General features: G+C 39.0%; 1 protein-coding gene and 1 pseudogene across 2 annotated transcripts; one reads left to right on the forward strand and one right to left on the reverse strand.

Annotated features, from left to right (window-relative positions):
- Positions 1-563: 563 nt before the first annotated feature.
- On the reverse strand, positions 564-13,037 carry LOC106987670 (rhomboid domain-containing protein 3-like; annotated as a pseudogene).
- A 352-nt stretch (positions 13,038-13,389) lies between these two features.
- Positions 13,390-59,688, forward strand: EMB (embigin). 2 transcript variants are annotated; one of them, XM_053200817.1, is made up of 12 exons: positions 13,391-13,618; positions 25,469-25,558; positions 26,038-26,127; positions 26,612-26,701; positions 27,184-27,273; positions 43,621-43,804; positions 44,037-44,125; positions 52,217-52,344; positions 54,510-54,789; positions 55,815-55,848; positions 58,585-58,639; positions 59,274-59,688. In XM_053200817.1, the coding sequence occupies exons 1-12, from the start codon at positions 13,513-13,515 to the stop codon at positions 59,289-59,291; spliced, it is 1,254 nt and encodes a 417-aa protein (XP_053056792.1). In that variant the 5' UTR covers positions 13,391-13,512; the 3' UTR covers positions 59,292-59,688. The 2 variants fall into 2 exon arrangements, with proteins under 2 accessions (XP_053056794.1, XP_053056792.1); XM_053200819.1 differs by lacking the exon at positions 27,184-27,273 and having other exon boundaries at positions 13,390-13,618.
- The last annotated feature ends 12,401 nt before the right edge of the window (positions 59,689-72,089 follow it).

Below are 72,089 nucleotides of genomic sequence, written 5' to 3' on the forward strand. Positions count from 1 at the left end.
AAATATAAGACATTATCTTAACAGTTTCTAAAGTTTGATTGTTATATAATCTTTATTGCAAACAAAATATTTTGTAAAGAGATGACAGTATTTTATAGGTAGTAATTATATTCTGTCATTTCAGTGAGTCTGCATCTGAGTTAAATGCTCTTACATTTGCATCTAATCTGGTATTAAACAATATAAATGGCGTAATTCTTTCGAATAATTACAACTTTTTTCTTCTACTTAGAACAACATTAGATACCAAGTAGAAAAGACAGAAGTCAAGAGAGAGACCGCAGAAGAAAGGTAACAACTTTATGGTTTAGTGTTTGTAACGGGACTTCCTTTCTGAACAGAGGCCCCACGTTTACATTCTGCACTGGGTCCTGCAAAATGCGTAGGTATCTCCGCGCAGCTTATTGAGGCCCCGGAGAGGATACCAGGGACAGAGGTCAGCGACGCTCTTCCAGGTGCTGCAGCAGGTGGACTTCCTACCTGACTCCACCATTGTGGCAAACTTCTCCAGACTCTCTTTGCCAGCTTGTGGGGACCAACGGGCTCAGACTCCCACCATTGCTCTACCCTGCCCTGCTTATTTGCTTGTCTGGCTGTCCGGAGACAGGTCTGGGGCTCGGACTACCCACCCACAGGCCAAGCCTCCCGTCACCCGAAGGCTTACATGTGCTAGGGAGGACCAGGGCCCCGGGGGTGGGCAAGCAGCTTCTTCCCTGAGTCACTAGGGCCTCAGTGCCACCTTTCCCCGCCCCCGCCCACGAGGAGTGACATGGCGCCCTCCACGTGGCCTGTGGCTGCCATTGCTGCTGCTGCCTGCCGGTGGGGAAGCCCGTGTGCTCCAGCTGCTGTGTCTGCAGAGCGGGGATGGAGGACTTGGGCAGCCATAGGGGGCTTTCGGCACCCTGGGCTGTCCCCCCTCCCGCCCAAGGAGTGAGGGCTGGATCCCCACCTGCAGCATTTGCTCCTCCAGGTCTGCCCACAGTGGGGCCCAGGCCGGGCCCACCTCGGAGGAGCCCTCCCAGGTCTGCTGCACTGTCTCCAGGCCTGGTGGGGGCTGGGCTGAGCCCTCACCGTGGGGCCTGAGGCTAGGGGAGGCCATGTAAGGAGGTCCAGGGGCTGGAGGCCTCCTTCCACCGGGGTGGGTGACGGGCAGCGCCGCCAGGCCACCCGAGGTAAGAAGGAGTCTAAGGGCACCCTGCCCGGGCCCTGCACAAGATGCTCTCTGCAGTGCTTGCAGCCACAGCTCAGAGAGCTTCAGCCACAGGAAAGCGCTGTCTGCATAGACCAGGCCAACAAGGAAGCCACAGAAGAGCTGCAGGAAGGGGGGCTTGTTGTTGAGCATGTAGCCATGGCAGCAGCCACTGTGGCTGTCTAGAATAGTAACCCTGACCCGCCCAGCGTGACCAGGTGGACAGGCATATGGCCATGGCCACCAGCTGCACTGGGTACCCTGAGGCCTGCCTGCAGCACACCCATTAGGCTAGCAGCCAGAGGGAGCAGGGCAGAGGCGTGCAGGGACGGCAACTGCCCAGGGAGCGCTCCCTCCACCAGCTCAGAGTGGGTGGGACAACAGGCTCAGGAGCAGGCCAGATAGGGCTGTGTAGCCCAGGTCAGTAGCGGGAGCTCCTGCTGCAGCTCTGGGGCCAGGGTGAGGATGGGGCCAGTCCCACCGGCCACAGGCTGCTCAGCAACACCACAGACAGTAGAGGGGTGGGTAAGTGGGGTGCTCTGGAATGCACAGCATTGCTCAAGGTGTCAAGGATGGTTTGGGGGCTGTGTGCTTACTGGGAAGCTGGGAGGACAGAATGAGGACACAAGGACCGGAAAGATTCTTCTAGTGATAGAGAGTCCCAGTGTGGTTTGGACTCAGCTTTGCGACTTTAGGAAAGATACCCAAATTCCTTGGGCCTCAGTTTCCTCCTTTGCAAAGCGTAACCCCTGCCCCTGGAATGTTGGGTAGGGCCCCTGGCAGGAAGTCCAGACCCCAGCTTCTTCATGAGCTCAAAGCCCATTCTGCTTGTACTCAGGTGCTATGACCCCAGCCGGCACCTGTGCACCACCCCCTCCTAGGCCACCCTCCATTAGTCAGCCATTTTTCTAGGCTTGGGTCTCTTCCCCCAGCCCTCCCACCGGTCTCTGTGTCCAACCCACTTTTTAAAATTTATAGAAATAACAAAATACAAACATTTGTTTTAAAATACCTTTAAGGGCACCTGGGGGGCTCAGTCAGTTGGGCATCTGACTCTTGATCCAGCTCAGGTCTTGATCTCAGGATGGTGAGTTCAAACCCTGTGTTGGGCTCCATGCTGGGCATGAAGCCTACTTAAAAAAAAAAAAAAAAAAAAAAAACCCAAACCTTAACAATGACAGAAAAAAAACAATGCTATGAATTATATACTTAAGAAATATTTAACTAAGATCGTGTAAAATTTACATGAAGGAAAAGTAAACATTTCCTCAGACTCCATAAAATGGAGCAACCAAATAAAGAGGAATCAACATTACAAAGTTGTCAACCTTCTCTAAATCAATCAGTAAATTCAGTGCGATTTCTTTTTAAATTCTACTTTTGGGGAGCCGGGGTGGCTCAATTGGTTAAGCATCAGACTCTTAATTTTGGCTCAGGTCATGATCCCAGGTTCAAGGGATTGAGCCCAGCATCAGGCTCTATGCTGAACATGGAGCCTGCTGAGGAATCTCTCTCTCTCTCTCTCTCTCTCTCTCTCTCTCTCTCTCTCTCATTTTCTCTCTCTGCCCCTCTCCAGCTCATGCATGTATGCATAATAAATAAATAAATAAATTCTACTTTTAAAAGTAACTGATCATGAGAGATTGATTCAAAAGTATTCATTAAGTACAAAAAACCTTTAGTAATTTAGGAATAAAAGAAAACTTCCTTTGTATAATTATGGGTATCTATCAAAAACCGTATTTTCAGGTATGTACAACCAGCCCAAGATTCCTCAAAAACATTTAAGATAATCTTCAAGTGGGGATGCCTAGCTGGCTCAGTCTATACAGCTTCTTGATCTTGATACAGTCTATACAGATTCTTGATCTTGGGGTTGTGAGTTTGAGCCCCATTTTGGGTATAAAGATTGCTTAAAAATAAAACCTTTAAAAAAAAAAAAAAGAAAAAGAACCTTCAAGTGAAGCTCAAAGTCAGAAAAGTCCCGTATATGTGCTCAGAGTGATTAAAATAAACTTTTAATTCCCACAATCTTAAACAAGAATAAACAATTCAACATCACCCAACACGCAAGGAGAAGATTTAATATGGAAAGAGAAACTAACAAAAATTAGCAACAAAAATTCCATTCAACAACAGATTACTATAGGATTTCTAATTAAAGTAAGAAAATAAATCACACTTTCATTGCTACTATTCAGTATGCTTTGATGAGTATATTTTTTGCAATATTTTCTCATCTTAAGAGCTCCCTTCCTGTTCCCATGTTTTCCCCTTTAATTTGATTGACTCTCTTTCTTTTGAGAACTTTCTTCAGTAGCTTGCTGAGAAAAAGTATGCACGGGGGATAATTTTTTTGAGATAGTTCATACTTTAACATACATTTCTTTTGTCCTCATATTTAATTGACATTAATTGACAGGGCCTACAACTCTAGCTTGACAACATTTCCCTGCAGAATTTTGGAGGTGTTTCTGTTCTGTTAAGAATGTTAAAGCCATTCTATTTTTTGACCAGTTCCATATCCCCTTCTATGGAACCTATAGGATTTTCTTCTTATCCACAGTGTTCTGAAATTTCACAGTGATGTGCCTTGGTATTTTCCAGCTATACAGGAGGAGTGTATTTTCATTCAACCAGGAACTTAGTGGAAACCTTCAGCTTGCATTTCCTTCAGTTTTACCCAATTTTTGAATTATTTTGTTGTCGATTGTCTCCATTTTCTCTATTATTTAGCTATTGGACCTCCTGGACTAATTATATAATACTATCTTTTTTCTCTTCTTACAGCCATCTCTTTGTCTTTCTGCCCTACTTTCTGTGAGATTTTCCTCAACTTTATTTTCCCAAACTCCTTTCGTTTCTTTTATCGTGTTTTAAAATCTGATCTTTTTTCCCCTTAAATGTTCTTTTTTCATAACAGCTTGTTCTTTTTTCATAGATACAATATCATCTTTTAATCTGAGGATTTTTATTATGATATTTATGGGAATAAAAGGTAGGGCATAAGGAATATAGTCAATGATATTATAATAGCATCCTATGATGACAGATGGTGGCTACACTTGTGACCATACCATATAGTTATAAAATCACTGTTGTATACTTGAAACTAATGTAACATTATGTGTCAACTTTAGTTAAATTAAACAATGTAAATTTTTTTCATGTTTATTTTTGACAGAGAGAGAGGGAGACAAAGCATGAGTGGAGAGGGGCATAGAGAGAGAGGGAGACACAGAATCTGAAGCAGGCTCCAGGCTCTGGGCTGTCAGCAAAGAGCCTGATGCGTGGCTCAAACAACCGTGAGATCATGACCTGGGCTGAAGTTGGATGCTTAATCGACTGAGCCACCCAGGTGCCCCAAAATATTTTTTAAAAAGAAAATAAAAGAGGTCTTAGCATCCAGCATTCAGTGTGTGTGTGGACACCGATCTTACTATTTTCAGTAAAGTACCCACACAGCCAGCTATATAGGAGACAGAACCAACTTGTAAAGTTACACTGAGTCCTAATAACAGCCCTACACGTGGTTTATTTCTCTATGGTAGTCCTCTCAAAATTAGCAATTTTTGAACATCGAGCCTGCATTTGAGTTTTGCTCTGGGCCCCCAAAATTATGTGTCCAGTCCTGAGTACCCACACCCTCAAGTCTGCAGATCAAGACTAAAGACCAGTTTTACTCTTTTCCGTTTTCTCTGAGGCTGGGAGAGGAGCATTTGCCCAACAACGTACAATTCAGGTGGGGACCTGGAGATCTGCTTCTAAATTCAACGTTACACAATTCTCTTTACTCCAGTGCCGCTTTTCTTCCTTCGGTCCCTCACAAAGCTGCTGTGTCTAAATCTCGCTTTGCACGGGCACCAAGGTCACAGCATGCTGGCAGCTGATATTTCTCTACCATGCCTGTATGCGTTGGCCACAAACTCCATCAAAAAGGCTGCTCTCTATCAACAGTGAGGTACAGTTCTTCCCCTGAATGCCAAACCTACGTTGTGTGTCTGGTGGAGGACTCTGGCACGAGCGGGCTTCCTCAGGGGTGTTGTGCTAATTAAGAGGAGGTATTGGATGGCTTGTGTCTTTCTTTCTGGTGATCACATCCATTGTAAGGTTTGCCAATAAATTCTTTTTTTTAACGTTTTTATTTATTTTTGAGAGAGAGAGAGACACAGCATGAGCAGGGGAGAGGCAGAGAGAGAGAGAGAGAGAGAGAGAGAGAGAGAGAGAAAGAGAGAGGGAGAGAGAGAGAGATCTGAAGCAGGCTCCAGGTTCCCAGCTATCAGCACAGAGCCCAATGCCCGGCTTGAACTCACAAACCTTGAGATCATGACCTGAGCTGAAGTCAGACGCTCAACCGACTGAGCCACCCAGGCGCCCCTGTCAATAAATTCTGTTCCTTAATCCACTAGAGTGACTTGGTAACATTTATTCTCAGCTACAGTGCACAACAAAACACAGCTCCAAATTGGATGCATTTTTGCACAAAAGATCCTCAAGAGAAAAAATACCATAATTGTGTAATCTATAACAATAATAGTAGTAACAACAAAAATCACTACAACAAACATCCAAATATTCTATTTTATAGTTTGCAATACTGCCAAAACTTTTATCTCAACAACATTTGACAGATGTGTACTATCCCCCTGTTTTAAAGGAAGGGAAACTGAGGGATAGTTGGAGGGGTAGTTACTTTTAAAAAATTTGGAGGGGTAGTTACTTTTATTTTTATTTTTTTAAATTTTTTTTAATTTTTTTTAACACTTTATTTTTATTTTTGAGACAGGGAAAGACAGAGCATGAACAGGGGAGGGTCAGAGAGAGGGAGACACAGAATCTGAAACAGGCTCCAGGCTCTGAGCTGGCAGCACAGAGCCCGACGCGGGGCTCGAACTCACGGACCGTGAGATCATGACCTGAGCGGAAGTCGGCCGCCTAACCGACTGAGCCACCCAGGCACCCCGGTAGTTACTTTTAAATTCACCAAAAGATTAAGTGGTACTGCTGTGACTCAAAACTACTGCCTTCAAATATCCTTTTAACCAGTGTGAATATGCAAGGCTGTCTCATCCACACACAGAGCTTTCTTTTTTCACATGCTCTCTCCATTTTTGCTGATTCTCTACACTGAGAAAAACTAAACCTTCTTCAAAAGTTCCTTACCAAACAAAACCTACATTTATCAGATAAACACTCTCCTTAGCAACCATTAATCTTCCAGGGTGAATACAAAGCTGCTTTGCATCAGAACACAAACCAGAGTTACTATTTATTGATTATGCCACATCTTCAAAAAGACCTTTATAGAGCACCTCACAGTTTGTTAAAACTAAAATAGAGCACGCTTTCTCTGTAACGGTTTAATGAAAAAGAAACAAGGACATCACTAAAAACGGGCAACTATCTAGCTGTAGAGATGAATTCATTTTATCTAACTTTTAATTCTTATTTAAAAAAACTAACAAAACAGTTAAAATGTCATGGGAAGTAATATATTGGTTCTATTCTGAGATAAGACTCTTTGCATAAAGTCAAACATTTGGATAAAAACTGAAATTGTAGGGGTGCCTGGGACAGCTTGGTCAATTTAGCTTCTGGCTCTTGATTTTCACTCAGGTCATGATCTCATGGTCATGAGATCAAGCCCCATGTCAGGCTCTGTGCTGAGTACTGAGCATGGACCTTGCTTGGGATTCTCTCTCTCCCTCTCTCTCTCTGCCCCTCCCTCAAGTGCACGCATGCGCGCGCACACACACACACTCTCTCTCCAAATAAATTTAAAAAAATTAAAAATAATTGAAACTCTGAAATCATTTATAGTGAACAATATTCTCCCTCTCCATCTCCCCCCAACATTGTAAAGGTTGAGATAAAAGTTTAGGGATAAAGGCTTTGAGATCTTCGATTTTGCCTTTTATAAATTGCTTTGTCTCTAAAATGTGAACATGAGCTAGATCTCTTGAGACTCAGTCCAGTTACAGAATCTTTTCTACTTTCAGGTATATATTCAGGTGCATATTCAGATATTCAGATTATTTAATTCTCCTTCTTATTCATGTATTTGGTTAGCCTCTCCCCCCACCCATCCTCTTAACTAGACATTGCCACTTCCTTAAGGTAACTTGAAATATGAGAAAAAATCAGGAATAGTAAACAAATAACAAACAATCCATTTAAATGATTGGTTAGTTTATTGCCCAAATGCAGAGATGACATAAAATTCTAAAGTACAAGACATCTGAAAATGACAGAAGGTAAGTCATAATTATTACCATAAATTTTTATAATAATTTTACATTTATAGAGATTAACATTTACATTAACTTAAATTTCAAACATAAAAAAGAGAAAGCAAAAAATACTAGAAGAAAACATAGGATGTCTTTATTTTTTCCTTAAAGCAATGAAGGCCTTTCTAGGTATGACAGAAACAAAAGCCCTTTTTTATTTTATTTTATTTTTTATTTATTTTTTTTAACTTATATTTTATTTTATTTTTTTTCCAATATATGAAGTTTATTGTCAAATTGGTTTCCATACAACACCCAGTGCTCATCCCAAAAGGTGCCCTCCTCAATACCCATCACCCACCCTCCCCTCCCTCCCAACCCCCATCAACCCTCAGTTTGTTCTCAGTTTTTAAGAGTCTCTTATGCTTTGACTCTCTCCCACTCTAACCTCTTTTTTTTTCTTCCCCTCCCCCATGGGTTTCTGTTAAGTTTCTCAGGATCCACATAAGAGTGAAACCATATGGTATCTTTCTCTGTATCAAAAGCCCTTTTTTAAAAAGACTGGTTAATTTGGCTACATAACAAATAATTCTTGGTGGTAATGTCACAAGACAGAAGGCACACTGGGAAAAGTTATTACCAAAAACTAAATAGACAGTGACAAATGATGGAAGCAAACTTGGATTCTCCAGGCCTCTCTCCTTGTCCTGCAGATGACTGCCTTCTCTTTGTGTCCTCACATGGCCTTTTCTGAGTGTGTGTGTGTGTGTGTGTGTGTGTGTGTGTGTGTGTGCATGCGTGCTTCCTTTGGTATCTGTTCCTCTTCTTATAAGGATTCAATATTGGATTAGGTCCAAGATTAGTCATATTAGATTCTAGGCCAACCCATGTGACCTCATGTAACCTAATTACCTCTTTAAAGGCTTATCTCCAAATACAGTCACATTCTAAGGTACTGAGGATTAGAGCTTCACCATATGAATTTGGTGTGTGGGGGGTTGGGGGGGGATACAATTCAGTCCAATACACTTTTGGTTTGGCTATGGCATCCTTTTTCCTCCCTATCAACTTATTTCTGGTGCCAAGTGACAATATGATATCAGGATCTGGTCTTCGATTCTTCACATTTATGTCAAGATGCCCAGAGAGTTGACTCAGTCACAGTGCTAGTTGGGTCACACAGCAAGAAGTCTGTATACCTTTAAGCCATTTCTAAACTGGGTGGCTAGCAATAACTTGTCTCTATACCAAAGGGACCGCAAAACAGAAAACGATATTATAATAAAGCCCTATGAAATGTATCCTTAACTCAACTTGCTCTTAGGGAGATCCCAGAAACGCACCCAGCATGCCATCTGACTTGTGGGAAAGTGAGATACAAGAGCAGTTGGAGTAGAAATAAGTGGTCATATTAAATAATTCCAGTTACAGTGTTTACTTTAGCAAATTTTACAAAAGCATATGTCAAATGCACACACTATGAGCTCCTGTCCCAGGGCCTGAGAATGTGCATCTGTACAAGGCAGGGATCCAACTTCCTCTTCTAGTGGGGCAGGTTCTCTTTGTGGGTTGGATGGCATGTCTGCATTTAAGTGGGTACAAGGCATATCAAGTTGGGGAGCATCTGCTGTTGTTTTAAAGAATCAGGATGAAGAAAGTTTGCCTGTCACAGTGAGGAGGACTGGAGTGGGTATTTGACATATTCAGGGCCCCTGGTTGTATTTGGGAAACGCTTCTGTATTTAAGGAGAGTTCCACATTAGGAATCCTGCCTTCTCTCAAACACTCAGCGTCTCTGGAAGCTAGCAGTCAGGCTCGTGCTCTGGCCTTACACTCCCAGGTGAGCGACCGATTCAGAGGGGAGCAGAACAGAACAGCCTTCCCACTTGGCTGGTGAAGGGGCTGCAGGGATTGCCAAGGGTCAGCTGCTGACACGCAAGAGGCCTCAGGGATGGAGGCAGAAGTGGACGCAGGGTACCGAGTCCCTGGCCTTCGTGTTTGATGGGGCAGGCATCAGTGCTCTCCACGAATTCTGGTGTTCCTCAAAGTTTACCTTGAGTCTATTTTTTCAACGATCCCAAGAAGTACCTGACAAGTTTTAAATGCTTGTTTTTCTGCTTCAACGACTGACACAGAATTTTGTTGTTTGCAACAATGCTTGTACATTACATTTTCACATATTAAAAATGCTCACCCCAACTTACAATAAAACAAATATAAACTGTAAATGCATGCTGTATTCAACTGTCAGATTGACAAAGACAGAAATTGTGGTTTGTTGAGTGATACAGGTAAACATATTACATCCTTCCCTCTCGTGTATTACTGTTTGATATAATGTTTTTCTTCAATAAAAATTTTTAAAAATTAAATAGTGCCTTCCAAAAGAGGTAACCCACATTCCCATTCTCACTTTATGTGTTTCTATATTTATGTATTTATTTATTTTGAAAGGGAGAGAGGGAGAGAGGGAGAGAGTGTGGGCAAGTGGGGGTGGGGCAGAGAGAGAGAGGGAGGGATAGAATACCAAGCGGGCTCTACACTATCAGCACAGAGCACAACGCAGGCCTCTAACTCATAAACTGTGAGATCATTACCTGAGCCGAAACCAAGAGTCGGACACCCAACTGACCGAGCCACCCAGGCCCCTCCCCCTGCCATTCTCATTTTCATACCTTTCTGGGATCCTGTCATATACTTTTCACTCAACAACAGCTTATATCCTAAAAGAAAAAAAAAAATAAAGATTTTATAGCATTATTCTACAAACACAAGTTTTAGCAAAAAAAGGAAAAAATTATATTTCCTAACTGATTCTCTAAGAAGTAAAAAACAGAGCACACTAGCAGTAACTATTTTTTTTAAGATACTGCAGGAAACACAAAGATGTATAGAACTATTTTGAGGTACTGAGAAGAGTTGTAATATAGTTGGGAAAGAAGATATAATCACATAACCAGTTGAATACTAATAAAATATTTAAATGTAACTTGAAGCCAACAATGAAGGTCAAGTCACAAAGCTATAAATTATTAATTGTCAAATTAATCCTAGAGACAGTATGAGTTCAGAGGAGACTGTTGGATAATTTACTGTGGTGACACAAGCTACCCTAAAATTTAGTGGATTAAAGTGACAGCGCTATCTCCCAATCCTGTGGGCCAAGAGTTCGGGCGGGGCTCAGCTGGCCAATTCTTCTCCACGGAATATCAGCTGGGGTCACTGCACGGTACTCAGCTGGGGACTGACCTTGCCTAAGGCTCCAAGAAGAGACTGTCACAAATGTAGCACCTTCCTGCTCTTTGGCCTCTCTCCACCCAGCATCTCATTGTTCCTGTCCCTCTATGCAGTTTGGGCTTCTCACAGCATGTTGATCTCAAAGTAGTCACACGTCTTTCCTGGTGTCTGTCTTGCAAGAACGAGGAGGAAGGAAGAAGATGCTCTTGTGGTTTGGATTTGGAAACTCACACAATGTTACTTTTGCCCTGTTCAATAGACCAGAGAAGTCACAGAGACCAACCAGCCAGCTTGAAGAAGGGAAACACGGGACTCTCGTTTCCCCTCAGTAGTCCACATGGTGAGGACTAGTCAAAGTATTTGTGGCCATGTTTAATTCATCATGAAAGAAAAGGTCAATTTGGACTAGAAAGGTCAGAAAAAGCTATACAGGAAAAGTATTACAGACCCTGGTTTTAAAGACTATAGAACGTTTGAAAAAATGAAGTTGAGATAAGGTCAAAAATATCAACTATCTAAATATAAAGCAGGTAACAATGGGGAAAAGACTGTCAAAAGACTTAGCAAAACAAGGGGTGCCTGGGTGGCTCAGTCGGTTAAGCAGCCAACTTCAGCTCAGGTCATGATCTTGCGGTCCGTGAGTTCAAACCCTGCATCAGGCTCTGTGCTGACAGCTCAGAGCCTGGAGCCTGTTTCAGATTCTGTGTCTCCCTCTCTCTGACCCTCCCCTGTTCATTTTCTGTCTCAAAAATAAATAAAGGTTAAAAAAATTTAAAAAAAGACTTAGCAAAACACGAATTATATTTCTTTCTCAATTTATCTTGCTGTAACAACAAAAGCAATTGCCTCAGCTTGGGCAAGTCCCTTTTTCCTGTTCACCAACACATTGATTCAACCGAGAAGATAATTTTTCCTTAAACAAGGTCAGCTCATCTGAAATAAAGTGATTTTGGGCCTATTTCCCAGGAACACCTGGGGAAGGTCAGTCAATGTTCAGCTTGTTTGGAAAAGTGCTTGCTGTTCAAACTCCGAAGGTATAGACAAATGATTGTAGTTAATCCTGAGACAGGATTCAGGGCAGCAAGACAGGGGTGTGATTTAGTAACCATTGATCAGGCAATTTGGGTTTAGCAAGTCTGGTCAAGGTCCCAAGAGAGTCCATGATGTAAAATCTTAATCCTACAGGGTCTCTTATAATGCTTTGTTTAGAAAGGGTTAATCATTATAACCATAATTTTCTCACTGAGAAGAATTTTTCCTGAGATTTGTAGTTCATAAATAAGTAGTTCTCTAGTGTGTGTGTGTGTGTGTGTGTGTGTGTGTGTTTAATGTTTATTTTTGAGAGAGTGCAAGCGGGGGAGGGGCAGAGGGAGGGGGACAGAGGATCTGAAGTGGGCCCTTTGCTGACAGCAGCCAGCAGAAAGTGGGGCTTGAACTCATCATGACCTGAGGGAAGTGTGACCTTCAACTGACTGACCCATCCAGGTGCCCCCCATGCAGCCTATTCTGAACCCAGTGCCTGGTGCTTGGCAGATTTTTTAATATTAATTTGATATTAATATGCTTAATGAATTGTATTACTCATATTCTCTTAACACCAATTTAAATAATCTACGCTCCTCTGAAATTTTGCCTATATAATACTGAACCAGAAACAGGCATACTTTATAAGTACACCAATTAAAACGTAACCATTCCTCAGTAAAGTGAGCATCGCTCTCTCTTGTTTAGCGCTTCAGTTTTCAAAATTTGTGTCTCGCATCTTCTTTAATTTTTTTTGACACTGATATAAAATGAACTTATGAGTATCAAATCTGGCATTCCCAAAACAAAGGAAAAGGGAACAAGATTCATGAGAAATACTTAAAATCTTTTCATGTGTTCTAACACCCTGGAGAATCATAAGGTCTTACTGACTCTTATGTTATAACATAGATTTCTCCTCCCCTCTCTGATGGCTTTTAGTTTCACTTTATTTGGTGGGGAGCACTGAAAATCCCAAGCTACAGTCTTGCCGGGTTAGAAGTAGTATTATCTTAAAACTGTGTTCGAGTTTGACGAAGGTCAACAGGCTTGTGCCATTTACACAGTATCTGCTTTCGGTAGTTTCTGTTTCTTGACCTCTAGGTGGCTCCTTAAAAGCTGTTAGGCAAAGCAAACAAAAGGAAAAGAGAAGCAGACTCAGTGGGGCCTTGGGACTCGGAAACCTTAATCTAGAGAGAACCGGTTAAGGCTTCAGAGACCGGAGGGGAGGGTGTGTGCGATTGGAGAGCAGAGTCGTCCGGGATGCAGGGCAGCTGGAGAGCGCCTACCACCTGCGCAAACATAAATCTCCTTAATAACCCAGGGATGTCCCGGGGGGAGCGGGAAAGTGTTCTCCATCCTCTCATGTGTGTCATCAAATAAGTGACCGCTGCTTCAGACGAACTGCACAGAATAGTCTGTAGATGTATATATATGTGTGCACACATTAGGAGTTTCAAGCTCTCCTCCCGGACACGGGCTAGACATCACCTGCCGCGTCTGTAGCAGGCTCCCTCCGAGCCCTGCCAGAGCCGGGAGGGCGGAGGCAGGAGAGGCTGCGGCGCGGAGGTGGCCACTGCACAGCCGGACGCGCCTGCCGCGGCCAGCGTGCTGCATAATTGATGGAGGACCGCGCGCAGCCCTGGGTCGGCGGCGGGCGCGGCGAGAGCGTCTCAGGGGAGGAGGGCAGGGTGCCTGGGCCCCTCCCACTCTGCTTTTAGTCGCGCGCCCCGCCCCGGGGACTAGCTGCTGGCGCCGGGGTACGGGCGACTGTGCGCAGGGCCTTCGGCCACCGACGGCGGTGCGCGAGGACCGCGGCTGACCCGCCGGAGCCATGCGCGCCCCGTCCGGCCTGCTGGGGCCCCGGGGGCCGCTGTCGCTGGCCCTCTTGTGTCTCCTCGCCGCGGCGCGCGGGAGCTTGGCGGAAGGCCAGCCCTCAGGTGCGATGGCTACAGGGCCGAGTTGGGGAGGAGGGTGCGCTGCAAGGGACGCGCGAGCCTCGGTCCCCGTGGGGAGAGGCGTTGGTGGGGAGAGGCGCGGGGATGCTGGAGACCGCGCGCGGGTGCGGAGCGGCGGCCGCCTCCGTCCTTTGGCCAGCTTGGGTTGTCCAAGCTGGACGGGAGGACTGGGGCGGCTCGGGCTCCTCCGCTCCGGGGAGGGAATCTTGGAACCGAGAGCGCCCCGCGAGTCGGGGGCGTTGGTAGCAGGACGGGTCTGGGTGTTCCTGGGACGAGGGCGGCACGGTGTGGGGGTGCGAGCGGGAGCAAGGAACTCGCTCCGCTAAAGTGCCAGGATTTCTGAAAGCCACATTCCCCGAGGCCAACTCCCTTCGCTGGAATCGATAGTAGGTTTAAATATCACCTCCCTGCCTGGCAGGTGGGCTGGACTTGAGGATGTTTTTTAGAGCTGAGTTGAAATAACAACGTAACCACAACCGATCAACCAAAGCTCCCCGCTTATTGGGTAGTGTGTGTATCTTCTTTTAAACACCACGGTCTCTGAAAACGAAGGTTTTGCGGGTTTTGTTCTAATTGTTTCAGACACTTTGAAACAGGGATCTGTGTGCAAAACATTACCGAAACCAACACCAGATTTGGCATTGTAGTTTCACCTGTTTATAATCACTTGCCATGTTGAAAGTATTTCATCCAACCTACTTTCTAATGCAGGTTTCTGTGTTACAAATTTCAAAGTGTTAGCAGCTAATTAGGAGAATAGACTGCCTTTCAGGTTGACAGATACTGCCTATCACCAACTAAAATTAAGATAGTATGCACAAGATTTTCCACCTTTATGAGCTTATAGCATGTAGATTTTTTTTTGTAACATAAAGATGGAAAGATAATCAAAGGATAAGATTTTTCAGTTTTTTACATGCCCTTTAAAGGGTCTAGTTGTTAACTTGGACAAAGCATTATGGATTGCTTCAGTTCCTAAATTTCCTTGCCCCACTTCCTAGCCACGTACCTCTTTTTCATTCCTACCACTTATAAAGAGTGGTCAAGGACTTTTTACCCCCCCCCCCCCACCCCCCCGCCCCCTTGCCATTCCTGATTCACCCCTGGTTCACCTGAGACTGTTGCAGCTCTGAGGCCCATTGCATTCTGGATAAGTCCTATGGTTCTCCACGTGGTTGTATGTTAAAATTATCTGGGAGCTTTACAAATACTGGATCCTGCCTTCAAAACTTTTGATTCAGTTGGCCTGGGATTTGGGCTGGACATCAGGTATTTTGAAAGCTCCCGTGTGATTTAATCAAGAGATCCTAAGCTGGTTTTCAACCCACTGCTTTAAAATTGCGGTGGCCTAGAGAGTGCACCATTGGGTGAATATTTATATGCTGTTGGTAGCAGGGAGTCAGGTTTAAGTTGACATTCAGAGCAGACTTCTAAAGAGAAAAAAGTAGGGAACAAATGAAAGTGGGTTAAATTAACAAAGTTGTAAATAATTGGGATGGTGTATGTAGGTATGGCAATTGTCCGTGTATGTATATAGTGTCAGTCATGGCCTTTCACCTCCGCTTAGGCGAAAACTGTAGAATGATGTGCTGTATAAAAGGCATGAAGTTAGCATCTCATTTTAAGGCAGGATTAAAAATCGTGAAGCGACCTCATTTTATTCTATAGAATCTCTTTTGATCTCTGGGAGATTCAGTTTTCTGTTTGCTAAAGGCTATTGTGACGTTTACTGACTATTTTTTATGTAGGTACTTTGAATTACTTGGAAATAGGTATTCTATAAGCCTAAGAGTTTGGGCAAAATTTTAATAATAAACATGGTTATAATTTATCATATTTACTATATAACAAGTGGGCCAGGCATTACACTGTGCAGTATATAACCCTATGGGTTAGCTTTTATTGTCCCTGACTTTTCAGATGAGGACATTGGAATTTAGGGAGATTAAACAACTGCCCAAGTATATATAATTATTTAAGCAGTAGAATAGGAAATTAAGCATTGTTCAGTCTGACTCCAATGCCTGTTTTCTTTATTTTTTAATTTTTTAAAGTAAGCTCTAAGCCCAATGTGGGGCATGAATTGTGACCCTGAGATGAAGGGTCGCATGCTCTACCAACTGAGCCAGCCAGGAGCCCCCTCCAATATCTGTTTTCTTAAACACAATATTCACTCGTCTCTCTGAGATAACTGGGTATGTCTATGAAAGTTTGGAACCACTGACAGAACACGGTGTATGGATTTAAATGCTTGATTTCAGCTGAAGAGCATGCTAACACACTTTGAGTTCTAGAATAAAGTTAGACAAAGGGACTCACTTTAATTCTTTTAAGCTGTTTCAATTAAATAAGAAATGTAAAATCACTTTATTAAAGCAAATATTAGATAAATGGGAATATTTAAACATCATTAATATTACTCTTATGTGGAACAAATTGAGGGGATGGGTCATGTGTATTTTTTTTTTATTTTTATTTTTTACATTTATTTATTTTTGATAGAGACAGAGCACAAGTGAGGGAGGGGCAGAGAGAGAAGGAGACACAGAATCCAAAGCAGGCTCCAGGCTCTGAGCTGTCAGCACAGAGCCCGACACGGGGCTTGAACCCACAAACTGTGAGATCGTGACCTGAGGTAAAGTTGGGCGCTTAACTGACTGAGCCACCCAGGTGCCCCGAGTCGTGTTTATCTTTTGAAAAATATGTTTGCAATGCAAGGGAAACATTTGAAGTGATCATTTTTAACTTCTGGGGGACATTGCTTATATACTTTCTTGATTAACCACCTTCCTAGAGATAGGAAGGAATCAAGAGATCTCTTGATAGGAAGAGATAGGAAGAGCTCAACTACCTTTCTAGAGATACTCCCCATCCCACATATACAGCAACCACCTAGTAATAAATATTTGTGAGAACGGGTATTATTGAAGCACCTACATGTGCCTGACATTGTGTTAGTCTAGATCTAAGTAGAAAACTTCAGCAATATTTTTTAGCAGTTTTGAGTCATTTCTTTAAACTGTTTAAAGGAACAGATTAACTATAAGCTTATGTTTAATAGAGTTATATCTGATGCATCAAACTTTTGAGCCTAAATTATCATCACATTTAAAATTATATAAGCATTTGTTAAGAATTAGTTCTTGGCTCTTCCTCTTCCTGTTCTTTGGTCCCCACCTCTTGCTCCCATCTCCTCCTCTTCCTCCTAGGAATGGGTTCTATAGTCATTAGGTTGGGGAATGCGGGGAGGCAAGCTCCCTTATTAGAGGAAGCCAGAGGGTCCCAGGTCAGGGAATTAGAAAGTGGGCCAGGTCAGGATGGCATCCAGGTAGGGGAGCAGCCTCGTGTGGAGTGTTAGAGCCCGAGTACGTTGAGACGTGTCCTCCTGCAGAGGGGTGGCCTAGAGCCAGGTCTCAGAGCTGAACAGCGTGACAGGGGCTTCAAAGCAGGGGCAGCCGGACATTGTGCTGTCTGATCTTGATCAGGGGGGTGTAGGGAAAGCACACAGAAGAGCCAACAGTGCAAGATGTTGGAGCCCAAATGGGTGAGGAAAACATTTCTTTGGGGCCAGGAGTGGCTGTGGCAGTGGGAGATTAGTTACATACAAGAGGATTGAGCAAATAAGTAGAATGAGTAAGAATAATAGGATGTAGGTTTTTCTCTTACAGCAGAAGGAAATAAAAAGGGGAAACTAGAATGAACCTTGCAGTGTTGGGTTGCAGTTGACAGCATTAGCGTGAATTCATGACTTTAAATCTATTTGTCTTTTATGTGTGTGTCTATATAAACAGATGCATAGATATAGATGTGTATATGTAAGTATACATATAACGCATATACGTCACATATATTTATGTATGTATGTATACCTTTCACATATGTTTATTTATGGTGTGTGTGTGTGTGTGTGTGTGTGTGTGAATATACACATGCATTAGCTCTGCCCACATAGGTGGGGACCACTGATTTCTCAATTGTGATGACCATACTTAGCAGCCAAATCTTGACTCTATATATGATTCTTTACTAATGGGTAACTAGGACTTCCTGGAAAAATGACTTATTTTACCAAAAGGGAAGAGAAAGTATAAGATAAACCCTGAACTTCTTGTGCCAGAAAGCAATGAAGTGCCCAAAGAATGATGGGCCGTGTCAAAAAGATACAAGAGCCAGAGAGTTTCCAGTGGACAAACCTGGGACAAATTGAGCATCAAAATAAATGATAATAATAATGGACTAGTATCCATTAGCTGGAGAATGCCCACTGAATAATATAGGTATTCATGAGTACATACTGATATAAATTAATTAAATGAATCAATTGGAAGTTTGATGAGGCACAAAATATTACATAATTTTAAAGTAACTTCCCACAAAATTGGTGAAGTTGTATTAATGAAAAGGTAAAGAGAACAACTTTACAGTGGAGAAGGCTTTAATCAAATGATCAAAGTGAAAACCATCAGCAAAGAGAGGATTAAAAATTGTGAGCCATGTGATAGGATGCAATGAGAGCACAACATCACCTCTGTGATATATTTGCCAAAGAGGTCTACTCCAAATCTAATCATATTCAACATACCTATCCTGGAGCCATACTGGTCATAGAAGTCAAGAATGACTAACGCTGTTCCAGAGCGAAGGGGAACAGAGGGACGCGGCAGCTGAGAGCAACATGTAATTCCGAACTGCAACCTTTGGCTAAAAAACACATTTTAAGGACTTTTGTTGAAACTTCAATGAGATTTGGGATGAGATGGTAATAGCATAAATGTTGATTTCCCAATTTTAATGGCATTGTGGGATGGTGTGAGGGTTATGTCCTTTGTAAGGAATGTATAGTAACGTTTCAGAGGGGAATAGGTCATCAGGTCATCAGCTTGTTCTCAGATGGTTCAGGGGAAAAATTTTCTGTGCTTGAAACTATTCTCTTTGAGATCGTTTGAAAAGAAGGAAAAAGAATTTCAACTCTTGAGGCCTGGGTGACTCAGTTGGTTAAGCATCTGACTCTTGATTTCAGCTCAGGTCATGATCTCACAATTTGAGTTTGAGCCCTGAATTGGGCTGTCAGCGCAGAACCTCCCTGGGATTCTCTCTCTCTCCCTCTCGCTATCTCTGCCCCTTCCCCATTCTCCCTCCCTCCCTCTCTCCCTCTCTCTCTCTCTCTCAAAACCAACAAAGAAACAAACTTAAAGAAAAGAGAATTTCAACTCTTTCTGGGAAAGCTTTAGTTAACATAGACATTAAACCACAATGAGAGTTGAGAAACTGTCATTAGTTTATGTAATTAAGTATCATTTTTCAAAGGAGTTTTTGTCCTTAAACAGATTGTAAGTGTGGAGGCTGTTCATCCTACAGTGTATTCTTTTGAAATTACTTTTGTATCACTGGCCTCCATATTTCACAATATAATGTGAACCATAGAAATAAAAAACAAGACACACACAGTGACATAGAAGGAAAAAACCTCAGAGCACCTGGCTGGCTCAGTCGGTAGAGCACGTGACCATTGATCTCAGAGTTGTAAGTTTGAGTCCTATGCTGGGTGTAGATTACTTAAAATAAAATCTTGAAAAGAAAAGAAAAAAACCTCACAATATTCTATGAAAATAATAAACCCCCTACTCCTGATAAGACATAGTCACTGTTCACATATAATATCTCAAATAATATATTGTTAGAAATAATAGATGTTATCTTTGAAAATGGTGTTTTTCCTTTAATCGGAAATAATGTTTCTCTGCAACTTTTAAAGCTGTGATTATATTGGAGCACCTAGGTGGCTTGGTCAGTTAGCATCTGACTTTGACTCAGGTCATGACCTCACGGTTCGTGGGTTTGAGCCCTGCATCAGGCTCTGTGCTGACAGCTCAGAGCCTGGAGCCTGCTTTGGATTCTGTGTCTCCCTCTCTCTCTGCCCCTCCCCCCACTCACACTCTGTCTTTCTCTGTCTCAAAAATAAATAAACATTAAAAAAATTATTTTTAAAAAGTTGTGATTATATTATTACTAATGTATCTTCACTCCAAAGATAGAATCTTTTTTTTTTTCAATAGCCTTATAATTACATAGTTCTGACATCCTGAAAGGGAATTTAGATACATCATTCGATTGATCTTGAAGCCCAAGTGCTTTCCTCATGTAGCCAAGAGGCTGGAGCTAGCTAATAGCTATAATAGATTTCCTGGTTTGTGTTTCAAAACTCCTTCCAGCCCTTAGTGCCTGTCTGTGAAAGGTCCTCAAAAGGCCCCTGGCAGGAGGGTGTGGCTGGCAAAAAAGGTGGCAAGAGATGTTCTTGCTTTAAAATATCTACACCTAAAGTGTATAGAACAGGACCTGAGGGCCACAGGGCCATTTGAAGATTACTAAAAATAATCACATTGAAGAATCAGAAGTAAGGAGGTACCTATTTTGAAATCAAGGTTTCTCAACCTTGGCATTATGACTTTTGGGGCTTGATAATTCTCTCTTGTGGGGGGCTGTCATTTTAGAATGCCCAGCAGCATCGCTGTCCTCTCCTATATCATGAGTTGTGTCTCCAAAAAAGATACGTTCAAGTCCTGGCTGTTGGTACCCATGAATGTGACCTCATTTGAGAGTAGGGTCTTTGTAGATGTAATCGAGTTTAAAGGAGGTCATAGGAGATTAAGATAGACCCTTAACCCAATGACTGTGGTCTTTGTGAAAGAAACGAGAGAGATTTGGATACAGAGATAGACACACACAGAAGAAAGATGGCCCTGTGAAGACAGAGCCAGAGATTGGGCTGATGCAGCTATCAGCCAACGAATGCCAAGGATTACCGGCAACCGCCAACAGCCAGGAAGAGGCAAGGATTCTTCTCTAAAGCCCGCAGAAGGGGCAAAGCCCTGCACCTTGATTTCAGCCTTCTAGCCTCTAGAACTGCGAGACGATAAACTTCTGTTGTGGTAAGCTGCTACATTGTGGTAATTTGTGTGGCATTACTAGAAAACTACTGTAACCTATTAGATACAAGTGGTAACGGCCTCCATTTTGTGACCTCCGGAATGTCGGATGGCCTGTGGAGGCAAAGGTCAGCCCAAGCTGAGAACCACTGAACAGAATGTAAGTCTCATTAAAGAATAATCTAGTGGGTGACACATTCGACAAACCCACAGTCAAACCTTGGGGGTTTTATTTTTTAAGAGTTTTTTTGGCCTAAGTTTCATTGTTAAAATATCTTAATGGCCATTTAGAGGTAGTTTGAAACAAGAGTTTTCACACTGCCCTTCAAAATATATTTTATTGCGAAAATCATATTTAAAAGAAACGAAAGGATCAATTTGTTTATATTTCAATGTGGCCAAGTTTTAAAAACAGTTTTACAAGGCTCTGTAAAAGAGCACACTGTTCTTGCCATTAGGCTTTTTAATTGTTCTTCAGCTTTTTGTTTGTTTGTTTGTTTGTTTGTTTGTTTGTTTGTTTGTTTTTGCTGGTCTAAAAATGGCCTTTTTGTCCAATGGTTCTCATTCTATGTAGAAAAAATATGAGTTCCCTGTTTGTTTTTTAATCTGTTCCTGACTTAGAAAGTCTTACTTTTAAATGTCCCCATCAGGAATTTATTTTTTGTCAAACCTTCTTTTCTCTTTTGACAAACTCTCTCTGGATTATGTGTCTGGGATCAATATAGTCTTATTCTCCTCTTCTTTCTACTATTCCTGTTACAGACAGGGGATAGGAATACCATATTCCTTGAATCCAGAAGTAAAATTCTAAAAGCACTGTTTATTAGAAATATTGGTAATTCGATATTTTAATGCTATAGTTTAGTCATATCATGGCTTAAAAGGCTTTTGCAATTTGGCATGGGATCTCATGGTTATATATAGCATTGCTTCCATGAGGAAATATATTCTGAGTTCCAAACTTCTGTTGTATAAATAGTATATATTATCCATTCCTAGGTTATAGTCTTTTTGTAATTGGGCTGCACGTTTATAATGCTGTGTATCAGACAATGCTAAAATTAAGATTTATTAAAAACAACGTTAGTTATACATATTGATAGCAATCAACACATTATTTGGAGGAGAGAGAAAAAGAGAGAGAATGATATTTATCCTAATAATGGCTTTTACTTACACCTTTCTCTAAATGAAGTCCTTCCAAGATTGTAAAATATAATAGAGATGGGGGGGGGGAGGGATTTAGAGAAAATGCTTATTCTTAAACAGAGGTATGGTTGAACTTATTTTCTGATACAGGTGAAAGCAAATCTTAAGACCCAATGCAGTGTTCTAGTGTTACTTACCCTCTTCTTTATTTTCCCAATTTACTTCAATTAAAATGGAGCTCCAGAATTAAATATGTGAAAATGTTACTTTAATATTTTAAGTAGAAATTAGAACATGTATATTTCATTTAAAAATGTTAATAGTATAAATTATAAACCCATCTAGCAATGTCTATTTTAAAATATAATATGTGAAAGATATTTAAGTAGAGACCATTTTGCTATCTTACATGAACCTAACAATAGTTGAAAATTAGGATGTTATTCAGTTCTTTGATGCAACACCCTCATGTCCCATTGCCCCTGTAGAGGGAGAAAAATCTTTAATCCTTAGAAAAACTATTAGATGTGGGGTGCCTAGGTGGCTCAGTCGGTTGAGCATCTGACTTTGGCTCAGGTCATGATCTCGTGGTCCGTGAGTTCAAGCCCCGCGTCGGGCTCTGTGCTGACAGCTCAGAGCCTGGAGCCTGTTTCAGATTCTGTGTCTCCCTCTGCCCACCCCTACTTGTGCTCTGTTTCTCTCTGTCTTGCAAAAATGAATAAACATTAAAAAATTAAAAAAAAAGAAAAAACTATTAGATGTTACTCTTTCATGTGGCATTTTGGCCACTACCTATAAAAGAATGTCGAGTGGAAAATCTCCAGCAACGGTTAAGAAAGGGGTGAACAGGATACATTGAGGAATGTATGCTATGGTCTTGGTACCGTCACTCAATATTATACAACTTTTCTGATCCCTCCTGTTTCCTCCATGAAATGAAACCCCAGGTAACAAGTCAGAGGCAGCACTTGGATTAGGATACAAAATTCCTGCCTCTCCATTTTGAATTTCTTTCTGCGACTCAGCCTAATCCTTTTGGAAAAGTATTCAAACCAATCTGCCTGACTCTCCTGCCAATTTCCTTTAAACATCAACCTCAGCTGAATCAGCCTCCTGCCCGTGTCCTCCTACTGAAAGCAGTAAGGTTTACATTCCCACTTTTTTGATTAAAAACAAAGGACTTCTCACTGTTACTATTCTCACACCTTCCGGAGACTTGCCCTGCTTTTTCCACTCAAGAGGTTTGTGTACCTTGCCTCTTAAAGGGACTGTTCCCAAGGCAAAACATCACAAGAGCTACACATTTCCTTTTGCACTTGGGCTTGTTCAGTGGAACCTGGAGCCTGATCAAGATAAATGAATGCTTTAGAAGGGATATAAAGTTAGGATACAGGTGGCAGCTGGTTTACGGATGTCTGTATTTTTAATATATGGACTGGCCGTGGAAAGTGGTCACAACAGTTAGCACATTCTGGAGCTACCCAAACTTCCCTGCTCTTGAAGCTTGGTTTTTCTTTTTCCTCCTATTCCTTCAGCTTCTGTAAGCTTGGATTTTGCCCATGCCACTCCTAGACCTCTTTTCTCTTCTTGCTCGAATACTGGTGGGCTCTTCCATCCAGGTCCTGATATCGAGAAATGCAAAATGACCCCAGCTTCCAAGCCCATCTCCTTGGCATTATCTCCACCTCTGTTCCATCACCAGAGTCCCTCAGAGATGGAAACCTGGCTTCGTACTCTGCAGCTCACACACCAATTTGGGAAATACACAAGCTAGTTATAGTCAATACAGCCAGTGGGTGGCACTCTGAAATTTTAATGACTCTCAATCACATTGTGGGCTTAATCGATATTAATATGACCCATGTCACCCTGGAGGGACCAAGTTTACTCAGTCTCATTGTCCTTACCAGCATCAAGCATGTATCAGGGGCTCTACATATTTACTTATTTAAGTGAAATAAGAATTAGAAATAAAACACTTTTTTCAGCTTATGTCACTTTCTTATTGCTGTTGGTGGTACGAATACTACTACTACTAATAAATGATATGGTCTAATAAATATCAGATATTAGACCATCTGATATCATTTATTAGTATTATTAGCGATATTATTTTCAAAGGATTATAGGCTTTTTTAGGGGTAAAGAATGTGGTGGGAACCCTCACAATTGTATTCAGCTCTGCAGCAGACTAGGCCAAGAAAAGAGAACTCCCAGGCAAGGAAACAAAGATATCCAAGTTGATGTTTTGCAAGTTTCACAGAACAGATGATCTAGAACAGCTCATTCCTTCCCATCCGCACCCTCCTGGCTTCCGATCCACAAGTCAATCACATCCGCCTTCATCTTCCTGAGATATTTCCTCTTAAATACAACCTCTAAGTGAGCTATGCTCAAGAATGGAAAAAACAATACTTTTTTTTTATCAGGAGAAGAATGATGATAAGAGCCTTTTGGCCGTGTGTGTGTGTGTGTGTGTGTGTGTGTGTGAGAGAGAGAGAGAGAGAGAGAGAGAGAGAGAGAGAGAGACAGGGAAAGACAGGAGGGGAGACACACACAGAGAGAGAAAATGAGAGAGAGCGAGAGAGAATATAAATGAATGAATATTAGATGTGGGTGGAAGAAATGTTTTGTATTCCTGATAGCCCAGTGAGAAACTCAGGGCATATTTTCCTTTATAGTCAATTGTCAGAGCGTGGTATGATTTACATATTAATTTCATTAAAGGATTAAGGAGGAAGTGCATTCTACCTTCCAAAGCTGCGTTGAAGTGATCAAGCTTTTGGAATACAGCTTATTGGAGAGCTAGGTTCTGCTAGGTAGATTTTTTATTAGGCAATATTGTAAAAGCTATGTATAAGCTGAACCAACAAAGGTGATCACTAATTTTGATATTTTTCATGCACATGAGAAAAGAACTGGAAATCTAATCTTGCACTAGGAGTAAGTTTCTGAGCAGAGTATTAAGAAAGTGAAATAAAAAAAAAGGCTCAGGTTTAATTTAAATTGAATGAGATGTTGAAAGAATGCAGCCAAGACTACACTCATAAATAATCCTTTTTCCCTTTTTTGACTTACTTGATAGAGTTGGGGTGGTTTTCATGGGAGGTAAGTTCAGGTGCCTTGAAGTCAAAGAAACCGTAACCAGAATACACTCTCCAGATGAGTGGGCCAGGTGGAAATGGAAATTTTCTTCTTCAATAAAGGTTTTCAAAAGATGAAAGAAGTGACAGAGGAAAACCAAAAGTCACTTTGGTAGGGGGCGCTTCGGTCTGTCACTGGAAGACAAACAGAAACCTTCACTGTGTGTTCATTGTATCTTCTCTGTCCTCTTTTAATGCCCCTTTATTATGGTCTCTCTGTCTTTGTTTACTCATTTTCCTTCTGCCTCTTCATGTCTGTCTTTTCTACCACTCTTATCTAATTCCTCAATGTCTTCATTTATGGTTTATAAAGAAACTACAAATGGTAGGATAAGACAATGAATTTTTTTAAAGCTACTTGATATAAATCAGTAGGTATTTTTCAGTAAAAAAAAAAAAAGAACATAGAAAAAGTTGGAAATTTGGTCACATTTGATAGCTCCATATATTTCTGAATCTCTGGGAGCATATGAGACCTAGTTCATTGGAGCTTCCTGAAACATTTTTCATTCAATAGTATACAATATAACATTTTAGCTGTTACATACTAGCTTGTATGTATGATAATACATAGCTTGATAATACTATGTAACCACCTGTTCTTTTTCTTACAGTTTCACCTTTGACAAGTCTACCCATTGAAGAAGAAAGGATAACAAAGTATTCTAACCTTTCCTTGGAGAGTCATAACATACCACCCACAGGTAAATGTATCTCATTTCAAATAATACAGTGCCCCCCCCCCCCCCCAGTTTTTACTTTTGATTAAGTGACTGAATTTTGCTTCATGAACTGTTAATCCCTGCTCATGGTCTGATGGGAGAAACACCCCAGTACCTCATCCAATTAGAAGGGAGCATGGAGGAGTCTAAGGCAAAGAGGGGCAATGTGCTTGGTGTGCAGGGAGGGGGCAGCTGGTCAGACGTGGGAAGGTTAAGGAAGCCTCTCTAGAAGAGGGACGCCAGAGAGGAAGGGAAGGTTCATTTTGATTGGCAGATGCTCTTACGTTTTCATCAATTCTTGCTGGTACGTCCATTCAAATCTCTGCATTGAGGAGGTCCTGGGAGACCTTTAGGCAGGGAAATGAAAGATGCTGTCAAATGAGTCAATGACAGTGCTGTGGAAAAATAAGTTTTGTTTCATCTTGATAATACTATGTAACCACCTGTTCTTTTTCTTACAGTTTCACCTTTGACAAGTCTACCCATTGAAGAAGAAAGGATAACAAAGTATTCTAACCTTTCCTTGGAGAGTCATAACATACCACCCACAGGTAAATGTATCTCATTTCAAATAATACAGCCCCCCCCCCCACCAGAGTTTTTACTTTTGATTAAGTGACTGAATTTTGCTTCATGAACTGTTAATCCCTGCTCATGGTCTGATGGGAGAAACACACCAGTACCTCATCCAATTAGAAGGGAGCATGGAGGAGTCTAAGGCAAAGAGGGCAATGTGCTTGGTGTGCAGGGAGGGGGCAGCTGGTCAGATGTGGGAAGGTTAAGGAAGCCTCTCTAGAAGAGGGACGCCAGAGAGGAAGGGAAGGTTCATTTTGATTGGCAGATGCTCTTACGTTTTCATCAATTCTTGCTGGTACATCCATTCAAATGTCTCTGCATTGAGGAGGTCCTGGGAGACCTTTAGGCAGGGAAATGAAAGATGCTCTTAAATGAGTCAATGACAGTCCTGTGGAAAAATAAGTAAAGTATTGCTTCATCTTGGTAATAATATGTAGTCACCTGATCTTTTTCTTACAGCTTCACCTTTGACAAGTCTACCCATCCAAGAAGAAATGTTGACAAAGTATTCTAACCTTTCCTTGGAGAGTCATAACATATCATTGACTGGTAAATGTACCACATTTCAAATAATACAGTGCCCCCCCCCCCCAAAGTTTTTGTGTTTGGTTAAGTGACTGCATTTTGCTTCATGAACTGTTAATCTCTGCTCATGGTCTGATGGGAGAAACACACCAGTACCTCATCCAATTAGAAGGGAGCATGTAGGAGTCTAAGGCAAAGAGGGCAATGTGCTTGGTGTGCAGGGAGGGGGCAGCTGGTCAGATGTGGGAAGGTTAAGGAAGCCTCTCTAGAAGAGGGACGCCAGAGAAGAAGGGAAGGTTCATTTTGATTGGCAGATGCTCTTACGTTTTCATCAATTCTTGCTGGTACGTCCATTCAAATGTCTGCATTGAGGAGGTCCTGGGAGACCTTTAGGCAGGGAAATGAAAGATGCTACTAAATGAGTCGATGTCAGTCCTGTGGAAAAATAAGTAAAATATTGTTTTATCTTGATAATAATATGTAGTCACCTGATCTTTTTCTTACAGCTTCACCTTTGACAAGTCTACCCATCCGAGGAGAAATGATGACAAAGTATTCTAACCTTTCCTTGGAGAGTCATAACATATCACTGACCGGTAAATGTACCACATTTCAAATAATACAGTGCCCCCCCCCAAAGTTTTTGTGTTTGATTAAGTGACTGCATTTTGCTTCATGAACTGTTAATCCCTGCTCATGGTCTGATGGGAGAAACACACCAGTACCTCATCCAATTAGAAGGGAGCATGGAGGAGTCTAAGGCAAAGAGGGCAACGTGCTTGGTGTGCAGGGAGGGGGCAGCTGGTCAGATGTGGGAAGGTTAAGGAAGCCTCTCTAGAAGAGGGACGCCAGAGAGGAAGGGAAGGTTCATTTTGATTGGCAGATGCTCTTATGTTTTCATCAATTCTTGCTGGTACGTCCATTCAAATCTCTGCATTGAGGAGGTCCTGGGAGACCTTTAGGCAGGGAAATGAAAGATGCTCCTAAATGAGTCAATGACAGTCCTGTGGAAAAATAAGTAAAGTATTCTGTGCTGAAACTCAGCTCTGCTTTCGTTTTCACAGTTTTGGATTCCAGTATTTCAAAAGTAATCTCAGATTTTTTTAAATGAGTAAGAGTAGTCTGTTTTAGTAACAATGTTAAAAGTATAACTAGAATTTAAAATACAGTGAACCCATTTATTGGGTCAATAGCATGTTTTATCCAATACCTGTCTAGTCTTTAACTGTCCTTTTGTCTTAAGAACTGTTTCTCTTTTTCTCATACAAACAGTATGCTTCCCACATCTCCCCTCTGATACTGACCTTTTTGCAGTATGTTTGCTCTGACCTTTTTTTGGAGACCATTTCTTATGACTTTGTACAACTGTTTGTTCTCAGTCTCTATTCCAGTATTTGGAATTATCCTTAATTGTAAAACGTAATCGTGTCTTGTGTTGTTACCTAATTTTTTACTTTTTGCATGTTCTACTTGTTGATTTTCTTCGTCAGATGAAATGTTTCTTCAAGACAGACCCATATGAGAACCTAAGCTTGCAAATCCTTTGACAAGCCAGGTGATGTTGGCAACATCATGCCCCTCACTTACCCAGTAAGGACCCTGAGAAAAAAAGGGTTGGTGTCCGGGAAGAGAGAAAAAAGTGGACTTTTCAGTTGGTATTGGGCTGGTTATTTACTTACTTAACCCGTTTGGAGGCTTTAACTCCTAACTACTCTTTTATTCTAATTCTTCTATTAAAACCAGTATTCCTGCCATTCGGAAGAGACCTAGCACTCACAGTGGTCTATTAGTTATCATCTGCCTTGGCTTGATCGAGCTTTAGTCAGGCTTTTTCTTCCTCCCAGGCTCCTGAACTTTGGTTTGCCCCAAGTCTGAGCAAGCACGAGGCCTGAGCACAGCCCGATCATGCTGCCTCCATCCACCAGTTTGTTCTGTTTCCCCTCAAAAGTGCCCACTGACCTGCCCCTCCCCCGCCCCACACCCCTGCTTCCTGTAAAAGGAAAGTGTTTTCTGTTTGGTTCTGAGATACTTGCAGACAGATCCAAAGTCTGGAGCATCTTCCTTACCGCAATAGACTCTTTGAATAAAATCTCTCCTTAGGTAAATCTGGATTCATTTTTATTCGACAAAAGAAAAGATTTGACGTTGATTTTGAAACAGTGGACTTTTGAGCTGGTTGCATCTTCATGTAGGTTGTTCTCATGGTTCCTGCCCATTGAAATGCTTGGTGTTAGGGACCGCCTTTACTGAAATACAGAAGTTAAGTCTGAAGATGTGTTCAAGCTCATTAGGAACCATGGGCTTTCTTCTTATTGCTGTCACTAGGATTTTTAATCCACTTTATGAGTGGAATGTTTTCATACTGTGATATTATTGTGTACTTGAACTGCACTTACATTTCTAGGTTGTCCTTATTATTTTCTCTTTCCCTCAGGCCCTTTTAGAAATGGATCTCTCTGTTAGGAGATAAAATGTTTCTTGTAGAGAGATTCAAATATAATACATTAGTTGCACATTTTGGACCATCGTGACGACACTGGCCCAGCTCCTAGCATGCTTACTTACCAAAGATGCTAGAGACTAGGGAAACACAGGATCCTGTGCCTGGAAGAATGGAAAACATGACCTTTGATTCATGGATGCCTGACCATTTACTTATTTTATGTTTTTAAAATGTTGCTAATTATTTACTTAACAGACACATGGGATTGATTGACTACAGACAGTGTATATATTTCTAAATATAATGTAGTTCAGTCCTCATAACAACTCTTTGCAGTGGGTACTATTACTATCTGCAATTTGCAGATGAGGAAAAGGAGGCACAACGAAATCAAGTGAATTGACCGAGGTCCCAGATGAGAAGTTAAAGCGTGGTTTTGAATCCAGGAAGTGTGCTGCGGGGGGCCATGCTATTAGTCAGTATATATGCTGTCTTTCTTAATGCCCAATTATCCATTTCCCTCAACAGTATTATTAAAACAGTTATACCTATTTTAAGGAAACTTACATTATTTTTGAAAATACATAAAGTTTTACAAACAATGAAAACAAATATTTTAATTACCTTATTCTTAAATACATTTGTTATAGAAGTTACATTTGTGGAGATAATGAATATATTTGCGAAAGTATAACTGATTAAGAATAAGAGGTTTTCTTTTTTTTCCCCTTTTTTTCCCCTTTTCTGATATCATTGGGCTTTTAAAACTGCTCTTTTGATAATGGACTTTTTTTTTTTACATCACTAATTTTTCCATTGTCAGTGTTTGAAATTCATTGTTTGTGTTACAGCAGTTAGAGTGTTTTCTTTATTGTTACTTTATTCTTTTTTCTTTCCCTCTGCATATTATAGTGTTTGGTATCTCAATCAATGTGTTATAGTTTAACTAAAGAAGTTAAAATCAAAACATCAGCGGGCAGTTTTCTTGACCATCCTGGTAATGTTGGGGTAGGCTCTCCCTGATGACAAATTTTATTTGCCATGTTGAAATGTTAGCAGCTGGCCTGGCAAGGTCCTGGTGAAACGGGGAGTCAGACAAAGCAGTCACTAATGGAATAGATATTTAAATTAAGGTATGGAATGAAATTTGAGAAGAGTCGTTAAGGTTGGGAAAGGAAGGTAGGCATGTTGCCTAGAGCTAGAGGCAAGAAGTCAGGGTTAGGACCTCTCAGACTCTAACCTGGTCCATGAGATTGAGAAAAAGGATTCAGGAAGAGAGAAAAAGAAATGGACTTTTTAGTCGAAAAAGAAAAAGAATAATGAGTCCCTTATATTTGGCTGCTCAGACGCCTTGTGGCAGAGAAGACCTTAGAATGATTCCGAGGAGGAGGTTCAAATGGGTGTGATGTTTCTCAGGGCCAGACTCTCAGTCATCACACCTTCTGCAGACGCTGCTGATGTACAGAGAAAAACGAAGTGAATATTAGCATTCAGAGTGACAGAAAGATATGGAAGAGGGAACCACCGTAGTGATATAAGTGGCAGTAGCTGCACTCATTCACCATGGTTTCTCATTAGCAGAAATACTGACCTTTTAAACGGGATAATTCTTTGTTGTAGGGGCAGTGGGGCTACTGGGGGGCACTGGAGGATGTTTGGTAGCATCCCTGGCCTCTACCTACTAGATTTGAGTAGCACCCACCAAGTCGTGGCAATCGAAAAGGTCTTCACACGGTGCCACCCACATGTCCCCTGGGGAGGCAAAATCTACCCAGTTGAGAACCACTGCTCTATACCTAAAGAACAGCTGTGTAACTGTGCCCCACCCTGTCAACATGAGAAGACAAATGATTTAATAATCACGTGGTTGTTAACATTGGGTGAAGAATCTAATGAAAAAGTTAGATGATGGTGGTAAGGAGCAGGGACGGGACATCCTAGCATAAGTGGGACAGGGAACCTGATAGGATATAGTCCCATCTCTTCCCTTGTCTGCTGCTTACATTCAAATCTTCCCAGTCTTTCAGAATTAAGTCAAAAGCTACATCTTCAATAAAGCACATATAGAGAAGTAGTTTCTGTTTCTCTGATATGTATTTAGCATTTTAGGTTTTTTTTTAATGTTTATTTATTTTTGACAGAAAGAGACAGAGTGTGAGCGGGAGAGGGGCAGAGAAAGAGGAAGACAGAATCAGAAGCAGGCTCCTGATAGCACAGAGCCTGACGTGGGACTCAAACTCATGAAACGAGAGATCGTGACCTGAGCTGAAGTCGAATGCTTAACTGACTAAGCCACCCAGGCACCCTTGTATTTAGCACTTTAAATTAATTTTTAATTACATAAGTAAAAGTGAGTTGATTTCCAAAAATATTGAAACATTTTGGGGCGCCTGGGTGGCTCAGTTGGTTGAGTGTCCAACTTTGGCTTAGGTCATGATCTCCCGGTTTGTGGGTTCAGGCCCTGCGTCAGGCTCTGTGTTGACAGCTCAGAGCCTGGAGCCTGTCTTGGCTTCTGTGCCTCCCTCAGTCCCTGCCCCTCCCATACTCATGCTCTGTCTCTCTCTGCCTCTCAATAATAAATAAACATTAAAAAAATATTGTAACCTTTTATTTCCAGCAATATAGTAAATTAGGGAATCTGAAAATCCTCCTACCATATCTAGAAAATTTAAAATATCTCAAACATTCTTTTAAGTATTTAGTTAAGTACACAAAAAGTAAAAACAATATCTGCCAGCCAAAACTGATGACCAGGCATCAAGTTTGTGAACTGATGTGTTGGTTTTCTTTGTGTTTGTCAACAAGGTATTTGAGTTCCAAGAGCCACAGATCTGAGAATAAGGCCTTGAATCTAAGCAAGGAGGGGAGCTCGAACTGAAAATCCCCAGAAAGCCGATCCTTCCAGAAAGGTGGAACTGAAAACCGCCAGAAAGCTATAAATACAGTGAAAAGAGGTTTGGCCTAGGAAGTGAGAAGGGGTGGGGAACAGTGGGTTAGCACCAGACCATGATTTTAGCCTTGGTTTAGCCTTGTTCTGCATCAAAAACAAAGACCCTGAGTACTCAAAGTCAAGGGCCTGCCCTCAATGAGATTTAGAGTGCACATTTACATTACTTGGATTATACAGGAGCCTGCAAGCTGAAAAATAACACAAACATGACCCTGGCAGGTATTAATTCTGCAGAGAAGCAAATGAAAAAACTTTATGGAAGGACACATCGCCTGCTCTGGCTGTGGAATCTCTACTGAGGACTTACAAGTCAGAAATACAAAATACAGTGGAGTAGTCCCCAAGACTGGGAGTCAACTGAGGAACAGCAGGATTAGATTGTCTAGAATTTTTATATCATAGAAATAGTAGGTAGAGGTATAGAAGAAGAAATATTAAAACATGAGAAAATATTACGCTATCAAAAAAAAAAAAAGACAAAGCATGTTTGAAAAATAGCCAAATAGAATTTCTGGTGTTGAAAACAACTTGTCAGAGGAAGTCAAAGCCCTTTTGCACAACCCCTGCTTCTGTCTCAAGTCTCTCGTCTCCAGGAGTAACCTCTGTTCAATGTGTGTGTGTGTGTGTGTGTGTGTGTGTGTGTGTGTGTGTGTGTGTTTGTATTCATAGAAACTATAGAGTACTGTGTGCATTGTATTGTATTCTTTAAAATTAGTGTTTTAAACCCAAATGTATTGTTCTGCATATTGCTTTCTGTTATCATTCAGTATTAATTCTTGAAGATCTAGCCATATTACATGGGCATAGCGTGTTTCTTTTACTTGTGCACACAGTATAAATATACCAGCCGTCTTAGACATTTTCCTCTCAATGTACCCCAGTTTGTTGAACTTTTATTCTATTGTAAACCGTTCAATAATGAACACTTCTTTCTACATCTCTCTCTCTGGGCATGACTGCATGTGCTCCTCTAGGGATAATACCACATAGTAGAATTGCTGAATCAGAAATTATGTGCATTTTAATTTTAATACAGACTTGCAATTTGCCCTCTAAAGTGACAGTTTACCTCTCCCTTAGTCCCATATTTGACTATAATTCTCCCTCGATCCTAACCAGCACTTGATACTATTAAACTCTTTGGTTTTTGGCAGCATGAGCGCTAAAAGCTGTATCACTTTTGTTTTAATTTGCATTTTGGAGTTGGACATACTTATATATATGTATATGTGTGTTCGTTAACATCCTGTATCCATTTATCTATTGGGCTTATATATTTTTAAATTGATGTCTGGAAGACAGCTATAAATTTTAAGTACTGATTTGTACTTTTTATTGAAATTACAAATACTGTCTCCCAGTTATCTTTAAACATTTGCATGGTGTTTTTTATTGTGAGGAAGTTTCACTGTTTTTGTTTTCTCCTATCATTTTTATAGAAGTATTTTCATAGGAGTTTTTCACCTTTCAGTTTTCAATCCATTTGAAATGTACTTTTATTTACTGTGTGTGATAGGGCACTAACTTTATTAAATTATTTTTATGTAGATAGCCATTGTCTCAACCCTCAGTATTGAATAGTTCTCCTTCTTCCTTTAGCTTTGAAACATCACCCTAATCATATTCCAAATTCCCATGTGCTATTCTGTTCCTTTATTGTTTCAATGTGTTTTGGACATTTTATAGAGTTGGGCACAGTAAGAAATGAATTTACCTTATAACCTGATTCACCACCCATGCACATGCAGCACACACACATGCACACACACTAAACAAAATGTTCATTAAGCTATGCCCACACCTAATAGTTGTGTTATACTGATAATTTCTCTTCTCTTCTAATTCATTAAAAAACAAATCTCGTGGTAACTGGTATCTTGACTTCTTGACCACTAATAGTTTCCAAGTTGCAATCCAGAAATTTTATTCCATTAATTTCTTGGTGTTTTCTAGCATCGTGAATACATTAATATTAATTTTGTGAAACATTATGATACATCTTTATATCTTTGTTCTTTTCTTTTTAATAGGTTTTCCAATGTCCTGTATTTTTACTCTTTCATGTAGATTTTTTGGAATCAAATTCCACAACAAATACTGCTTGGTTTTTGACTGATTTTTCACTGAATCTGTAGAATAATTTGGAGGGGAATGAATGATTTTCTGATATTATATTATCACCTGTGATTTAAATCTCATTCGACATAGAATATCTATTACAATTAATTCTTTTTCTTTTTAAAATATATTAAAGAAATATACCCTATGACCCAGCAATTGCACTACTACATATTTATCCAAGGGATACAGGTGTGCTGTTTTGAAGGGACACATGCACCCCCATGTTTATAGCAGCACTATCAACAATAACCAAACTATGGAAAGAGCCCAAATGTCCATTGGATGGATGAATGGATAAAGAAGATGTGGTATATATACACAATGGATTATTACTTGGCAATCAAAAACAATGAAATCTTGCCATTTGCAACTATGTGGATGGAACTGGAGGGTATTATGCTAAGTGAAATTAGTCAGAGAAAGACAAAAATCATATGACTTCACTCATATGAGGACTTTAAGAGACAAAACAGATGAACATAAGGGAAGGGAAACAAAAATAATATAAAAGCAGGGAGTGGGACAAAACATAAGAGACTCATAAATATGGAAAACAAACAGGGTTATTGTAGGGGGTGTGGGAGGGGGGATGGGCTAAATGGGTAAGGGGCACTAAGGAATCTACTCCTGAAATCCTTGTTGCACTATATGCTGACTAATTTGGATGCAAATTTAAAAAAAAAGAAAAAGAAAAATAAGAAAAGAAAAATTGTATGTATTTAGGGTGTGCGGAATACTGATTTGTTATACATATATAGTGCAATGTTGCTATAGTCAATGAATTAACATAGCATCTCACAAAGTTGGTTTTTTTGCATGATGGGCACACCTGAAATTTACTGTCTTAGCATATTTGCAGTATTCAGTACGGTGTTACTAAGTGTAGTCTTTATGCTGTACATTAGCTCTCTAGTCTTACCCTGCAGAATTGCAGCTTTGTACCTTTTGACCAGCATCTCCTCATTTCCCCCACTCCTCCAATCCCTGGTAACCATCCTTCTACTCTCTCTGCTTCTACAAGTTCAACTTTTTTCTTTCTATTTTTAGGTTCCACATAAAGTGAAACTATACAGTATTTGTCTCTTCCTGTCTGGCTTATTTCACTTAGCATAATGTCCTCCAGGTTCATCCCTGTTATCGTCAAAGGCAAAGTTTCCTTCTTTCTCACAGCTGAATAATGTTCCATCCTTTTTATCCATCCTTCTTTCTATGGGCACTTGGGTTGTTTCCACATCTTAGCTCTCGTGAACAATGCTGCAGTGAGCATGGCAGTGCTGATATCTCTTTGAAATCCTGATTTCATTTCCTTTAGGTATTTACCCAGAAATGGGATTGCTGGATCATATGGCAGTTCTGTTTTTAGTTTTTTGAGGAATCTCCATACTGTTTTCCATACTGGCTAAACCAATTTACATTCCCACTCACAGTGTACAGGAGTTCCCTTTTCTTAAGTATCTGTTGGCCGTTTGTATCTCTTCTTTCGAGAAATGTTTATTCAGCTCCTTTGCCTGTTTTTATTTTATTTTATTTTATTTTATTTTATTTTATTTTATTTCATTTCATTTCATTTCATTTCATTTCATTTCAATTCAATTCAATTCAATTTATTTATTTATTTATTTATTTATTTATTTATTTATTTATTTATTTATTTTAGAGAGAGAAATTGAGAGTGAGCAGTGGAGAGGGGCAGGGGGGAGAGAGAATCTTGAGCAGGCTCCACACTCAGTGTGGAACCCAACACGGGGCTCTATCTCATGACCTTGAGATCATGACCTAAGCCTAAATAAATCAACAGTCAGATGCTTAACCAACTGAGCCACCTGCATAGCCCTACTATACAGAAACCTATTAGTTTGCTATAGTTCCACATGTTTATATTTGTTTTTGTTGCTCATATCCATGAAATCATTGCCCACACCAATGTCAAAAAGCTTGTCCCCCAGGCCTTCTATTTCTCCAGGTTTATGATTCGGATGGAAACCAAAGTCTAGAATATGCCAAAGACCTAAGGAGGGCAGACAGCAAGAAACCCTGAAATCATCTGGTTAAGATATTGTTGCTAGTTCTGTACTCTTGATATCAATGCTCAGAGTAAAGGCACCTAGTAGATTTTTAGTACAATTGTGAATGAATGGATGAATGAAAGGCACGTAGTAGGTGTTCAGTAAATAAGTTTTGAATGAATGACTATATGAACACATACCCTATCATTGCTAGACGTTTGCCATTGCTGTGTGATTAATTTCTCAATTCTGTGTAGGGCCTTTAGTCATTCTCTCTAATTTTAAAGTCCTGGATGGGAGAATATGATTTGTCAAGTGGCCATGCCCTTACCCTCAGAGAGGTAGAAGAAATATCTGGTTTTTCGGCTTACATAGTGACTGAGGGGGCTTTGCCTCTCATTAAAACTTACATGTATGGGAATGGTATTCAGATTCTGGTTATCAAAAATATGATAATCTACTACTACAGTGTTGGATTAATTTTGTGTTAGTTATCTGGAAATAATAATAACCTGTTTTATTACTAAAACAGTTTAACTATTAGTTGTATTTTCTCTCTAACTGATATGAACAGTTATTACAGTACCTCCTATTCCTTATGTTGTATAAAAAGGTATTTAGTTGATGGATTATTACTCAATGCTATACCCTCAAATTAAAGGCTACATTGTTGAAAACAAGAAGAAATGTGCCTTTCTAAAATTCAAATGGAACCATGTCCCTTTTAAATGGTTATTTGAAATGATTTCAAGTCAGTTTAGAAAGTAGAGAAATAACCGTTATACCTGGTACTAAGTGACCAGCAGGAACTTCGTTTAATGAAGTTTAACTAACATCTTTTCTTGGCTAATTTTATCACATTTTCCATCATATTGCTGAATCTTTGAATTATGGTTGGTAAACCCGGCTTCATTTGTGTAGAAGCCATCTACATTTTCTAGTATTTCCCTGACTTTTGATGCTGCCTGCATAAAATTCCAAAAATTTTGAGACTAAGCTGTGCTTATATAACACCAGTCACATAGTTCCTAGAGCTTGAGGGATTCCAAAGGGAAGACTTGGAGACTGTGTGTGTGTGTGTGTGTGTGTGTGTGTGTGTGTGTACAGACACACATATACATACACATACATACTTTTCTTACATACATTAAAAAAAATTTTTTTAACATTTATTTATTTTTTGAGAGGCCGAGAGAGACAGAGCACAAGCAGGGGAGGGGCAGAGGGAGAGGGAGGCACAGAATCTGAAGCAGGCTCCAGGCTCTGAGCTGTCAGCACAAAGCCCGACGTGGGGCTCGAACCCACAAGCTGTGAGATTATGACCTGAGCCAAAGTCACATACCCAACCGACTAAGCCACCCAGGTGCCCCTTATTATATACTTTTTAAATATACATTTTATACTCAGGTTAGGCTTATACCCATTTAGGTTTCTTGTGCATGTTGGTGAGTTTCTGTTCTAAGGTTATGGAATTCAGGAGCCACATATATTTTATTATTTATTTATTTATTTAATTTTATTTTTTAATTTACATCCAAGTTAGCATATAGTGCAATAATGTTTTCAGGAGTAGATGCCAGTGATTCATCCCCTATCTATAACACCCAATGCTCATCCCAAGTGTCTTCCTTAATGCCCCTTACCATTTAGCCCATCCCCCCACCCACAGCCCCTCCAGCAACCCTCAGTTTGTCCTCTGTATTTAAGATTCTCTTATATTTTGTCCCCCTCCCTGTTTTTATATTATTTTTGCTTTCCTTCCTTTATGTTCACCTGTTTTGTATCTTAAATTCCACATATGAATGAAGTCATATGATATTTGTCTTTCTCTGACTAATTTCACTTAGCATAATATCCTCTAATTCCATCCACGTAGTTACAAATGGCAAGATTTCATTGTTTTTGATTGCCAAGTAATACTCCAGTGTGTGTGTGTGTGTGTGTGTGTGTGTATACCACATCTTCTTTATCCATTCATCCATCGATGGACATTTGGGCTCTTTCCATACTTTGGCTATTGTTGATAGTGCTGCTATAAACATGGGGGTGTGTGTGTCCCTTCGAAACAGCACACCTGTATCCCTTGGATAAATGCCTAGTAGTGCAGTTGCTGGGTCATAGGGTAGTTCTGTTTTTAACTTTTTGAGGAACCTCCATACTGTTTTCCAGAGTGGCTGCACCAGCTTGCTTTCCCACCAGCAGTGCAAAAGAGATCCTCTTTCTCTGCATCCTTGCCGACATCTGTTGTTGCCAGAGTTGCTAATGTTAGCCACTCTGACTAGTGTGAGGTAGTATCTTACTGACAAACCATGTGTATTTTAGACTCTATCACATCAGTATTGTGCTGATCAGATGGCATCTAAATAACAGATGCAGAGAAAAAAAATGATCATGATTCTTTACTTCAATATGAAATTTAATTTGGGAAGAGCTGAAAATTACAAGAAGCAAGGAGCAATTTTCTTGTGTTACTGTACAAATTTTGAATAGGAAGTTTAAGATACCATATTTTATTCTTATTCAGAGGAATTGTTTCATAAAGTCAGTTAAACTCCATACAGTAAGAAGCATCATATAAATGGAGCTACAAAATGTTAAAAATAGGAATCCGTTTTGTGTACAGATGTTGGCCTCATGTTAGAGTGGCCTTCTGACAATTTCTGTCAGGATTCTAAATGTTCCATCTATATTTTAGGATGTAACATGGGACCTCATTGACATCTACAGTAAAATAAAGAAGAGCCCTATATTTCCTATCTCTGCCCCAGTCAGAATTGTCCCATTTTACCAGTTTTTTTATGTTGTGGTACATTTAACTCTTGCAAATAAAAGTTACTGCTTTTAAAGCATGTTTGGAAACACTGTCTTATGCAAGAAATTTCAGTTTGCCCTTTTCACTTTTCTATAGAAGAACAAAGTAGACTTTTATTTTGAGTGATACGATTCCTAAATAGACCCATTAAGGTCCTACTGTTGTCATTTCTCTGAAGATTTCAAATTGCTTAAATGTCCATATACTTAAAAACTTTTAATTATGAAAATAAAAGAGAATTAGGAAAATAAGAGACAGATGTAAATTACCATTTGACTTTAAGAACAGCCTTTTAAAAATATAGTTCAGAAATTGAGCAATTGGGTATAGTCTTAGAAATGTTGATTTCATGGATGTTTTTGCAACACTCCAAAATAGCAGAAATACATTGCAGTTGTGGTTTTGGGGAAGTTGAAACATTGTCCATTGAGTTCAATGGACATATTAGTTTGTTGGCTAACTACAAAATAGAGGCAAAACTTTTTACATATTTTTGATCTTCTGATAGGAAAGCAAGCTGCAGAAGCTTCTGCGAAGTATTACAAGAAGCAGGGAGGTGACAAGGAAGGCTGAGAAACTGGCCTGACACAAAGAAAGGCTACACGCATTCAGTTGAAAGTGTGAATGTTTAAAGTATGTTGATCACACCATCTGTCATCACATTGCTATGTTGCTGCATTATAAGTTTATTTCATCTTTTATTCATATTTTCTTTCATTTAAGATCGCAGTTTAATAGTTTGAAAGTGATGAGGAAGCGCATTCCATTATCATAAGAATTTCGTATCTTTGAGAGTCGGTACACATCATTGGTTGTAAGAATCCGAACCCGGCCACACCTAATTTTGTATTAACATCTGTCGTTGTCTTGATATGTGATCTAGAGAAAGATGGGTAACCTTCCTTTGCCTCAGCTTCCTCATCTGTGAAGTAGGAATGATAAAAATGGTACTTATGTCATAGAACTGCTATAAAGATGGAATGATGTGAAAAATACATAACTTTAGGTAACACATAGCTTTTGTTATATTCCCCAGTGAGATAAATGGTGAGAGGAACTTAAGTGGGGGAATTATTCAGCAATTAATATATTACTAACATTTACCCCATGATAGCTCATTTAATTCTTTCTGCGGTCTCAGGAAATATGTATTGTGCCATTTTACAATTGAGGAAACTGAGGTGTCCAACATGAAGATACTTTGTATTGCCCTGTCAGCAACGTCAGGCAAGGAACCTGACACTGGGCTGCTGCCTTGTGAAATGGGGGTGAAAATTCATATTCTAACTTCCTAATGTTGGAAGGCTCCAAGGAGCCACACCACTGAAAAGACTGAAAAGACCGCGGTGTCCCGGAGTCACCTTCTGGAATGTAGTGCTGCCATGTCTTCTCGCGAGTCCTCCCGCAAGAAAGATAGTCTGTCGTCAGCCCCACGAGGTGCCAGGGAAATAATGCAAGGGTCAAAATAGCCTTCTCTGGGTGCTCCGGCCTCTCGGGCCTCTGGCAGCTCGATGGCCTGCAGCTCCAAGGCCTGGGACTCCTCATTCTGAGCAGGGGTGCCTTGCCAGCATAAACTCTGCTGAGCAGAGGCCAGCAGTAATGACTGACACTCAGCTTAGCCCTGGGGAAAAGACTCACAGAAATCTCCAAAGACTTTGTCCCTGAAGCAACAAGTGAGCAGTTTTGCAGGATGTGAAAGAATTTTCAGTAGACGCGCCTTGGACATTTTGACCTCCTGTGGCCCCTTCCTTCTCTGTAAGTTAAGATTTCCTGTCACACAGCAGCACGGAGATAAAGCAAACTAGCTGAGCTTTCTAAGGATCCCTGAAGGACCAGCAAAGACCATAACTGCTATGAGCAAATGCTGAAGAAATGCAGACCCCTCCAGATGGGTGCAGTCATTCAGTATTTGTCCTTCCATGGCTGGCTTAGTTCACTTGTGGTTGGTGTCCTTGGGGTCCATCCATGTTGTTGCATGTTGCCAATTTCCATCTCTTTTGGTGGAAATTGATTCCATCTTTTGATTTCCACCTCTCTCTGTCTCTCTCTCTCTCTCTCAGAGTAAATAAAATACATTTTAAAATGTTTTTAAAAATCCAGGATACCAAGGTGACATATTTTGAGGGGAGTGTGTCCTGAATCACCTCAAAGGCATAAATTAAAAGTGGCTGGAGACAACTGGACAACTCTGATTTGCATTTCAGAGGTGGAATCCACTGAACTCTCCCATATGTGATTCAGTGTTGTGGGTCAGGGGAAGAGAAGGCTAATGCATCTCCCTTGGATATATTGAGTTTGAAGCACCTGCAGGATATCTAGGTTTAGATGCTCAGTAGACACCCAGAGCTATGGACATGGGGATCCAGAAGCAAGTCTGGAATGGAGCTAAGAGTTTTGTGAATAAAGGATATTAGAGATAATAGTTGAATCCAACATGGGAGTGTCAAATTGAAAAGGAAAGGGGCCAGAGAGCAAAGTCCCAAGGGATAGCACATTTATGGGTAGTTGGAGGAGTTTGTGTGGCCAGCAAAGTATTAAAATCCTGAAATAGAAGCAAGGGAAAGAGAATTTCAAGGCATATGTAGTCCCTGGCAATGGCTGATACTTGGGAGACATTAAATAAAACATGAGCTGTGAAAAGAGGTAGTCAGGTTAAACAACACCATTTTTAACCTATGGTAAAGCACTTTTTGTAATGTGGTAATAAGATACCAGAATATGCTATATTGGGTGAAGGCAGAGACTGTGTAGAGAACTCCTTTATGAAATTGACCAGTGAAGTAAATTTCTTCATTTGACAGAGACAGGACTAACTTTTAAGGGTACCCCAGAGCTAAAGGCGAATGAGGAACAGAAGACAGAAGCTTAGGACCGAATCTAAAAAATCTTAAAACATTGTCTCATGCTTACTAGTACCTAGTCTTATTTTTGGTGTACTCAGAAAATGAGCCAAAACGTGTAAATTCCTTCAGTTTGTCTGACTCAGTTTTTTTCCCTGTATAACTGAATGTTGTTAAGATCTGTTTATACCTAGGTGTTTTTGTTTTTGTTTTTGTTTTTTACTCAGCACTCTTGTAATTCCGAGAGCAGTTATTTCAAGCTTGTGCTCACCAAGCACCTCACACTACCTGTGCTACCTTTGCACCTGGTCATTGCTTAAGGAAGCATTTCTGTAAAGTTTTAAGTGGAATTAAAAGTGATGTTATGCTACTTAGGTTCTCTTTTTTCTTTTCCACATTTTTGGCTCTGCCTTCTGCTTTTAGTGATACCACGCTACTGAGCATGAGATTGAGAAACGTGTTTATATAAGGCAGTGCCCTCCCACAAACACAACCCTTTACTTCCCTTTAAGAGTAACCAGCACTACTCTGATTTTTATACAGTCACAGCCTTGGTTTTTAAAATTGTTTTATTACGCAGGTGTACATCCCTAAATATTACAGGTTGGTCTTAGTTCCTTTTCTAAAGGCGTGTTTTTAAAGTATCTTTTTATTTTTAGGTTCGTTTCTTTCTCTTTTCTAATTTATCAGTTGACAAAACCAGATCATTCGTCTTGTAGAGTTTTCTCACACTCCAGATTTTGTTGATCACTTTCACGGGGTGCAGTTTAACATGTTTTTCCCATCCTCTGTATTTCCTGTAAACTGGTAGATGGATCTAGAGACTTCGTTTCAGGACCCTCTCCCCCTTTATTTTATTTTATATTTTGGGACAAAAGTACAGCTTAGGTAATGGGGTGTTCCTCCCCAAGGGACACACAATTGTGTGTTGGGGAGGGTTGCGGCAATTCATGCAAAATGCCCAGATCTGCGACATCATCGTGTCAGATTTCTAGAGTTTCTTCATTCATTTGCTGGATACCGATACATTCTTGTCAGAACTACAAAGAACATGATTCCTGAAAGGAGTCCCAACAGTTACTTCATTCTCTCCCTTAGGTTTCCTTTGTTTTTGCAGTTGGACTGTTTCTGTGCTATCAGCATAAAGCACTCCTTTATACAGTGCTCATTCCCTATATCCTTGTCAGCTAGAGATTTTAAAATTAACATCATAGCCTTAGGCTTTTGCTATTCTGTCAATGTAACAAACCCTTTCTTCAGCTGTGACAATGAAAAAGATTAATATAGGAAACCTAATCTATGTTGACAGAGGAATAATTCTTCAAAGGAATGTTACATTAAGAAACTATTGAGGCACCCGGGTGGCTCAGTCGGTCTGCGTCTGACTTTGGCTCATTTCATGGTCTCATGGTTCATGGGTTTGAGCCCCACATCGGGCTCTGTGCTGACAGTTCAGAACCTGGAGCCTGCTTCAGATTCTGTGTCTCCCTCTTTTTCTGCTCCTCCCCCACTCATGCTCTGTCTCTCTCTCTCTCTCCCTCTCTCTCTCTCAAAATTAAGTAAACATTAAAAAAAAAGGTTGATAGAGCATTGTTATTGATTACTTAAAACTGCTTTATATATATATATATACATATATATACATACATATATATATAAGTATATGTATATATATACATATATATGTATATATATATATATATATATTGGGTCTCCCCTAAGTGTAACTTTACAACTTTTTTTTTTCTTGGTTTTCTTTTGTGGCTAATAGAACATTCCAATGTACCGGTGGAAAAAAATATCACTTTAGAAAGACCTTCTAATATAGAACTCACATGCCAAATCACAATATCTAGGGGTGTGAATTCAGTAAATGTGACTTGGAAAAAAGGTGATGAACTACTTGAGAATTATCTCACCAATGCAACAGGATGCATCCTGTATGCCCAGTACATGTAAGTATGTAAAATTTTAACCTGCATGGCTAGATGAAATTTGTTAACTTCTTAACATTTTTGCTGACTGGGCATTCTTTCCTTTGCTGTCTCTTGAAAGTTATGCTAATGTTCTATTTTGCATATTTACGGGACTGTTTCTATTTTAGAATTTTGACTGAATGCTAAGTCTTTTTCAGTTTGATCAAGAAGTGTTTTGAGAACTAAGTCTATATTAACAAATTCTCTTTAGGTTTACCATCATTAATAGCAAACAAATGGGAAGCTATTCTTGTTTCTTTGGAGGAGAAAAGGAACAAAGAGGTACATTTAACTTCAAAGGTCAGTACTAATAATTTATAGAGTGATAATTTCAGCATTAAATTTTTAAAATTCTAAATATCCAAATATTTAACTTATCATTAAAGCACTAAACATAATGAGCTGAGAGAAAATCATATGCTTTTCACTGAATCCTAAGTTGTGACCTTAAAAATGGAGCTTCCCATTCTTCCCAGTGGTAGACTTTGTGTTTCCCAATCGACTTGCCATCCAGCCTCCCTCCCCTAGATTAAAGCACAAATTTTAGTTTGAAAGATTGGGGTGCCAGGTTATTTGCAAGTCATAACAGTCTCTTGAGTTCATTTATTTTTTTCATTTGCTTAGCCCACTAAACTCAGAGCTTTTATACTATCCCTCTAGGTATCTGTTATTGCACCCCTGGACTGTGAGAATGCGATCTGGTGTTATGTATCTATCAGTGGCTGCAGGACTTAGGGGTTTCATGGATCCATAACATTTAAAAATAATATGGAGATACACAAAGGGTTGCCTGTTTTTGGTCTCCTCAAATAAGGACACACTCCAGAATACAATCCATAGTACTCTCCTGTGGTACAAACAAAGGAAAATCAGAGTATTTTACTTTACTATCATTAAACCAAAACCTTAAAGGTCTCAATCTCATAATAAAGACTGATCTTTGAGTTGGATAATTATCTTCATGAAAAACCCCTATTTTGTGATTGATTCGTGAACCACAATGTCCATGCTAGTATTTGGGAAATGTGGTCTGTTGCCATATTCACTATTTTGGGCTTTGCTTTACATTAATTTCCCAGGGTACATGAGAAATTGTTGTCTACTTTTCCTGAAAATTTTGAAGTCCGGCTAGCTGCTCTGACAAAATATGGATACCGTCTCCAAAGCCCCATCAATAGCAGAATGGCCTTCTTCAGTATTGTCTTGATTTAAGATGGTTTGCTCCTACATCCCTCCCTGTATTCCCTCTATACTCACAGATTCGTTTCCTTCATGTGGTTTTGTAAATGTTCCTACTCGGTAAATGTAATAAATCCTTGTGTTCATGCAATTTGGTCTCTGCAAAGGCAGAAACTATTACCATCCTTTGATTATTTGATCATGGACATTCTCTCTTAACCTCTTTTCCTCTGTTTGCTTAATTTAATTTAGTAAAGGATAGATACACTATACATTTCCTTCTCTTATTCCCTTCCTTCCCTTGTCTTTGTCTCTCCTTCCTCTTCCCCCTCACCCAGTCCCCTTTCCCTTCCTTCCTTCCTAATGAGCTAAAAGAATATTAAACACATACACATACACACAATCCTAGTAAACATTTTATTGAGTCTCCCTTCAATGTGTAAAGAAATCCTATAGTTTTGAGGAAATACTCATCAAATCTTCAGGCTTAAAATGATTCCAGGAGATTCAATTTTAAAAATTGCTTCCCCCCCCCTCCTAAATAGTACTGTTTTCTAAAAATATGTACTAGTGGGGCACCTGGGTGGCTCAGTTGGTTAAGCGTCCGACTTCAGCTCAGGTCGTGATCTCATGGTTTGTGAGTTTGATCCCCGCATCAGGCTTTGTGCTCAGAGCCTGGAACCTGCTTCAGATTCTGTGTCTCCCTCTCTCTCTGTCTCTCCCCCTCTCTCACTCTGTCTCTTTCTCTCTCTCTCAAAAATAAATAAATATTTAAAAAATAAAACAAAATAAATAAAAATATGTACTTGTAATGCCTGTTCAGAATTTAAATATTGAATATATCATGCTTTTTCCTATCAGCTCTCTTATAATAAATTACTTAAATTATTATTTAGTAGTGATTTCTCCTGCCTCTAATGTGAAGATGAACAGAAGCATTTTACTCTTCAATGTGCCAATACACTTAATGCTGAGTGTTCTTGTAGAAGGCCTCTGGATTCCATATCTATTTTGTGATATCTAGGCTAATTCTGGCTGGTCTCCGGAGCACCAACACAAGGCCTAGGTTTGAAATCAAATGCTTGAGGAATGCATAGAGCCACTGAATATTTACTATTTTTTTTCTTTTTATAGTATTCTTAAAGTAGTTTAGTTCAGTTTATTAGTCTTTAATGCCCACTTATCATTAATGTAACTTTTAAGTATCTACTGTATCCTGAAGTTATTTAGAAATTTAATAAGTTCGGGCTTTCCAGATCTTCTTTGGTAAAATAATAATTTCCTTTAATTCATCTAGATTGAATATTGCTTGGAGGAGAAATTATATTTGATTACAATTTCAAGGCATCTGCAGAATAATTCATTCATATTAGTTATTATGTAGTTAGATATATAAGATACATATTTTTATAAATATCCTACTATATTATGTCTCCACATGGCTTGTTTGTGGTTCTTCCTAAGAAGAAGGGTTGTTTTTCCTTAGCAATGCTACAGCTGAGTGTGGTTGAAAAGGCTTTTTTATCCTCTGCTTTAAATCCAGCCAAAAAACGCATTCTGCTCTTGACTATATGAGTCAACTATAGGGTATGTGCCTGAGTCCTCAGAACAGTTCATCTGCAAAATCCCTGCTTTGGCCTTTATGGGAGCGGGTTGGTTTATTACCACAAGACTGTAAAAAGGCTTCAACATCACTGATTAGTATAAAGCAAACTGTGTGTTTGGCTGTTGATGCCGGTACAGGCGAGAGAGCAAAGTCATCCTGGAAGCTTGCAAGTGCTGATATGTCAGTGATTACTTTTCCCTCAAGAAAGATGAATGAATGCTGGTCTATGCTGTTCCTCGGCAGTGGGTCAAGTATTCCGACATAGTTGCTGAAAACTTCTACGATATTCATTAATGTTAAAATCTCGTAGTAGAAAGATGCAGAAATTTGGTTGGTAAAGGACAAGTAATAGCACATAGAACTTTTTAGAAGTCATGGTGAGATTTTAACAGTACCAAATACTGCAAAACCTGTCTTGGAGTGGCCATCTGCCTTTACTAGGAAGTTTCCAAGGAGTCAAAGTATGGAAGAGTAGCATAATAGAGTCAGTTGGAACTTCAGCTTCAAACCCTGGTGTTGAAGTCTAGTTAGCTATCTTCAACTATGGGAAAGGATCTTTTTCCTAATTTGATAATATCTTAATGTCTTTGAGCCCAAAATGACACAAGCTGATTTTTTTCTAGTCCATGAATATGCAAATATAAATCTCTCACCTTACAACTCCATTGGGGTTTTACTGTCACCAGGTACATCCCAGACTGCATCTTATTAGACATGAGTTTGAATTAGCAATTTTGCCATCTTCAAACTTGGGATTCTTCCATTCCCAAGACTCTCACCTGTCCTGCTTTATCCAAAGTTTCAGAAGGTCAACAGAACACATTCGACTACTGTATCACTGTCCTTTGCATAAATATTTCCAAACATAAGTAGCAGCCCACAACCAACTGTGACCTCTGGAGAAGTTCAAACAAATTCATGTTTCCTGACCATAGTGCATTTTATTATTTAGATCCATACTGCTGTTATCAGCCATATAAAGCATAGCAGAGCAGTGGTTCATGTCCTCTTGGTCATGAGTCTAGGGGATAGTCAAGAAAACAGAGGAGATGAAAAGAAAATAGAATTTTGCTTTTGTTTCCCTGTAGCATCACTAAGTCACTGCACAGTTAGTTGTCTGCTGTCTGTACCCTGATCTTAGCATTTCATTGGAATGATTTAGCAGCAGAGCTGTATGTTCCTCACCCAAACCTCATAAAATATCCCAGATTTTCTTGAAAATCCCCTTTCAGCTACCAGTCATGCTTTCCAACCCTGTGCCTCTTAGAGGCCTACTGAAAAACAGTGTTTTTCTGCCATGTTTCTTCCCCCAAATGTTGCCTTTCTTCCACTTTTGATTCTTAGCTTACAGGTAGATTTCAATATTTTGATCTTATTTCAACACGGATTTTCCCAATAAAGCATGTCCTAATGAATTTCCAGAAAGAATCATGCTGAGGTTGAGAACCAGGAAAAGTATCTGGGATAGGAGATCAACAAACAAGGAAAGCAGACACTGTGCCCTTGACTAGTGGCCAACACAACTGGTTTCAAAGTCTGCCTTCAAAGCAGTGTTTGTTTTGAGGCGAGCCTAGCCTAGCTCTAGGAGTAACTATAACAGAGCTGCACTACTGAAAAACAGTGCCAGATATATACATGTTGTACCTTTTCATGTGGAACTCAAGAAGTGTGGCTCTGCTTCGTCTGAGATTTGGAAGGAGCCTCGTGGCTTCCAAAAAGAATCCTTATTTTAGCCAAGCTCAAATCTCTGCTTCATTTATAAGTCTTTAGTTGAGGCCTCACCTGAAGTAGGGTTGATCTTTCCAAGAGCTTCTGTGTTCTCATACTTCATTTAAGAATAAAGCCACACCAGGTGTTGGACATACTGGGATGAAGTATGATTAGGAAGTGATCTTGAATTGATAGATCGTGTTTTGTCAGAAGGCCCACAAATAACTTCATTCTCACTTGGTCCAGTCATTCCTTCTCACAGCAAAATCTCAAATAAGAAAATATACACAAAAAAGGGATGGTCAAGCAAAGTAACAGTTTGTTATTGGCCAGTCTTGGCCACAAACCTTGCTGAAATTCTTGGAAGCCTATGCCACATGGAAGGCTTCTCTTTTCTCAATTAGATTGTACTGACCTTCAACTAAAGCAGAGCCATATATTCCTTCTCAGCCCAAGGTCCATTTGGTCTTTACTACCAAGACAAGAGTATATAGCCTCCTGAGCCGGAAAAAAACATGCTGAGCATGAGGCTATGGTATTTATACTTCCAAATTTCTATCCCTGAAGAACAGGGCCTGATCAGTGCCCTGGACCATGACCAATACAGGATAATCCTCCTCTTTAGGACTGGGAAGCTGGAGGGCTGGATGGAAGAAGGGAACTTCTATTGAGGTCACCAGGGGCTTCAGTCCAGGCTTCTATAGCCACCAACTCCAGTGTCTAGTGAGGAAGCTGGATCTACCATAAGAAAAACAAAACAGAACAAAATGTCCTATGGTTCAGCATAATGTAGTCCTGTAACATCTTGACACTGAAAAGTATGGTCTTCTCAAGAATTAAAATACAGGTGTGTTAATATCAGGACAGATGGTCAATCTATTCTCTTAGATCCTAGAGTTGCTTCCAGTTTTCTTATATTGGTTATTTTCCTGCATTAGAGTGGGCTCTCCAGGTCTACGAATGAGCCCGGGGGGGTAGCCACGGACTTAGGACACTGAACAAAAGTGGTTTGACTTAATAGGACAGAACACTTATGCAAGGGACACACTCTACTTTTATTTTTAAAAAGGCACACGGACAGCAATTATTCTGTGATTTAAAAATTTAGGTCATAGATTATGTTAAAGTATTTGTTGCTTTATTCTGCTTTTTCTTGTGAAAACTAGTGTGTGGTAGATGGCCCCTTTTCTTTTTGTTCTTAGATTATATGTAGTATATAAAATTATTCCATATATTCTTTCTACTCCGTATACTACATAGGTCTGGAAACAAATTTTCTTTCTTTCTTTTTCTCTGTTTTTCTTTTTTTAATGTTTATTTATTTTTGAGAGAGAGAGAGAGACAGAGTGTGGGGGGAGGGGGAGGGGAGAGAGAGGGAGACACAGAATCTGAAGCAGGCTTCAGGCTCTGAGCTGTCAGCACAGAGCCCGATGTGGGACTCGAACCCATGAACCGTGAGATCATGACCTGAGCTGAAGTCAGACGCTTAACTGACTGAGCCACCCAGGCACCCTGACAAGATTTTCTTTTTAACTTTTTAACCTTTGAACTAATTTCATTCAAAGGAACAGTAATGAGGCACTCTGATTTAATTGTTTTAATTTATACTGAAATTGTAATCTTTATACAAACAAAATCTTATTTAACTGCTTTCACCAAGTACTTGAATGTGTGTGTCAAGCAGTAGAATTTGTTTTACAGCTTCACTCAGTTGTTTAATGTATGTTATTAAAGGATGGATTGGTGCCATCACCCACATCTCAAAGCTACTGTTTCTACATTCTTTTGGGTCTTGTTTCCTGTGAATTCATCCCTTGAATTTTTCATTATTTTACTTTGATAATCTCCTTTCTCACATGGGCTGGGTGGTCCATCAAGGACTCAGTTTGGAGGCTTTCCCCCATTTTGGAGTGTTCTTACAGGTCCCTACAGTTCTGAGATATATTCAGATGAATTTCCAGTTTTCTTTTTTTATTCTAAGTCTTATTTCTTCTCTGTCCAAAATGACTACATGACCTAGAAATCATCCTCACACATAATGATAATCTATCCTAGTAAGCTGGCTAATGACCACTATGTAGTAAGGCCATGGGCATTACAACTTGTAAGAAGGATCGGTTAAGAAAAGCAGAACTAGTCCATGATCAAAAGTTTGTGGTGTTTACTCTGTACCAAGGACTTTATGTTTTATGATCCCATACTTAATCCTTTACAACAACACTGCAGGATAGGTATGTCCTACCTATGTCCTCAACAGGAGTAACACTGAAACTGTAATTTTAATGTATGTATTTCCTGCACCCAAATCAATTCTTTGTCACATCATTGTCACATTGGGCTGACTTCCTTCAAACACTTAATGACTTGACCTTTGAAATGCACACATACTAACCACATATTAACTAAATATCCCTCAGCCTAATGGTGACCAATAAGGAGTGTGGGACACTAGTGGTCTCAGTCAAAGGAATGCACAGAGTTATCTTCTCTGGCTAGGATGTCTTCAATCAAGATAGTCATATATACTCACCTCTTTCCTCTCTCAGGAGCACCCTAGTGGAACCTTACTAGGTTTTCATATACTATTAGTGGGTGATTATAAATTCAGATAGGCAGTTCACATCTTTGTTTAATGTAAAATTGTAGACCATTCAGTTTCATAAAAACATGTTTCCTTAGTTATGAGGAGCATGAGAACCATTGACTTATAGATTGCTCAGTTATCTTTCTTATGATTACTTAAAGCATTTATACTGTCATGGGTGACATATGTTCCTCTTATTTGCATCTCTTTTTTATTAGCAGTGCCTCATTCAACACTCTGCTGGTCAGCAGTCTTGATGAAGGAGAGGGTGATACGCACAATTGTATTTAGGCACAATTTAAACAATGAGGAATAAAGTAGACTCCCCACACCCATCATTGTAACATTAATCACCTAAGGACAGATTCTATAAAGAAAACCTATTCTCCAACCTATTTTTACCATTTCCCTGGCGATTATACAAGTTAGAATTTCTTTCCTAGTCATTACTAATTATTTTCCCCTTCCTCATCTTTACAATTCATACATCCAGCAAGTGCCCAGTTATCTTTTATACTTCCTGTTGCCAAACAAAAAAGGGAAGAACAACACAAAACCAAAAATCTGCTCAAATGAGTAAAAGAAAAAATAAATAAATAAAATTAATCTTTGTTGATCAGTCTACATCTCTAGTGTAAGTATATTCCATAATATATCCTTTGAGGTCAATAAGAAGAAACTGATTCCACCATGGAGCCGGTGGCTGTCTTTTTATTGCTTTGCTTATGTTCTTTTGTTTTAATTTTCTTTACCAAGTCATTCACGTCCTTAAAACTTAACATTTCTAAATTCAGTGTTCACTTTGATTCTGTTACCGGTGAGTAGTAAATTTCTTAGGAAATTTGTCCTACAAAACAAACAGACAAAAACAGAAAAAGAGTCATAAATAGGGACATCAAACTGGTGGTTGCCAGAGGGGTGGGGCGTGGTGGGGAAAATGGGCAAAATGGGTAAAGGGAAGTAGGAGGTACAGGATTCCAGTTTCGGCGTGGAATGAAAGGTCCAGCATAGGGAATATAGTCTATGATACTGTAATAGTGTCACATGGTGTTAGATGGTAACTACACATGTGGTAAGCATAACATATAGACTTATCTGATCACTGTGTGATGTACACCTGAAGCTAATGTAATATTGTGTGTCATCTGTGATCCAATTAAAAAAATAAATGGTTTCACGTTGTATGAAGCTAAAATTACATAAAGCAAATTATATTAATGAGAAAATGAACGAAAGGAGAATTTGTCCTCAACTTGAATGAGTTTCCTTATTCAAACTCTTTCAGTAACATGTTTTTCTAAATATTTCTTAGTCCCTGAGATTCATGGAAAAAACAAACCATTGATCACTTACGTGGGGGATTCAACTGTCTTGATGTGTAAATGTCAACATTGCTCTCCTTTACATTGGACCTGGTACCATAGTAATGGGAGTGTGCAGGTAAGATCGTATTTCTTTGATCTGAAGAAAACAAAATGGAAACTTTTATTTCATAAATAATAAGATTACCAGCAGAATCAGAATTTCCAGGACCATTTGTACTTCTATTATCTTATTATTTAATATGTATTCATGAAGAAGAACAGTGATAAATGCCGTTGTCATTGAATGTTTTTAGCATATTACATTTTACATCTGAAGATACTCTTAATGTTTCATTAACTGGTACTTTGTTTCTTAGATTTAGCGACTTAATTTAAATTTTTTGAAAGGAAGTTATAATTCACTTTTAGTTGATGAGTTTAGAAATGATCCTAACAAAAAGATTCTCTTCTCTTATCATCCCATGAAAGTATCTAGAAAAAGTAGACAGTTTTCTTTCTCAGCTTCTGTCTCTGGAAACATTTGTGATAGAATGCAGCACAGTGGCGCCATTTGAGAAAAGAATAAAAATTTGGTAACTTAAACTTAGGTCTTGGGAGTGTCATTGGCCTTTCTTGGCCTTCCGGAATCCTAAGGGAAGCAAAAGACTTTACATTCCTGTTAAAGAATTAATGGCTGTTCAAAGAGCTGATAATAAGAAAAACATGAGCATTCAAAAAATCATTTCTCACTCTTTTTCTTCCTCCCAAATAGCCTCTAAGAGCAAGGAAATTTAGCACATTGTCCTCCAGGGGAACACCGTCTATTACTCTGCTACTAGTGAACAGTGAAATTAAAACAAGCTGTAATTCTAGGAGGGACAGCATGAGACAGTGTAGACCTTACAATGAAATACTAAATTCCTTCTTAGACAAAATTGATACTGCCATAGACTGTTGAAGAGAACCAGAGGAAGGACTTAAAAGGGAGAGTGTCTGATTCTGTGGTGGGTTTGATTTTTCAGAGAAAGCTCCAAGTCACTTAGGAGTAAATTTAAACCAGTCACATTTCTGCTTATCTTCTCATTGGTGATTAGGAAAGGCAATCAATTTGTGTGTGTAAATATTTTTTTTAAGTATGTAAATTTATAAAGATAAGTATCAATTGTAGTACTTGAAATATATAGCCTGGTTTATGTATATGGGATACTAGGCAAAAAATAACCTAAATCTGATGATATTAAACTCTCAGGATGTAGTCTGTGCCTCTCTTCATTTGCTATCGTAATTTTCTCTCAATTTGGTCCTCAGCTAGGGTCATATTAGGATGTGAGGAAAGTGTAAGGAAGAGGGTGCAGGTCAAAACTTTAAGTCAAGTGTTCTTTTTCAAAATGTAGACAAACCATCTGCATCAGAGTTATCCGGGGTGCCTGTTAAACATGCATTACTGTGATTCATCAGTTCTGAGTTAGAGAGGGTTTCATTTGAACGTCACAGGCAGCTCTGTGCACAGGGAGCCAGGTTGCTAAAATTTTGGCGGGGTGGGGGGTGCAAATAATAAACTCACAGACAATTCTTTATCAGATAACCTCTAAGAATATTTGTATGCAGATTAGCACTTATCAAGCAGGGCAGTTGAGTGATAGTGCAGTGAAGGCATCAAATGGCCTGAGAATAAATTTTAATTTAAACGGATTAAATAAATCAGCTTCACAGCAGTTTCGTATGGCTCTTTAGAGGCTGGGGAAAATCCAGTGAATCCCAGAAGCCACCTTGCCTGATAAAGAAATTCAGATATGAGAAGACAGAAGGTGTGCAGACAAGCACATTTACCAGACTCACAGAGGATTTCTACCCTTCCCTCTATGTCAGCTTCAAAGGCCTGAAGATTTCACCCTCAGTTCCAGTCTGAGGACCTCCCGGTGCCAGGGGCCAGTGATCTTCCTTTATACAAATGATCAGATTTAATAGCTTCATTAATTCATTAAGTTCAATAGTTGATTTGATGTATGCCTGCTCTTGGGAAGGAGGAAGTACTTTAAACAGCTAGTTAGGACTTAGAACATGTAACCCAGATGGGTTTGTGTAATTTTAATTCTGATATTTACCCACGAGCACCTATACACTAGTTTCAAAGACTGAGTGCTTAGCACTTAAAATATCCCTTTCCTTTACTACCTTTGGGAGAGCAAACTCTTGGACTCTGTTACTATGCCTTATACCTTTTGCTCAAACTAGATTATTGAGGATGTGTATCTTTTATGCAATATGATAGGAATGGCTTTTAATGTCTCCTCATGTTAGGTTCCTATTGATGTTCAAATGAGCGAGAAGTATGCGATCAATAGAACAAATGCTAATGAAACAAGGCTGAAGATCATGCAACTTACAGAGGACAATCAGGGATCTTACTGGTGCCATGCAGTATTCCCATTAGGCGAGAGTGAAGAGCGCATTCAACTTGTGGTGCTGAGTTACTTGGTGCCGCTCAAACCATTTCTTGGAATAGTTGTTGAGGTTGCTATTTTAGTGGCTGTTATTCTGCTTTGTGAAACATACACCCAAAAGAAAAAGAAGCACATAGGTAAGATTTCTTTTTTTTAGGTAATGTTCTCACGTTATGACCTAATACATTATAGTGGCTTTAGAGTTTGGGGGAAATGTCTAACTTTTGTTATTTGGAGTGGTATTTATGCTAATATTAATGGTGAAAGTACTATGAATTTATACTGATAGACTTTCTGTTTCAACTTCCTAAGATATTTTAGTATGAAAATATACTTTTTTCCCCCTTTTTCTTTGGTGTTACTGGTACCTAAACACCAATTAGGTGATACGTGGTTTGGTACTGGAATATTAGAAAGTCCCTTCGTAGCTTAACATAGAAGATCTCAAAGACTGTCTTTCAGTTAGATAACACATTTCAAAAATATTTTATCAAACATTCTGGAGTTCTTATAAAAGAGACATTTTCTGGTCAGTTTTCTATTTTTGTAACATGTATCTTACAGATTACAGGTTGAGAAGCCAATGGTCCCCTAAGAAAATGTGTCTTACATTCTATATACTTTTCTGATTTTGTACTAAATTTTTATTAACTTAAATAATTACAAATTAGTCAGCCCTATTTTGAGAATCCCAGACACTAGACTATGCCTGATCAGAGATTGGAGGAGGAGCGCCTGGATGGCTCAGTCAGTTGAGCATCTGACTTTGGCTCACGTCATGATCTCACAGCTCGTGAGTTCGAGCCCCACGTTGGGCTCTGTGTTGACAGCTCAGAGCCTGGAGTCTGCTTCAGATTCTGTGTCCCTCTCTCTCTCTGCCCCTCCCTCGCTCATGCTCTGTCTCTCTCTGTCTCTCTCTCAAGAATAAATAAAACATTAAAAAAAATAAAATAAAAATTTTTAAAAATTGCAGTTGAGGTCTAGAGAGCAGGGAAAGGGGAGAACATGATCGATGTGCAAGTGTCTTGTGTGGTATATCTCTTTCATTCCAAAGAGAGAAAACTGCACAAATGCATTTTTAACTTGGGGAAAGTTGAATTCAACATACGTGATCCGTAAGAATAACAAACCAATCTTGATAAATTCTTCTTTTGCTACACAGATGATGGGAAAGAATTTGAACAAGTTGAACAGCTGTAAGTATCATTTTTTTACAGATTAATTTTCACTTGAGTAAAATACAAACAAGTATGAAATTGAATATAAAAGTTTGCAGGTGAAAACAAAACCCACAAGTGTAACATTATGCAGGTGTTATTTTCTGTACACATCTGTGTTGTGGGGAGGCTTGCCTGCAAGGGGGCCTCCCCTCCTCCCTCCACCACTCACTTTTACCTCTCTGTGCTTTGGTTTTCTCCTCAACAAAATGGCTTTAATGATAGCATTTGCTATACAAGGCTTTTGGACCAAATGCTTAGCCTGGGCTTTGATGCACAGGGGTGTTCAGTAATCATAAGGAAGTATTATTGTGTAAAGTAGTATTTCTCAAACTTGGCTATATCTTTGGTTACTTAGGATGCTCCTTAAAAATACAGTTGCTCAGGGGGCGCCTGGGTGGCTCAGTCAGTTAAGCGTCCGACTTCAGCTTGGGTCATGATCTCACAGTTTGTGAGTTGGAGCCCCGCATCGGGCTGTGTGCTGACAGCTCAGAGCCTGGAGCCTGCTTCCAATTCTGTGTCTCCCTCTCTCTCTGCCTCCCCCGCTCCCACCTGTCTCTCTTTCTGTCTCAAAAATAAACAAACATTAAAAAAATTTTACAAAAATACAGTTGCTCAGACTTTACTGGATCTCCTGGATCAAAACCTCTGGGATTGGTGCCTGGGCATCTCCATTTCTCTAAAATGTCGATCACTGATTCTGATTCTCTGTCATGTTGAAAATCACTGGCCTAGAATTTTATTAGTCACTACTTGTGAGAGAACATTTATTGTGCCACAGGTTCTCTTACAGCCCCTTTGTTGAGAGTCAAGCCTGAAGAGGGCAGAGAAGAAAATTATCAGGAAAGTAGCTTAGTGTGGTGAAGATGGGATTTACTAGGTCCTCTAAGCTGGAGGAGGGAACATGGAGTCCAGTGATAGATAGAGGTGCCCAAGTCTGGGATTCAAGATCTGAGTAACATAGCCAAGGGCTGGACCAGGAAAATGAGACCAGATTAAAGCAGCCGATAGAAACCTAGGAAATGGAAGGCCTGAGCAAATGTGACCAATACAGAATGGCACTGAAGTTTATCTTTGTCAGCCGACACAAGTTCTGAGGTGTGGTCTATAGCCATGGTTAGAGAGTGTGGGAGCGAGGTAGACCGCTGTCATTCAGATATTCGCAGACGTTATTCAGATAGTTCTTTTTACTCTGTTCACATATGGTCAGTAAAATAAATATGAACTTCTAAAGTAAGGACATGAAATAATTATATCAGGAGCTCTGTGCTCTGTAACCACAGAAGAAAGAGGAAGAAAACAAAACAAAATAGTGTTGTCTTAGCATAAACACTTACAGTTGGAAGGAAATTGCACCTCTTTCTGGAGAACTTGGAGACCTTGTTTATACGGCTTTGAATGTTTTATCTTTTTGGTTCCCGCGTATTGATTCCCATTGTTATACTTGCAGTCATATAAAAACAAGACCATCATTCAGATACTTGAAACAGTTACAGACTTGCCTGAATTCTGTTCTTCCAGCTCAGCTGCCCCAGTGTTTCTAGCCATTCCCTTGTACTCACATTTGGAGGCTTTGTGGTTTGTGTAACACACACTCTGAAAGGATGACATCAGAAAAGCATGGAATAGACCTCAATTCTCAATTTACTTTTCATTTATCTAGCTTACCCGGTTTAAAAAATATTCTTACAGTATTTTTGTCTAGAATACCCTAAGAATAATGTCAAACTGACTCAATCTATAGTATAATGATTAACTTTCTTTTCTTTTATGGATAAGTGGGATAGTGTACATAATTTTCTCTACCCTGTCCTGCTCATCTCCAGTTTATTTCAGTATCTTTAATTTTAATACAAGGGTCAAGGACACTTGAATTCATTTGCAGTAACTTTTACCAATGTTCTTTTAGAATTTTTAGTTTAGAATTATCATTACATTTTATATATAATGTTTATATGTTAGATGCCAGGGAGAGTCATAGAGTTCCTTGATGAAAATAAATCTTAAAAACAGTACTAAGTGCGTAACATCAAAAGAAGCTAATCACTTCATGTATTTCAATGAGGAGCTCATTCATTTATCTGATCCACTCATATGTTTAATGCATACACTCTCATCTACTCACCCCTCCCTCAAATTTTGCTTAGGTGGTTGCATTTACTATCTGGTGGTAACAGCTTAATGAGCTCAGGCCTGCCCGAAAGACCTAGAAGGGTATTCTTATGCACTCTTGTTACCTTGTTTAGTCATTCTTGCCTTTAAGAATCTGAAGCCTGTATTTGTGGTCTTGCCCTGATGCACATCGGGTAGACAGAGAACCGTGTGTAACCTCTAATTGTAATGAACATGTTAGATTACAGCACCCGTCTCTTATGTATTGGCTGAATTTCTGATTGACTGTTATCTTGCAGGCCTCAAGACAGCACACAAGTTATAGTCATATACCCCCAAGTCCTCACTCATGTTGGGCGAGAAGCAGTCCTCCCTCTGCATAAAATAAAAGGGACTTGGTTACAGTCATCTATGGCAATAGTTCTTCTCTAAGCAATGGTATAAAAACAAAATCAACATTATGAGTAAAACATTTTTAGGAAAAATGAATTGTCTGTATTGACCTTTTACATTTTAACCTGATGGCCACGTTATAGATGGTGTACTGACTTGATTTTATGTAATGTAAATATCTAGTGGTTTTCTTTTTTGTTTTCTATACAGGAAATCAGACGATACCAATGGTGTAGAAAATAATGCCCCCAGGCACAGAAAAAATGTAAGTTACTTCCAAAGGATATTCCAAATAAAAGGAAAAATTCATATACACGGACTCTTATTCCAGCTACACTTTTTAGTTTCATACAAGACCTAATCATTTACTATGTGCTTGAATATGCTTGTTTACAATATTATAGAAGAAAATTTATAGTTCTGCAAGAATAAATGACATCTTTTTTCTACCATAGAACATGTAGCAACAAACCTAAAAGTAAATCTATTGCACTGTGTGTGTGTGTGTGTGTGTGTGTGTATGTATATATATATATATATATATATATATATATATATATATATCACCACGGGCTAGCTAGTTCCTTTTACTACTTTTCATATAGTCTTATTTTTTTTTTCTATCATAGGTTTTCTGGATCGTCCTCTTTTATTCTCATATACTGCCATATATTTGGTGCTATGAACAAATCCATATTAGCTTATTTTCTTTACTGATTAGAATCCAAATTTTCATAGTTCATCAACATTTTTTCCACAGTATTTAGGATGGATACTGTTGGTTTTGGCAGTGGTTTGGATCACTCCTTGCTAGCACTTTTTGCTTTGCTAGAGTGATAAGTAGTTCTAGAATGATTAGGACATACTAATTATGTTTCATTATGCTTTATTTAACTCAGGAGTCCGTGAGCCAATGAAAGCGAAACATCGTGTCAAGAGTCATGGGAACATGTGCAGTTTGTATTTCAGCTTTATTTATGCTTCCTATTAAGAACATCTGAATTTTTATTTTTGAAAGGATGAAAATTTTATGCAATATATTGCTCAGCAGTAGCTTTGTAATAATATATGTATGTGGGATCTAAAGATATATTTTCAGTCTGCACTTATTTTTACATTAAAGCAAGGTAAATTATATTAAAAATGTTCTATGAGCTATAACCTAGGATGATTAATTTCATCCTGGTCATGAAGGGATGCACAGAACAGATACCAGCAAAACCAGTTAATACTACACAGAACTAATGTCATTCAAGACCTGTTTATAACCAAAGAATTCATTAAAAAGAAAATCTTTGCCATTTGCCTTAAAAAGTTGTTTTTTTCTAATCATGCTTACTACGTATAGAAATATTTGTAATAATTTTCATGTAAGGTTCATCCTCTGTCACACTGGAAAAAAACCATCTTCACTAGGAAATGAATACTTTCTGCCTTTGCTAACAATTCACAATCGCCACAAGAAAAACATACTTTTCCTCCACAAATAGCAGTTTAAGGCAAGGAAATATAACCATATACTTGCCCCAAATCTCCCATCACCACAAAAAAAGCCCATTTCCCAACCTTTGTTTCACTCCTCTCCACTGCTTTCAGACAGCAGGCAAAAGTGACTCTTACTCTTTATGTGGAGCATTTTTTAAATGCCATGGGTTTGGGATTTCATAAGTTACACCTGGGCTGATGCTGTAGGATATAGGTCCATATAGTCATAATATAGCACTGCTACAGGGTTCTGTAGAAGCACTGCTTCTGTGGTTCATGGTTTCCTGGTATCTTTGACTTGGTACCTGGTGCCCTGATACTCATGGGTAGCTAAATATCTAAAAAGGCTTTGCTACTGCTTTCTAGTCATGATTCCTTTGTTTGAAACCCAGAGGTACTAAAGTATTTCTTCTCTGTTGTTGTAAATGCCGTAGACTTTTCTTCAAAATTTGAATGGTTCCGGTGGTGTGTATAACTGAAATATTTCATAAAATCACTTTAACTAAATCAAATGAAATAGATCATGAAAAATTGTCAGTGGCTTTGAGTGGACTATTAAAATCATACTGCAGGATACTAGACTGTGTTGAAGATGATGATGTGAAGCCTCAGTGCCCCTAGTGCTGGTGGGTCCAGTATAGCAGCCATCAGAACAAGCAGAAGCCAAGAGGGAAGAGTTGGGATGGTGACAAGAAACCCATGATTTTTGGTGACTAGGAGACTCACATTTGGAGAAGAGGAGTTCAGTGATTTGTAATAATAATAATAATAATAATAATAATAATAATAACTTCTAGAAATTTACATTGTGTCCTGGCTGAGAAAATAATAAAATTGTGTTAATGAAAATTGGAGTTTATATGGCATCTTAACTAATGTTAAAAGTATGACTAATAGGAGTAATACACATAAAGTCGTGACTTAGAAGCTGCTCATTGTTTTGTTGCAGAGTATTTTGTGTAAAGCATGTTAAGTACACATACACATTTTATTGAACTAGACATCCCTTAAGTAATGGCAGATTTTATTTCGTTCTTAGTCTCAGAGCCATAAGCCTTGCATTGTTTTGGTTTAATTCAGTATTTGATAAAATTCTCTTGGATGGTATCTATATGATGGCAGACAACCAATCAGGTCACTTAATTAATATAAACAATTTGAATTCAGTGAAAAATGAGACCTATTATTTGACTAAGGACAATTCAAAATGGTGTATTTATGATTGGTATATACAAAACAATTTGTAGCTCATAGGCAGTATGCATCCTTACGTTTTGCAACACTATTTGGGCTAAGATATTTTTCAAGCGAGAAAAATTGCTGCCCCTTGGTAATCTGAAATGTTTAAATAGTAAGTCGAATTTTTAAGGGTCAATGCTTGCTATGCTATTTTTCCTAGCAAAGGCAATTCATTTCAGTGACTTTAAGCAGAAAAAGTACTCAGAAAATTAAAGTTGAGTTTTGGCTTTTTAGATCCTCTCTGGAAGAACTTCTGGAAAATTACTTCAGACTCTTAGATTAAAAATGGAATGCTTCCATTAACTAACCTCATGTGGAAGATAGATGGATTAACTCGTAATAACCAATTGTAAATTGGCTGAAAATTCTAAGTAAGCAGAAAAGCTGAAGTAGGAAAACTGCTCTATGTTTATATATTAGACATGTTGGGAAGTTCTATTAATCTGTCCAGCTAACAGGGTTTTGCAGAATAAGTAGATTTAATGATATCTTAAAATTCCCAGATACTTTCATATTCAGTTTATGCTCTAATGTAAATCTTCTCCCCCATTGTATCTGTCTCTTTTTTCTCAGCATCTAGGTACTCAGGCCAAAACCCAGAGCTCATTATGACATTTTCTTCTCCTCTATTAACTGATACTCATTATTAATGAATCTGTTTCTTTACCCTTCTCAGTAGTTCACTCATCCACCCATTGCCTTCCCCACCCCACTCTCACCACTGCAGTAGCAAGGGCTTGGCTTTCCTTCTTCTGTCTCATCTTCTGTTAGTCCATTTTTTGTACTGCTGCCCGACTCATCTTTCTAAAACACAGATCTCGCTATGCTAACTTAATATGGCAGCTTCCATTCGGCAGACTCGCCTTTGATATTCCTTTTATTTTTTTTTTTTAAGTTTATTTGGAGAGAAAGAGAGCATGTGCTCACGCACCTGTGTGTGCGGGGGAGTGGCAGAGAGGAAGGGAGAGAGAGAATCCCAGCGCAGAGCCCTACACAGGGCTTGAACTCACAAACTGTGGGATCGTGACCTGAGCCGAAATCCAGAGTCGGAGACTCCACCGACTGAGCACCCAGGTGCCCGTTTCTTAATACTGCAGTTTTCCAAGTTGCTAATCTCTCCCCAGTGTCTTGATTTAGCCTTGATATACAGAGATCTGGTGCAGAATGCTGTCCCCCACCCTGTGCTCCTTCCATGGACTGGCTCGAGTTTAGCTTTCAAAATTTTAATCTGATGTTATTTCCTGGTAGATCTTTCACACCCAGTGGAATATATACCATGTTATTTCATCAAATAACTCCACATTTCTTTGTGTTTATTACCCTGTAACATCTGTCTTCTTCCTGTGTCCTGTACCTAACCTACCACAGAGAGGGTGCATTAGAGATGTCACAAAATGTGTGTTGAATAGGTCAATGTATCAGTAAAAATCAATCAAGTTTCATAAATTTGTAGTTATTTTTAGAACAGTCTAAATTGTGACATCAGAATTAAAACACATTATTTTAACAGAGATTAGGTTTTGAGTCAATGTTTGCTTCTATTACTTTGAAAGCTACACAGTAATAGAGTCAAAAGTGTCATCAGATTTTCATAATGTATCAATATCTAGTGAGTGAAGAGAGCTCTGATTCCTAAATGGCTATACAAGGTATGCCCCCTTCAATTTATTTAAAATTCCTATTGTCCTTTATTTTTCATGAACAGTTGGAATATTAACCCTATTTTTATCTTTTATTTTAATGAGATAATGTATTGAATTTAAATATAAACAACTTTAGCAATTATAGCCTTTGCATGGTGCTGTAGTGTCCCCCGCCCCCCACCATTTCTCATTTCTCTTCCCCACCAATACCTTATAGTACTTTAGAGTATCTCAGAATCCCATTCAAAATTTTATCTTAAATAAAAATTTTTAAAGAAAGGTTTCATTGTTTAGTTTTGATCACTGAAGATTTGTCTTTAATCAAATTCATGAAAGAAAAAAAAATGTCAGTTCCGCTCACTTATTCCCTAGGTCTTCATCTTTGAGGCATTTAAATAGATTTATACAAGATGGTTACTGAATATTTACTATACTTCCTTACAGAAAATGCACTTTTCTAATTGAAAAAAGGCTATGCAGTCAGTGAATTAGGGGACTTACTCCCTATTACCCTTGTTCATCTTCAGGTGGGAGTGAGTTCAAGTATGTGTTGCAGTATTAGTTAAAAGGCACAGGAGTGCCTGGGTGGCTCAATCAGTTAAGTGTCCAACTTCGGCTCAGGTCATGATCTCACAGTTCTGCATCGGGCTCAGAGCCTGGAGCCTGCTTCGGATTCTGTGTCTCCCTCTCTCTCTGCCCCTCCCCCACTCAGGCTCGCTCTCTCTCTCTCTCTCAAAAATAAATAATAAACATTTAAAAAAAAGGCACAGTGACCTACTTAAAGCATGCTCTGAGTTAATATTTATTGGATGAATGAAAAATAGATGAATGACTCAATTATGTTGGAATCTTAAATTATACATATTTACATAATATCTACTTTGATTCTGATTAATTAACTTTGACTCTATCCTATCCAGAGAAAAAGAAAACTGAAACTGCCTATGTTCAATTCTGTGGTCCATAGGAATGTATTTGCACTGAATCTAGATGGTCAATTACATGCCAAATTGAGTTCCTCATTAAGAATATATAAATTTCATTAAATAATAAAACCTGACATTTGTCGAGTGCTTAGCATGTGACAGGCACTGTGCTGAATGCTTTGACATGTGTTGCCTCCTTGAATCCCTACATCACATCCTTATGCTACAGGAAATATTACCATTTGCTGTATTAGAGATGAGAAACCCAAAGCCTGGGGAGACGGTGTTTGGAGCTGGGATGGAAATTCAAGGAGTCCGTCTCAGGAGTCTTCATTTAACAACCATGTTGAACAGTTTTAGCCCCTACTTACATGCATCTTAGAAAATGAGGCTATTATCTATATCAAGTATCTTTTAAAAAAATTTTTATTTTCTCAGATGGTCAAAGAAGTTCCACAATCTTATCCTCAAGGCTTATAGGATCTGTACTTGTGTCCCTGTGAGTGGTGCTGGGGGATCATGACCCTTCTGTTCCTTTGGAGAGTCCTTCTTCCCACGTCCCCCTATTTTTACTCCTCAGTAGTTAGTGTGAACATTAGCTTTATCATCCAAACACTGAGAATGAAAGAAAGCGTATGTATCATTTCACCAGGACAACAGACAGAAAATGGACCTGTATGGTCACATTTTTCGTCTGCAGGGAAGAACTAAGTACTTTATGGATATTCTAGCCTAGGCATAGCAGTAACATGTATAGCGAGTTTGAGTGATAAATTCAAGGTCATGGAAAGAACTATCTTTAGAAAATGCCAGGTGAGAGTCACTATCGACAAATACCTATTATGAGACAATTTAGTAAGTTTAAAGATTTATTACTTTCCAAAGGTAATGTGATTAAAATTTATTATAATTCAAAAGTATGATTCACAGTTGTGAGAGATGTTGGAAAAGAAAGTCATGTTTTTGATAACCTGTGAAATGAATTGGGCAATTCTTTGGATCTGCTTATCTTCGTGATTAATGTATCATAATAATATCTGTGATTGTCAGTGAATCAGGAATGCCTCATTATGCTTTTATAATAAAATTTACTTACAAAATTGGTGAAGATTACTCATGAATAGCATTGTCAAAATTACTTTTAATCACGTGATTAACTTGGAACATCTATGTTTCCTACTCTCTCATTTTCCAAATAAGAAAATGCTAGGGAAACTTGTTTACAGGATATTGGTTAAAATCTTATATTATTTTGGTGTGTTATCTATTATGGTTCAGAACTTTTGCTCACAAAAATTGATTTTGCTATTTAATTTGTACTGTACTTCAGGGAAAGCACAAATTCTCATTTTTCTATGTTTTATTTGATAAATGGAAATATTAGACATATTACATATGTAATTAACTATAATGTTATTTAATGGCACAAAAAATCACAAAATATGATTATATTAACAGCTTTTGTATCTCTTAAGATAAAAATTTGACCATAAACTTTACTTTTTTTTTTTAAATCAAGGACCTTGGATTTATGATGACATATTTCCTAATAATTTTAATATTTTCTTTTTTTAGCATACGTGTCTAAATTTCCATAATGCCTTTCTGATTTATGTAAATAGCACAGAAAATGTCTGTATTGGAATGTTTAAAGAAAGCTTTTTGTTGCATATAACTCAAAGAGTGTACTTAATATGCAATTAAATTCAATAAAATTTCCTCCAAATTAAGGATTTAAGTGAGTATTAGAAAATATATTTTTGGGCACCTGGGTGGCTCAGTTGGTTAAGTTCCACAACCAACTGGTCATGATCTCTCACAGTTTCTGTGATGGAGCTCCTCATTGGCATGGAGCCTTCTTGGAATTCTCTCCACCTCTCTCTCTCTCTCTCTCTCTCTCTCTCTCTCTCTCTTCTTCTCCCTCTCTCTCTGCCCCTCTCCTGCTCTCTCTCTCTCTTTCTCTCTCTCAAAGTAAATAAACATTTTTAAAAAAGAAAATATATTTTCAATTTTCAATAGAAAAAACTGATTTTTTTCCCTTTCATTATACTCATGGGAAGTTTGGTAAAACAATTCATCCTTCTCAAGAGAGCCCAACAAAAAAGTGTGCCTTGAGCTGGTTAGCTCCTGCTGGGAGAGGGAAAGGGGGAGCTGTTTAGTGGCTATAGATTTTCAGTCCTACAAGATGAAAACTTCTGGAGATCTGTTTTACAACAATGTTAATATACTTAATGCTACTGAACTGTACATTTAAACATGGTTAAGATGGCAAATATTCTTTATGGTAATTTTATTACAATTTTTTAAGAGTTTTATTTATTTTGGAAAAGAGTGCACACATGAGTGGGGGAGGGCAGATAGGGAGTGAGAGAGAGAGAGAATCCCAAGCAAGGCTCTGCACTGTCAGCACAGAGCCTGACACGAGGCTTGAACTCATGAATTGTGAGATCATGACCTGAGCTGAAACCAAGACTCAGACACTTAACGGCTGAGACACCTAGGCGCCCCTTATTACAATTTAAAACAACAACAAAAAAGAGTGAGAGAATGAAAAAAAAAATAACCTATAAATCCTTTAGCAGAAAAAGTAAAATAATATCTTTGAACCTCGGGCTTGGTATAAGCGAGTAGAGGCATGACATCAAAAAAACAATCCATGAAAGAAAAAAATTATACTTCATCAAAATATAAAAGTTTTACTCTGCAAAATAACCCCTTAGGATAAAAAGACAAATGTTTCCAGGGGCACCTGGGTGGCTCAGTCGGTTGGGCGTCTGACTTCGGCTCAGGTCATGATCTCGCGGTCCGTGAGTTCGAGCCCCGCATCGGGCTCTGGGCTGACAGCTCAGAGCCTGGAGCCTGTTTTGGATTCTGTGTCTCCCTCTCTCTCTGACCCTCCCCTGCTCATGCTCTGTCTCTCTCTGTTTCAAAAATAAATAAATGTTAAAAAAAAATTAAAAAAAAAAGACAAATGTATCCTGACAAAGGATTCATATTTGGAATATATAAAGAACTCATAAAACTCAGTAGTAGAAACAAAAAGAAACAATCCAATCAGAAAATGAGCAAAAACCACAAAGATATTTCAGCAAAGAGGATATATAGAGGGCAAATAAGCACATACAAACATGTTCGACGTCACTAGTCATTAAGGAAATGTAAATGAAGAGCTATTGCTATATACATATGAGAATAGTGGAAATAAAGAATTTTGACAATACGAAATGCTGGCAAGGATGCACAGAAATGAGATCTCACCTACATTGCTTGTGGAGATGTATAGACATTTTGGTGTAGCAGATTCTTAACGATAGTAAACACTCCTTATCTGAGCAATCACATTCGTAGGCACTTATGTCCGAGAAATGAAAACGTATGTTGACACAAAATACTGTACATGACTGTACATAGCAGCTTTAATTATAATAGCCTCAAATTGCAAGCAACCAAAATGACTATTTAAACAAATTGTACTACATTCAAACCATGGACTATTACTCAGCAATAAAAAGGAACAAACTAGTAATACATGTAAACCAGTTGGATTTCAATACTTTATGCTAAGTGAAAACCAGGCCATCTCAAAAAGTATGATTCCATTTACATGACATTCTCAAAATAACAAGATTATAGAGATGGCGAATGAATTCATGTTTCTTAAGGGTTAGCCATGCTGGAAGAGGGCACAGATGTAATTACAAAGAGCGTTCGGGAGACCTTTGTGATGATCTATTAGTTGTGTATGTTGGTGGTTGTGTGAATCTACATATGTGAAAAAGGCATTGAACTTTACATACACGTTATACCAATGCCATTTTTTTCCTTTTGATATTATACTACAATTACCTAAGGTATTACCTTTGGGGGAAATAAGATTAAGGGTAAATGGGACTTCTCTGAACTATCTTTGCAATTTCCTATGAATCTATAATTTTTTCAAACTAAAATGTTTAAGAAAATGTTTGAAATGGTTGAGTAGGCTAGGCATTAAATGATTAGATTCTGAAAAGAATATGGTAGAAATGTTTACTTTTTAATTATAGGTTCAGGTATAAAATCAACCTAAAGGGTCAGCTCAAAGCTGGTGAAAAAGTAAAGAGTAGGGATGGTTACAAACCGATGAGCTAAGATTGTAATTTCTTATCTGATGGTCCTGGCCAGGAAAAAAGAAATCCATTTCTTATTCTTGTTTAAATGTCAGTACATGTTTATAAGTTTCTTCCCATCATTGATTGGTTGACAATATTTATGTACAAACTTGAGAAAGATCATCTGAGCATAAGAACCTTTCTTCTGAGCTATTGTATCTATGTAAGAAATGGAAATTATATTAAATCTCTCGTACCTAACCATATGTGAGCAATTTAGCTTTATGCTAACAACAACAAAAAAGTTGCATTATTTTGGAAATAAATCCATAATCAAGGAGGTTGAATCAAAACCTTTTACATTTATAAAATCTATCTGCACATGCAAAATAATAGTAAATATTCATATTCACGTCATCTCCCTATCATAACTATATTAACTCATATTTGTTTCTTTAAATGGGGGTGTGGAGCCATTATTGTTGCTACCATGGGGAGCAGGAGATAAGGGTGATCAGTCAGGGTTCCCAGTGATTTGTAGTGGCAGGGGACAGTTTGTGCATAGAGATCGCATTTGGCAGTATGTGTTTACAAGGGAGGCAGACATCTGCCTCTCATGACACCTTGAGCCAGCCTATTTACTCTTCTAGATTAGGTGGCTCAGGAAGCATTAAAATTCTATGCTTTTGGAAACATTCTATGTTTTCAAAACTTCTCCTGAAATTCTGAAACTCATAATCAAATTACATTTTAATTTTGCTCCTAGTAAAGCCCTGAAGTTTCCTGAGTTGGGGCAAAGAAAACCTTTAGTTAAATATAAAATAAGTCAGCGTAATGCATTATAACAAATAAGTATATTTCATCTAAACAGAAGCCAAGGGTGCTTTTTATTTTTATTTAATTTATTTTTTTAAATATACATCCAAGTTAGCATATAGTGCAACAATAATTTCAGGAGCAGATTCCTTAATGCCCCTTACCATACCCCCTCCCACAACCCCTCCAGTAACCCACTGTTTGTTCTCAATATTTAAGAGTCTCTTATGTTTTTGTTCCCCTCCCTGTTTTTATATTATTTTTGCTTCCCTTCCCTTCTGTTTTTCCTTTCTGTTTTGTATCTTAAAGTCCTCATATGAGTGAAGTCGTATGATATTTGTCTTTGACTGACTAATTTCGCTTAGCATAATACCTTCTAGTTCCATCCACATGGTTGCAAATGGCAAGATTTCATTCTTTTTGGTTGCTGAGTAATACTCCATTGTATGTATATACCACATCTTATCCATTCATCCATCAATGGACATTTGGGCTCTTTCTATACTTTGCCTATTGTTGATAGTGCTGCTATAAACACTGGGGTGCATGTGTCCCTTCGAAACAGCACACCTGTATCCCTCAGATAAATACCTTGTGGTGCAATTGCTGGGTCATAGGGTAGTTCTATGTTTAATTTTTTGGGGAACTTCCATACTATTTTCCAGAGTGGCTGCACCAGTTTGTATTCCCAGGTTTTGTTTTGTTTTGTTTTGTTTTTAAATGTTATAAAAGTACATGAAGAGATGATAGAAATGATGTTAATCTATTTATATAAGGGAAACCCACAATTAAGAAAATGAATCCTTAGCCATGAAAATTAGTCTTCTGATCTCACAACTATTAAGTAGTGTCTTGCTATTTTCTATCATATCATTTAGAGCTTAACAATTCATCATGAAAGTACACTTTGAGTTCATGACCCAAAAACTCGTCCATTACAGTCAGTTGTAGAAAGAAATGGTGATGTTCTCTTGTGAAATAGCAGGAGACATCATCTCATTTTGGGCTCTTGGTCTGACTTTCCACCATGTGAAATTTATCTGTCATTCTTACTTTTCTGTTTTAATCATAGGGATTTGCCAAAAAGTACTAATTCTTTGGATCTGTGTCCCTACCATTGTGCACGCAGACTAAATGGGCTCTGATTACTTGTGATAATATGTTTCACAAAATCAATCAGTGTCCATAGGATTGAGCTTAGACTGGAAGCTTCTCAGCCCAAAAGAGAGCTATTAGAAGACAGTAGCTGAAAGGTCTTGTGTTGGGCTGACTTGAGAAAGAATGTGGCCAAAGGAATGAACTAGGACAGTTGAATTTTTGCAAAATCCTGGGAGCCATGGCAAAATGTTTTACTTTCAGGAGCTTTGAGCCATTGAGATGATGAATAGGAACTCACGTGTTCATCTTCTATCAATTTCCCTTTCATACCACGCATAATAGAATGCAGTGGAGTTTACTAAGTGTTATCTGGCAAAACCGTTGCCTACCCATATCTAGTGAGGAACAAAGTTAGGTTATTAGTCAGCACTTTCCTTTGCCTTAGCCTCAGAAATCCAAGAAGTTGCATTTTGGGGAAAGAAGTGAAGGTATTTAGAGAGATCATAATTTGAAGCTAGTTTATTTTCTCAGAATTAGGTCACAGTTGGGCTGAGAGGAAAGGGCCTGAATTATCCCCAAGTCTCTTTCCAGGTTCTTTACCCTCAATCCTAGTTTGATGTGTCTTGAAAGATGGAATAGGAATTGCAAAAATGTGGGAAAAAACTTCGATGGAAGTTGTACAGAACATTCTTGTCACTTCCTTTCATCTCCTAGTTTGCAATACAGGCATACTGAAATTCTTCTTGCTCATTTTTTTAGCCTTCACTTGTCAAAGGCCCATAGCACCACATAAGATTCAATTAAATTTGTTATGACAGAAATTTTATGTATGTTATTTCATTCAAGTCATAGGAATGGCTGTAAATGCTGTTAGAAAAGACTTGTTTATGCCTACCACAAGCCATTATTGAGGGCTTACTTTGCTCAGTAGTGTGCTTGCCACTGGGAATTCGTGGGTGAAAGGAGCAGTTCCTAAAGAATTTATAGACTAGTGCTGGGTGAAAAAATAAGAGCCAATTTTCGATACAATGTGAAAAATGCTTTCTTCTCTGCTAAATAATTTCTGGGATATAAATAGAAAAGAGCACATAAAGCAGATTTTTATCTAGGTGGCCTTTGTTAAAATGGGATGATGGCTTTAGTGCAGTAATAAATAAATTCCTCACGACATAGAGAACATTTACCAAGATGTTACTATAAGCTTCACTACACTATAAGGAAATATAGCATAGAAAATATAATTCTTTCTTTTCAGGAATTTTTAAAGTTTATTTATTTTGAGAGAGAGAGAGAGAGAGAGAGAGAGAGAGAGAGAGAGAAAGAGAGCATGGGCAGGGGAGGGGCAGAGAGAGAAGGAGGGAGAGAAAATCCCAAGCAGGCTCCACACTGTCAGCACAGAGCCCAATGCAGGGCTTGAACTCCTGAACCATGAGGTCATGATGTGAGCCAAAACCAAGAGTCGGATGCTCAACCGACAGAGACACCCAGGCATCCTGAAAATAATTTATAATTCTTACAGGGTTGTAGCCCTGTACCGCAGAATGGTTACCAGACTCCTTTCCTGTGTGAATCCAGGCTGCCTCCACCAGTGGGAGAATTCCCACTGTCTCACATCTCAGAGTCCTGGCCACATGTCTGAAAAACGCTTAGAGAAAATGAAAGCTTTTGCACTTCTCAGCCTCTGGTGTACTCTGGAGGCTCTGGAGGCTCATTTTCTTCCTCAAGATTGACATCTTTCCAGTGTGACTGATGATAGAAATATCCACTGAGGGAAAATTCTACTCTTGTCCATAAAACAATCCCATAATAGTGTGAGAAGGGTATATTTGCTGAATTTTGAATTGTATAATAGTAGATAATACTTGTGTCAAAACCAGTTCAGTTAACAACAGGGCACACCAAACTCATTGCATTTCCTTTTTGGTTTCTTTCCATCAAATAAAAAAAAAATTACAACTAATCTTATGGCCTAATCTCACCAAACTTCTTCTTATTTCTTGTGTGTCAAATGAAACCAACCACATAGTAATTCACCACGTAAGATTTTGAAGGCTCTTCAGGAAAACTTTAACAAACTCACCATCAAACAAAAAGTGCCCAGTGTCATATCAGCTTATGAGCCTAACTCTCTGGGTATAATAGATAGGATATATACTTCATGACAATATAAGAATAGCAGATGGATGCCTAGACGTATAATCCGTCACTCATGCATTCATGTACATATTATACAACTGTGCCTGTAAGGGTTCTGGGTCTGGGAGATGGAGTGGCAAACAGAGTGAGGTGCTTACCTCACGGAACTTACCTTCTAATGGAGAAGACAGATAAATGAAAAGGCAAATAAAATATATATTAACTGGGATTAATAAATGCTATAAAAAAATAAAGCAAAGAAAGACTAACTTGTGCTTTTGTTT

The sequence above is a fragment of the Acinonyx jubatus genome, chromosome A1 (genome assembly GCF_027475565.1).
Source record: "Acinonyx jubatus isolate Ajub_Pintada_27869175 chromosome A1, VMU_Ajub_asm_v1.0, whole genome shotgun sequence".
Taxonomy (NCBI): Eukaryota; Metazoa; Chordata; class Mammalia; order Carnivora; family Felidae; genus Acinonyx; species Acinonyx jubatus.

Bases quoted from the DNA above. Each gene is read 5' to 3' on its own strand.
- EMB (XM_053200817.1), top strand. From the start codon at position 13,513: ATGCGCGCCCCGTCCGGCCTGCTGGGGCCCCGGGGGCCGCTGTCGCTG. The intron at 13,619-25,468 runs GTGCGATGGCTA...TTTTTCTTACAG, and splicing joins GGCGGAAGGCCAGCCCTCAG to TTTCACCTTTGACAAGTCTA. The intron at 26,128-26,611 runs GTAAATGTATCT...TTTTTCTTACAG, and splicing joins TCATAACATACCACCCACAG to CTTCACCTTTGACAAGTCTA.